At 41.6% G+C, this 72,089-nt stretch overlaps 4 protein-coding genes across 4 annotated transcripts; 2 read left to right on the forward strand and 2 right to left on the reverse strand.

The window, feature by feature from the left end:
• Positions 1–7,798: 7,798 nt before the first annotated feature.
• On the reverse strand, positions 7,799–19,375 carry LOC128735557 (uncharacterized). Its single transcript, XM_053830042.1, has 6 exons — positions 19,294–19,375; positions 11,377–11,938; positions 10,811–11,322; positions 9,790–10,755; positions 9,575–9,681; positions 7,799–9,481 (listed from the first exon to the last, which is right to left on the reverse strand). Exons 1-6 carry the CDS (start codon positions 19,373–19,375, stop codon positions 7,799–7,801), a joined length of 3,912 nt encoding a protein of 1,303 aa, XP_053686017.1.
• Positions 19,376–19,691: 316 nt separating this feature from the next.
• LOC128738866 (TELO2-interacting protein 1 homolog) lies at positions 19,692–23,408 on the forward strand. Its single transcript, XM_053834319.1, has 4 exons — positions 19,692–19,879; positions 20,162–21,004; positions 21,063–22,772; positions 22,836–23,408. The coding sequence occupies exons 1-4, from the start codon at positions 19,692–19,694 to the stop codon at positions 23,161–23,163; spliced, it is 3,069 nt and encodes a 1,022-aa protein (XP_053690294.1). The 3' UTR covers positions 23,164–23,408.
• Positions 23,162–24,434, reverse strand: LOC128738858 (serine palmitoyltransferase small subunit A). Its single transcript, XM_053834305.1, has 2 exons — positions 23,830–24,434; positions 23,162–23,762 (listed from the first exon to the last, which is right to left on the reverse strand). Exons 1-2 carry the CDS (start codon positions 23,927–23,929, stop codon positions 23,584–23,586), a joined length of 279 nt encoding a protein of 92 aa, XP_053690280.1. The 5' UTR covers positions 23,930–24,434; the 3' UTR covers positions 23,162–23,583.
• A 7,771-nt stretch (positions 24,435–32,205) lies between these two features.
• Positions 32,206–33,958, forward strand: LOC128735646 (uncharacterized). Its single transcript, XM_053830134.1, has 3 exons — positions 32,206–32,610; positions 32,668–33,471; positions 33,527–33,958. Exons 1-3 carry the CDS (start codon positions 32,206–32,208, stop codon positions 33,956–33,958), a joined length of 1,641 nt encoding a protein of 546 aa, XP_053686109.1.
• The last annotated feature ends 38,131 nt before the right edge of the window (positions 33,959–72,089 follow it).

Below are 72,089 nucleotides of genomic sequence, written 5' to 3' on the forward strand. Positions count from 1 at the left end.
GTTTTTTAGACAGCTTTTCGCGTTTGGCCTTTTTTTATCACGTTGTTTTGAAGAGCAATGGCTAGAAAAGGTTAAAAATTCGTAACTGGGACACCGATCAGCTTTATTATTTCTACTAGAAAAGTTGGGGTTTAATTTCATCGGCAAATCTGCCACCGTTGAACAGGTTTGTGAAGCGGAACGTGTTACCCGTGAGGTGCGGCAGTGCGGCAGTTGCTATTGGTAGTGTGAAGCAGCAGCAGTTCATTCATTTAGCATTTCTAACTCACCACAGCGTGCAAGTGCATCACGCCTTGGCAGGTCAGCGATAGTAAATGTCTCGGGCGCGCAACTAAGGAACTCTGTCCGGTTCCTCTACAGGTGATATATATATACAGCGAAATAGCTTTTTTCATGTAAGCCGAAAAGTATCTTAAATTTTTGTTGCCGCGCAGGCTTAAATACTCTGTGAATGACCGTGTTATTTATGCAGGTAGCATCGTATTGTTTTTTTCGGTCGTCCGTCGAGTCTCTCGCGCAATTGTACGGCGGGGATCATCTTCGCAGCAGCAGCAAGCAGCAGAAATCCCACAACAAAAAATAGGGCCGAATGCAAAACAAAACACAAACTGCGTATAGGCTTTTTCATACAGAATGGCCGAAGCACAAAATGAAAACTTTGTTGCCAGTTTTCACATAAGGCTTTTTCAAATTTGCTTTTTAAGAGTCATAAAGTTTTCAAATCGCTATGATGTTTGGTATTATTATAGATACTTAAAAAAGCTTTAAATATAACCAAAAAATCAGTTTTTTTATATTTTGCACTTGGGCCCTATTGAAATGTTGTTCTTGAATTTATGAACGCTTTGACAGCACTTCGCGTAAAACTGAGTGCTCCTGAGCCCGGTTAATTTATGAATTCGCTAAAAGTTTCTCTTAACAATGCTGCCAACTTTTCAGTTTCCCGTATGATTCTTCTTCTTCTTCAGCATAAAGCCGGGGTGGCTCGGGCTGTTTCAAGCACTCGTCTCCATTCAACTCAGTCTTGGGCCACTCGTCGCCAATTTCCTAGTCGTCTCAGAAGTCGCAAATCGCTTTCGACCTGATCGAGCCATCGTGCACGTTGGGCCCCCCTGTTCCTGGTGCCGGTGGGGTTGTTGAAGAGCACTATTTTCGTCGCACGGTCGTCCGGCATCCTTACGACGTGCCCGGTCCACCGTAGCCTGCTAACTTTCGCTAGATGTACGATGGGAGTCTCTCCAAGCAGTACCTGTAGCTCGTGATTCATACGCCTCCGCCACTCTCCGCTTTCAGTTTGTACTCCGCCAAATATCGTCCGCAGCACTTTCCGCTCAAACACGGCAAGGGCACGTATGTCCTCCCTGACCAGCGTCACGGTTTCAAGTCCATAAAGAACTACCGGTCTAATAAAAAGTTTTGTACATTGTTAGCTTCTGCGGCGGCGTACGCTTCCTGATCGTAGCGTTTTACGAAGGGCAAAGTAGGCCCGATTTCCCGCTTGGATGCGCCGCTGGATCTCCTTACTAGTGTTGTCCGCGGTCACCAGCGATCCCAAATACACGAACTCCTCTACCACTTCTAGTTCGTCGCCGTCAACGGTTACCGTCCGTGGGAGGCGCGCGTTTGTCTCCTTTGAGCCTCTTCCTTTCATGTATTTGGTCTTCGACGCATTTAGCCCAATTCTCCTAGACTCCGCTTTCAATTTGGCGTAGATTGCATCCGCCGTCGCAAAGTTCCTGGCTATGATATCGAAGTCATCTACAAAGCCTAAAAGTTGGCTACCCTTGGTAAAAATCGTGCCTCTCGTTTCGATGCCCGCTCTTCGGATCATCCCCTAAAGAGCAATGTTGAACAGCATGCAGGATAAACCGTCACCTTGTCTCAACCCTCGCAGCGTTTCGAAGGGACTCGAAAGTGTCCCTGAGATGCATACGAAACACATAACTCGATCCAATGTAGCTCTGATCAATCGCGTAAGTTTGTCCGGAAAACCGCATTCGTGCATTATCTGCCATAGCTTATCTCGATCGACTGTATCGTATGCTGCTTTGAAATCAATAAAGATGTAATGCGTGGGCACGTTGTACTCCCGACATTTCTGCAAGATCTGTCGGATAGTAAAAATGTGGTCCGTAGTTGCGCGAGCCCCCATGAAACCCGCCTGATAATTCCCTACGAAACCTTGTGCTATCGGTGACAGCCGGCGTAACAGGATCTGGGAGAGTACCTTGTAGGCGGCGTTTACCAGCGTAATACCACGATAGTTGCAGCAGTCTAGTCGATCACCCTTTTTGTAGATGGGACAAACCACTCCTTCCCTAAATTCCTACGGTAGCTTTTCCTCCTCCCAAATCCTCGAAATAACCCAGTGTAGAGCCTTTGCTAGCGTTTCTCCGCCATGTTCATGAAGCTCTGCTGGTAGGCGGTCCTTCCCAGCGGCTTTATTGGTCTTCAGCAGCCCGATTTCTCGTTCTCTCTTCTCACCGCACTGGAATGCTTATGAGCATGATTGTTTTTCAGCCACTTCCCGTGGTTGAATCATTACAAATTTTTTTTTTTTTTATTTTCGATTGAATATTTTATTGCGTATACTGAAGTAGGGAAAAGCCTTTGGGAGTGCAACTTCTTTGAATGTCGCTTCTCCCGAAGGCATAAAAAACCTACTTATCTTTTCAGTGAATTTACAAATTTATCGTGTTTACAATGAGAAAATATTCCTACTAGCTAACCCAGTGAACATTATGTTCTTTGAAGGGTTGGCCAATGATTTTTTGAAGTATGGCATCTCTGATTCCTTTTATTAACTACTCAAAATATTCTAGGAAAAGTAACGCGTTAAACTATCGCAAAAGTGCTTTTTTAATCTTTGCAAAAATAACTTTATATTAGGTGAATTTTTCAAATCAGCAGGAAGGTTGTTAAACATTAAGGTTCCATCATACGTTATCCTCTTTCTGCCATATTCGGTCCTTATTCGATGTAACGCAAAATTGTTAGATCGCCTAGTATTGTGGGAATGATTTTGTCTTCTAAGTTCTTGATTAGAATGTACACCTCGCAACCTAGTTATTTTAAATATATATACTATTTTTCTGAAATCATGCAATGCTTGTACGGGTAAGATGCTGTTAGCTTTTTCTGTGTAAAGTAGCGTTCTGGAAAAAGTATATGGCAACTTATATACGGATCTTAAAGCTCGAGTTTGGAGAACAACCAGTCTCTGAATGACCGTTTTAGGTGCAGATCCCCATACACTAATTAAATATTGAAGTTTAGAGTGTATATGGGCGTAATAAATGTTCAAGAGAATTTTAGTAGGTACGAAATAAGATAATTTACGGAGCAGACCACAAACCGGAGATAAGCTTTAGTTAGACGATTTATGTGTGAGCGCCAGGATAAAGTTTCATCTAATATTAACCCAAGGTATTTGTATTCAGTAACCTGTAGAAGTGGAGCATGTCCAAGGGTCAGGTGTACATTAGTAGAAGCTGGATTTCTTGGTGATTTAAATACAATCACTTTGGTCTTTTCAATGTTCATAGACAATACGTTTTGCTTGAAATAGTCATCAAGAATTATAAGATCCGACTGTATAGGAACTTGAATAGACGGCACATCCTTACCGGTATAAAAGCATGCTGTGTCATCGGCAAATAATCTTAGTTTACCTTTTAAAGGAAGTTTCCCCATATCATTGATATACAGTAGTATATTTAGTATCAAAATAAGCGGAAAAGACTGCAGAAACAAAATCTGAAATAAAATGCAAATAATGCAATTTTCAAAAGTTTTAGTCGTTTATGTCCCCTTAAAGTGTAGGGTAGTACCTTTCAAACTACTTCAAGGGTGCTTAAGGGTGTTAAAGTGGCTTTACAAACTACTACCAAGTTTTCTTTCGGCTCACAGTACACATACTGTCAGATCATAGAATTTTGCAATTCGGCTGACAGCAAAAATATATGTCAGTTATCTACATTATCGACTGCTTCAGGTGTAAAGATATTCCCACTGTCTGTTCTGCAGATGCCACCCCATCGGCAGACAACCATGTTTAGGATGCCAATATGATAGCGTGAGCAGAAATGAGATAGCACTTCGTCGCTACGTTTCACTCGACTGCCTCGACAGTGTTTTGGGCCCGCTGTCAAATTTTGAGCCCGTTACATTCAGTCGCTGTCACTTACTGCAGCTCGATATACAGATGTCAATAGGGTGGCAGGATGCAGATGGGGCGGATCATACGGTGAGTGCTCATGGACCCGAAGATGGCGGGTTCAATTCTCGAAAAAAGACATGCATTTTTAATTAGCTTACTTATACGAATCAAAGTTATTCGAAATTAAAAATATCGCGTTCCGTAATGTTCACAGCAAAATAAAAATGACGCGTTCCATTTTTATACTTAGCTTAGCTTAGCTTAGCTTAGACTGATTGCACATATCAATGGTTGCACTCAGTGATTGACCCGAACCAGTGAAATTGCACAATGAATCAAGTGAATGAGGTTGGGAGTGACCGATCATCCTCACTGTGCAAAATTCAGTGACTCGATATATAAAGGGTCAATAACTGCGCCGGCCACGTCCTTGCAATCAGATGGGATTGGGGAAGGAGTGTTAGTGTAATCTTTGCTGTTTTTGGGACCGTGTTAACCTCTGCATCCCTGCAAAGATTACAGGAAGGAGTTGCGACTTGTTAGTAAGGCAGGTTTCGTTGGATCGGGATTCACCTTGATAAGTGATGTGATCGTTATTCTTTAAATTTATTTATTTTTTAAAACGATTAGTAGAATTATTACATATTTAAATATTTTTAAGTCGACAGTCAAGATAAGCCTGTTTAAGATATTTTAGTTTTGCGAACAGATTTATACCAGAAAATTTTTTTAGCTTTGCTTGAAAATAGTGTAAACAACAGGCAGAGAATTGTTGGATCAAGGTACCGAGTAAAATATGTTATCATTATTTGTAGCGAAATAAATTCCAAACCGCTGGTCGTAGGAAGTTTTGCTATAGGTATCCGCGATTATGATTTGTTTCTGTAAATAGAAGTTTTTTGAGGACATCGCGCGTATGAGTTATGGTGTATACATTAATCGTTTCGTTTACTACAGAGAATGAGCATGATGTACTGATATTGGATCCGCGTGTTTTAATAGTATATAGTCAATATGTATGAAAAAGATTGACTATCGGGTATCTTAAACTTCAATCAGCACAAAAGAAAAAGAATGTTGGTTATCGATTACATTGCTAATCAGTTCACTCCAAAGACTCCAAAGACTCTGCGAATAAATTAGTATACTCAATGACTTGACCACCTATCAATTGATCTACTTGAAAATTGAGCATCACTATGTCCAGCCCAACCGCTGCTTATTTCGAAGACTGAGTTCTGGAGTCTTCGCTTATATCAATGTATCGCAATCATACTCCTAAACCATTAAACAATGAATATGTTGGATGATTATAATCCCTTCTGTGGATCAAGCATTAGTACACAGTAGTAGAATTAAAGGATACAAACAACTCTCTGTCCCTCCTCCTTTTTTATTATTTGAATGTTATTTTGTTTTAATTACAAATAATAAATATTATATATAATGTACAATAATATGCAATAATATAAACATATTGGGAATTTAGTCAAATTGGTTACACTGCCATAACTACTTGCGTATATACGGTACACCAGTAGTTGTGTTGACAAATTACAGCAGAAGATTAACTTGGATTTTGAGCGACGCAATTCCCGAATGTAAAATCATAGGCCTTGGGCTTTGGCCGAGAGGAGAGAATACTTTCGATAGAGTTATTCAAATCTAATGATTATGCTTTTGAGATTCACTGTCACTATGCCGATGTTAGCTTCGTTCAATCAGACAAACCTATTTGTAATTTGCACAACGGTACGCGCCGCAACCAAACCAAAATCCCGTACATAGCACACACACCGGCTGCCCCCAGCGCAACCGTCTGCTATGAAAGAAGTCACCGTCAAAATTTCGCTTTCCTATGTGCGTTCTCACTGTTCCCGCAAAACGTTAAAAAAACTGCTATCCTATCACTCACACACTTATCCTAGGCCTCGTGCCAATACAGCCTTTTTCTATGATAGCCGAAAAAAACTGGCGCTACGCCACCTTCACAGCATGCAAAAATCTTAATGCTTTGATTAAAGGAAACTATTCCCATTCAACCAAGGGGCAATAAACCCCTACCAACGGCACTCGATCTAAACATTTATTTATTTATTTGAGACAATAACTTAGCTGATATTTTGTTACACTCCGTCTCCGTCATCCCGCGCCTCTCGAGTTGCAGCGGCTGACGCCATGTAATTTAACAACGCCGATTCGCTCACAAACAACAAACTGGCTGCAAAAACACATGCACTTTTTTGCAGCCTAGTCTTTTCTTTATTAAGAAATCAGATAACTTCGCCGAATAACACATTCAATTCCGCGATACACAAGGATCTGCACAAGCGAACAGAAAACCTGTACATAAAACACGACCGCACTGGCTCCCACTTCGAAGCGAACCAAAATGACGCGTTCCATTTTTATACATTCATAAATGGATTTTTTTTGGCTGCATGAAGGTTGATGAGACATTGATTAAGCGAGTGGAAGAGCATATTGCAAAACTATTTCTCGTTCTAAAAATAGAATTGGCAGCATTGCAAATTGGCTATTTAAAAGCGCGCAAAAGCCTCTAGCAAGCTTCATATCAGCTTCAAAAGTAGCTATTATCAACCCTGAAGATTCATAAAATCACCAGATTTAAATGTTTAAGAGCTGAAAAAAGGTTTTTATTTCTAAAACTAAACAATAGTTCAGCCACAGGTTAAATAAAATCAGCTATAAAAGCCTTTGATCAGCCTGAAATTGTTATTGTTGGGGAATTAGCTACGTGACAGAAGGAAAAGCTGATTGGGAAGGAACCAACACATAGGGGGACGAGGAACGAGAGTATGAATGTATGTTTCGCCATAGCTCTGGAACTTCTGGACTGTTTTGCATCAAACGTCGTTTGTCAAGCACATGTTTTTGGCATAAGAGAATCAGCACCGGGGGATGACATAAGAGGAAGACAGTCTCTTTACAAGGGAAGAGAAAAGTTCAAATGGATAAGGGGTGCGTTACTCTTGCATTTGGAACGATAGCAGTTGTACAATTTGTTGGATTTTTGAAAGCGGGAAAAGGGTGATCATTAACAAGGGGGATGTTCAAAAACATAAGAAAGGCTTTGTACCGATTTATATGGATTACCGAGAAGAAGACAGATTCACAAGTGGCTGGGGGACAACATGAGGGGAACTGACAAAGGGAGTAGACATATTCAAATAAAAAAAGGTTTTTGTTTCTTGCATTGGAGAGTTTTCGTTACAAAAACAGATGTACAAGTGACTGAATGACAAAGGGCCCCCGAGTGAGATTGGGCAATCAGCTAGTATTATAAGAAGCACGGCGGATATTTAAACGCTACCAGCTTCATTTCATCTGGTGTACTGAGGGAAGTTGTTGTTTACTTTACTGTGAGAAAAAATTGAAAATTTGTATATCAAACTACTCAAGATTAAACTCCTCAGAAACTTGCAAAACTCGAGGTCGTCCGAGATTTACGATTTACAGTTTAATTTGTGGTAATACAAAGTTTGCCGAATCGGCTATAGTAAGATAATAAATGAGCATATCTCAATCGTATAGAAGGCTCTATTTGTTTGTCATTCATTTAACTATAATTTAAAAAATATATCCAAGGATTTCGTTTGTAAGCACCTATCTCAGCGTTTATCGCCTCCGACTAGTACTGGAGGCTGAGGTTGGTCGCGGAAGACTTGCCCGAACAGAGGTGGAAGCCGTACTCGGAGCGGCGCCGCTAGTTCCCGGTAGAGGAATCGGTTGTGGTGGCCGCTTGACTGGAACAGGAGTGTCATAGCCAGCTCTAGGTTTTGGTACCTTGACACCGGGCGGAGGCGCCAACGGTCCTTCCGTAACTGATTTTTTCACTGGGCGTCTAACTGCTGGTGGTTTGGAAGGTGCTGCTCTACCGGGTGTCGGCTGTGCAGATGCTCTAGAGGGAGCCTTCGCTCTAGCTGGCATTCTTACCTGAGACCTAGATGCTTTAGGTATAGCTCCCAGCGATGCTTTTGAGCCAGATTTCCTTGGTAATCCATGGGAAGCCATCGGGCCCAACCAGCCGAAGGCCTTGTCTCGTGGCGACTGTTGAACCTGAGAAATCATATCGAACATTTCAGCCTGCGATTTTAGCATTGACTGTGCGACACGCTGGCTTGCAGCAATCGCACTAGCATCTGCTGCGTTGTCATTGATCGTAAGGCTTGCATCCAAAAGCGCTAATTGCTGCTGCTCTGCAACGCTAAGTAGATTTGCCATTTCAGCCTGAATTTGTTCTTGAAAGTGCAGTCGCTTCTCCGAGTGACGTCCTTTAGGAGTGTATGTTTTTCGCAGAAGGGACGGTGAAAATGGTAAAGGACGTCGTGTGGGTCTAGAAAAGAACGCTTTCGCGGCATCCTCTGTTTCTTCCGTCAAGAGGTCACCTGTCATCATTTCCTCATCAGCTAAAATCATTTCATCTCCCTCATCATCGGAGAAGTCGATTTTAAATGGCACAAACTCTGGTTCCGTTTCTTCTTCCTCTCCGTAAATGTCGACTAAAACATCTTCTTCAACTGGTTGACGTGAAGCAATACGAAGCGTTTTTAGTCGCGATTCGATGTCAGCTCGCCTATGAGGCTCAATCTGAGGACCTTGGGTAGGAGATGGAGGTGCAAGTGCAACCATTTGATCGAGTACCTCAGCCAGTCCCTCTGTAGCAGCGCTACTCTTCTTCAAAACTTCCTGATTCTCTTTCGTAGCAGAAACATTCATCACTGCTGCCTTTTCCAATTGCATCGACTGTTCCAGCACTTCCACTGCATCGTCTAAAGCATCGTTCAAGAGCACATCGGCCGGCGTGCTACTTTCAAGTAGTGATCCTTCTAGATCCAAGCTGATTTCCTGGAAAGCACGTTGGAAATCTCGTAGGGCAGTTTGTAAATGTTGAGCAGCTGGCGATCTAACGTCATCTCCCTCGGCGATGACCTCCTTCACTGACTTATCCAGGCTTTCCACCATGCTATCCAACGTTCCATCCATGTCGAAAATATCATCCCCAATTTCTTCATCCTCAATCAGCCCTAACGATGCGTCGTCCACATCATGCACAGTTTGTTCCCACATCGTTGTCAGGTTCTTCAGTCGGTCAGATATTTCGCCTAGAACTACTGCAGACTGTAAGCTCTGGTTAGCGGCTTCTTGAACAATCGGCTCCGGTACAGCTTCGGCCACATCTTGCAATAATTGAGCATTCTCCATTGCGTTTGCTATCATTTCCGACACGTTCAGTAGTTGGAACCCAAGAGGACTAAATGGGACTTCTGGTTGGGTTTCAGGAATAGACACGGGTGCAAGCTCTTCTGCTGGTTCTGTTGGTAGTTCTGCCGACGGCTCTGTTGATGGTTCTACCGGCGGTTCTGTGGGGGGTTCAGCGGGTGGCTCTGCCACCGGTGTTTTCGGTGGAGTTTTCGGTTGCACTTGTCTGGCCTCACGTAATTGCTGTAAACGGGATTTCAGATTTTCAAGCGCATCAGCTCCTCTACTAAGATCAATTCCCGGGGACTGCGGCGCTGTAGACTCAACCAATGACGCTTCTTTGATACTTTCTTCCAAGCGACTCTGGACGTCCTCCATGGTTTCGATTGCATCTTCAAACTGAATCAGTAGCCGTTCGACCGATGGTGACTTGGGTACGATGCCAGCCACTATTTCTTTATGCACTTCCACTTGATCCGCGATTTTTCGCATGATTATTTTCATTTCGGGTGGTGTCTCACCTGTAATCAAGTCCATCATGTGTTGCTGCATCCTCGGTGTTCTGGGCGTCGCTGCTCCACTTATGTCCAGTAAACGGTCTGCCGTATCTTTTGGAGAAATCCTTCGGGGTTGCGGCGGTCTCTTAGGGGTAGGCGTTCTGTACTGCAAACTTGCGGCAACGTCCTGATAGGCTGCCCGTGCTTCCTGTAAGCGTCTGGTGTGATCAATCGGCGACCTAGCGGGAGACTCATATAAAATTGAGAGCGAGCTATCGTCATAGATTGGTTCTTCTGCAAACTCAATATCGATGTCAGCTAAGAACTCGTCCTGCAAGGCTCCGCCCGAAGGTTCCTGCTGCAATTGGCCCTGCAAATCTTCTTGCCATGGTGGCATTTCGTCTAGCAATTCAAATTGTTCCTCTTCTCTGCCTAGGTCTAATCTAGTTGACGATGGACCTGGCATCAAAGACATATCCTGTGTTACCTCAGGCATAATATATTGACTGTCTGCAAATTGTTGGTAATAATCCATAGCTTCTTCAGCCAAAAACTCGGCGGTGTCATCCAGCAATACCGGTTGCTGTTGATCAGCAACGGTTGGTACGGTAGCATCGATTTCCTGCGAGAAATCAAGTTTGCGCGGTTTAGCGGTCTTGACGGCATAGAATTTCTCCATTAATTCACGCGTTTTAGCGTCAGTAACGGTTTTCAATAGTAGTGAACGGCGCTTTGTTTCGCGAACTTCTTCAACTATCTCCGGTGTAGGGATGCGTGGTCTCGCTTCAGCCTCCAGCTGCAGAATTTCCTCCGTAATTGGATGTTCCTCCAGGATTTCCAGTACATCAACTCGTCCGGGTTTTTTCTTAGGGGACCCTGAAAAGTGGCTACTGAATTATGGTCATACAATAAATGTTAAAATTGTAGATACATTTTTTCTGGAGAAATTTGACTTTGGAGACAGCAAATTTCTCCGTAGCAGGGACATCGAAAGCTTCCTGTTCGTAAGCCTGACCTCCGGTGGGTGCACCAAAAAGAAACAGCGGTGGAGTGGGTGGAGCATCCGGATGTCGCGTGAAGCGTAGTGGAGAACTAACAGGTATGACTTGAGGTTCAGGGGATGCGGCAGGTTGAGCTTTTGGGGCGGGTCTTCGTTGGACACTTCCAGGAGCTGCCAACCGTGTGCCAGACTTCACTGCGCCTGGAGGCTTGATCCCGGGTCTCGCAATGCCGGACTTTTTCGCGCTTTTTGGTTTTCCAGGAGTGCCTAGCTTCGAAGTAGCGACGGCAGAAGCGGCACCTGCAGCTACAGCCCCAGCTATTGATCCAGCAGGACCAGCAGGACGTCTCGGAGAGGGCTCTTCGAAGCTGTCAGCAGTAGCCGGTTCAGGTTCTGGCAGAGTTACACCTAACCGTTTTTGCAATCGCTTCGACATTGCGCGGCTGCAAAGAATTAAATGTAGGATACACTCGTTTTGCTAATTGGAGGGCACTTACGGTTTTCTTGCCGTTTCCGAAAAGGCCGCAAAGTGCTCGTCTTTAATTTGTATGCTCTTTTTACCCGATTTGTCGACTGTAACTTTTATTTTCTTTCGTTCTTCGCGCAACAGTCGCTCAACGCCAGCGTTCAGGTCACGCATAGTTGATCTTGTGGGCCCCCTCAAGGGGCGTGGAATTTGTGACTGATAGGCTTGCTGAAATTCGTAGACGGGCTGAAGGGAGCACACATAGAAGAAATGTGCTCCAAACTTCGGAATTTCCTGCGCTACAGCAAACTCGGTTAGCATGGGACCACCGGAAAGAGCAAACTGCGTGAGCGGCGGAGGAGGCGTTTTCTGCAGATCATCGTTGATCAGTCGCTGAATGTCTTCGGGCTGATAATCTTCGGCGAACGGTTCCAGCTTGGTTCCCCCGACTGGAGGCTCTTTGAAAGGACCGACAATCCGTTGCTGCTGAAGTGTAATCAGCAGCAGGGTCATATAGTGACATCGCAGTTCGGAGTCGGCGTCCGATTGGCATGCGGCCAACTTACGTAACCACTGGGCAGCAAGGACTTTGTCTTTGAAATGGAACATGTGTTAAAATGGAAATTGATAATACAGGCCGGACTTGTTTTCACTCCGGATAATGGAATGATTTTGTTTTACAAAAAAAAACTCTGTAAATAATTCTTTTTGTCTCTGGGCTGGATAATGCCTTAGCCTCTTATTTAGCAGCTTCTAGCCCTACCTCCTCGTGGTACCGGAAGCCGGAATTCGAACGAATTTTACAGAAACTAAGTTCGTATACTGACAGGGACCGACTATAGTAAGGCTACCTGCCTAAACCTTTATAATGCGAATGATCAAGCAAATTCTACTCGAAACATTCGGCATAGACAAGGGCAACGAACCAAGGACATGGAATAGATGCTTGATACCTGGAACTGCTTATCGCTCAATTTCGCTGGGAACGGGTCCGAATACGAGAAGGAAGCATTTTATGCACAGCTGGAGGCACCGTACGTCAGCTGCTTGCCACGGGACATCAAGCTCGTCATCGGGGATAAGACCGCCCAGATTGGCAGGGAAGCAATGTATAGATCGGCGATCGGGCCCCTTAGTCTGCACACAGCAATTGACTTTACAGTTTCCCGAGGTCTGGTAATTAGAAGCACTTTCTTTTCCCGTGAAGAGCTAGAACAACTATTTCGGGCTAACGAAACGCACAAGTTCCAAGAGAAGGTGAACCAATCTAGAATATACACCGTAAAGAATATACAACAAAGCCCGGTCGCAAGGTCGACAGGTGGAAGCAGTTCTCCGATGTGCATCTCAACGGTGATATAACAGACGAAGACGGAACGGAAGTTAACCTAGGAGTGCCTACAGACCATAAGGGCTTACCGGCTCCCGATATTGAAAAGATGCGGCGAAAAATCGGTCAGCTGAAGAACAACAGAGCCACCGGAAAGCACCGGTTAGCGGCAGAAATCCATAAAAATGGCCAAGAACTGCTAAGTAGCACCGGCACTTTACTGTATAGGTAATTGCAAAGATTTGAGAAGAAGAGAAACTACCGGAGGAGTGGATGGAAGGTGTCCTTTGGCCCATCAACAAAAAGGGGGATCGGTTGGATTGCTGTACTTACCGTGGCATTACGCTGGTCAACGCCGCCTACAAGATGCTCTCTCAGAAGCATCAAAAATTTGTTACGTCGTCCCTAATAGCAAAAGAATTCGTAGAGCGGTACCAGGGGGACTTTATGGGGGCCCGTTCTACTGCGGATCAAACTTCCACTCTCCAAAAATCCTTCAGAAATGTCGCGAGTACAACGTGCCCACGCGTCATTTTTTCATGGATTTCGTGGCAGCATAATGATACAGACGAACACGAACAACTATGGCAGATAATGCTCGAGAACGTGTGTTTCAGGGGCATCCTCGAGTCTTCGAATCGGAAATGGACTGTCCTGTATGTTATTCAAGATGGCTATTGAAGGTGTGATCCGGTGAGCGGGCATCGAAACGAGAGGAACAATTTTCAGCAAGAGTAGCAAACTTCTAGCCTTTGCAGACGACTTTAAAATTATTACTAGAAACCTTCGAACGGCGGAGGCAATCTACGCACTATGGGCCAGAAATTAAAATTTCGGGACAAAAATATCCCGCATTTTGCACCTTACTGGACACCGCAGTCTAAAAGTGCGACTGACACAAAAAGTGCGACAATGCGAATGCTGTGAGTGAGAAAGAGAAAGAGTGACAACTGCAATGTTGCTGTTTTGTTTTGTCATATACATTGGCATTAGAGAAAATAATTTGGATTAATCCAGGTATAGCTGCAAAGCACAATATTTGCGGTTAAACGGCATGTCTCAGCTTAATGTGGTCTTCGGTAACTTTTTGAATGAAAAAATGATGCATCTTTTGAAGGGGTCGTCCAATATTTAGGTGCTACTTTAACAACTATTTAAGTAACAACTTTTTGAGTAAATTTTTTTACCTGTTTGGTTTTAAAATATTAAAGATAAACCCATTGGCGGAACTAGCGCTCATTCCTAGGGGGGGGCTATAGCCCTCGGAATTTTTTTCAACCGTTTTATTTCGTCGGCATATTAAAATTTAATGCACATTAATGCCTGGAATCTTATAACAGTCATGCAAATAAACTTTACTCTGAAGTTTTTCGTACCTATAGTTATCTAACTATTGATTTTTCAAAAATTAAAAAACTTAGTCAATTTTTCTAGGGGGGGCTAAATCTTTTCTAGGGAGGGCTTAGCCCCCCCTAGCCCCCCCCCCCCTAGTTCCGCCAATGGATAAACCAATTTGAAATATTTTTTCTGAAGATCCTTTTACACGGGGAAGGCAACTAGGAAAAAGCGCCCAACATAGCTCTAACCATCCGAAACTCCTACCAAGCGCCTCAACGTTGCCATACCTGGAAATACTTCAATTTGTATAATTGAGTAGCCATGCTAGGAAGTGCGGGGTCGTACGGTTTTCAGTTCCTAACCTTACAAATGTAGTTTTGGGCAACCATTAAACCACACGACTTTATTTTCAAGTATTATATGATTTAAACCAATTTTCTGGCAGACTAATCTATTGTCAGAGAGCGAAATAAGGCGCTATATCCTTGGCCAATTGCAGCCTAACTTCTGGTCTAAATGCCATTAGTTCATCCCGGAAGGTCCGGAGTATCACTTAACCTTTATTAGCAAAGATACTCCCAACGGCTGTAAATAAATCATTATCAATGTTTATGAGAAGCGTTTGGTACGGGAGGTACGGGTTCCACTTGATTCCTTGGAATTCTCTCAGTTGGCCTGGCTGTTGACAAGAAAAATGATTGATTGAAGTAATCGTCATTTTCCAGGATGCCTTCCAGAATTGGCTGCGTTAGTGTGAGATTATATTAGATTAGATTAAAAACCGTCTGATGAAAAATGTATATTTTTTCAAGGATGGTGTCTTCGGAGAAGTAAAATAATAAAATATAGCGCATCTTTCTGCACTATTAGGGTGACCATGAACTTACGTATTAGGGTGACTCAAACTTTTGTTTTATTAAATAATTAAAAAAAAAAATTTTTTCTCCAAAAGTTGCAGAATATACTAAAATAAGCAACTTTGCTGAATAGAGTAACTATCTATCTCTTACCGGTTGCGAGATTACACTCAATAACTTTGCACACGCTTATTTTATTGCTTTCAAATGTTCTACAAAAATATTCCTCTAGAACAAAATATTTTCTAGAACATCACATTGAGCTGTCTGTTGAAATAAACATGTTACAAGAAGAAATGTGATTTGAGGGGTCGTTTATAAACAAAGGTCTATTGCTGAAAATGGGTAAAAGGTAGAAGTTTCATATCTTCAGAAAAATTACTTGAAATTGGTTTATCTTTAACATTTTGAAACCAAAAAGGTGAAAAAAAGTTTACTCAAAAACTTATTACTTAAATTGTTGTTTAAGTAACGCTTAAATATTGGACGACCTCTTCAAAATATGCATCAATTTTTTATTCAAAAAGTTGCCCAAGACCACATTGAGCTGAGACATACATGCCGTTTAACCGCAAATATTTTTGTCCCGAAATTTTTATTTCTGGCCCATAGTGCTACGGTAGACTACAAACGAAGGCTAAGAGGATTGGGTTACAAATCAATGTATCAAAAACCAAATATACGGTGAAAGAGGCGCCAGAGAAACAAAAGTTTGCCTCCTATGGACAGTGAATATTGACGGCGATGAACTGGTAATGGTTGATAAGTACATATATTTGGGATCTCTGGTCACCGCCGACAATAATACGAGGAAGGAGATCCAACAACGCATTCAAGCTGGAAATCGAGCCTACTTTTCTCTTCGCAAGACGTTTCGATCAAGGAGCATATGCCGCCGCACAAAGCTGACGATGTACAAAACGCTAATCAGACCGGTAGTCCTCTACGGACTTGAGACAGTAACTTTGCTTGCTCCCACCCAGCGTCTCCACGCAGATCTAAGTCAAATGATAACGGTCGATGGCCTTACCCGGAAATGCTTTATGTACTTACTGAAGCAGCTAAGCTAGGTGGTACGAACTAGAGCGCCTGTTCTCCAGGCGAGGGGCGGCTCACACAGCGTCTGTCTCGTAACGGGCGGCTGAATATAAAATGTTGTATCCCGCAAGCTATACCTAAGATGGCAGGCCCATCAGCGGGATGTAGGTATCGCGCCCTCAGTGAGGTAGCATACCGAAAAACTCAATTACCACGAACAACGAAGAAAGGCATTCAGGACGAAACAATCGGTATAGGACACGGCGAGGGACATGGAAACGATTAAGAGATAACTAATGGAAAATGTCCGAACTCTCCATGAAACGGCACGGGCTGGCTTGCTTGCTCGAGAGCTGCTCGGAGTGGAGATCGCTGCTATTCAGGAAGTTCGGTGGCCAAGTTCCGAAGAAAGGGAATTCCGTGCTGTAGACCGTATTGCAGGCACTTCTTTCAAGTGCCACATCTACTACAGTGGCGACAAAAAAGCAAATAATGGAGTCGGTTTCGTAGTGTTGGGAAAACAAAGGCAGCGAGTTATCCGGTGGAGGCCCGTAGATGACCGTATATGCGTGTTGAGGATTAAGGACAAATCCTTCAACTACAGCCTAATCAACTTATACGCACCGACAAACGATAAATCCGATGATGCTAAGGATGAGTTTTACGACAAGCTTGAGAGGACCTATTGAGAGGTCTTTTCAGGGACCAAATATCGACTCTAACCACTATCTCGTAGTGAGTAAGATTCGCGCAAGGCTGTCGAACACGGCGAAAGCTCGCACTGAGGACGCTGCGTTTCAACATCCAGCGGTTAACGGCAGACGGCGTAGCAGTGGAGTACGCCAGGAAGCTTGACCAACGAATCGCACAACAGCAGGTAGAAGGAGAAGATATAAATGGCCTGTGGAGGAACATCCATGGTGCCATCGAAACAGCTGCGAGAGAGGTGCAAGACAGAGTAACAGCTGGTTTGACGCCAAATGCCAGAGTGACAAATGAAAAGAACCAGACCAGGAATCGCATGCTCACTGCGACAACGCGTCAAAACAGAGAGATACAGAGAGACTAGAGCTGCGGAAAAAAAATGCATCGTCTAAATAAACGCGAGTACGAGGAGCACGTGCTCTCCGACGCAGAGGAGCGATACGCCAGCAACGACACTCGGAGTTACTATAAAACGGTGAGATGCAGGAATTTTGCCATGCCAGTGATGTGCAATGATAGTGCTGGCAACCTGCTTACTGACAAAACGGCGGTAGCAGCCAGGTGGAAGGAGCACTCCCAGACACTGTTGAATGGAGAGGTAAATGCGGAGATCAACAGGGACAGGATAGGAATTGTAAGCGATGGTCAAGCTGTGGATCAGTGAGCTGAAAAACGGTATGGCTGCAGGGAAGTACGGTATCCCGACTGAACTTCTAAAAGCGGGGAGCGAGCGGCTGTATGAAGCAATCCACCGGATCATTGTCAGAATCTGGGAGGAAGAACAAATGCCGGAGCAGTGGTTGGATGGCCTCATTTGCCCAATTTTCAAAAAGGGACATCGACTGGAGTGTAAAAACTATCGAGGAATTACATTACTCAATTCTGCCTACAAGGTGCTTTCCCGTATCCCGTATCGTCGGCGAGTACCAAGCTGGTATTCGTGAGGGCCGCTCCACGATAAATCAGATGTTTACCCTGCGTCAGTTGCTAGACAAGTTCCGGGAGTACAACTTGCAGACACACCATCTGTTTGTGGACTTTGATGCGGCGTACGATTCAGTTAAACGAAATGAACTGTGATAGATAATACTAGAACATGGTTTTCCGACGAAACCAGTTACGCTGATTCGTGCGACGCTGGACGGATCCAAATCATGCGTTAGAATAGCGGGTGAGACCTCAGCTGCTTTCGTGGCGTTGGATGGACCGAAGCAAGGGGATGCACTTTCTAACCTGCTATTCAACATTGCCTTGAAAGGTGCATTACGAAGGGCAAACGTGGAAAGGAATGGGACTACTGTGTTACCTGACTCACTGCGCATAGCGTTGTATTCGCGGTATCGTGTTGGTTCGAAAGGTTTCGAAAAATATCGCCCTTGTATCGAAAATATCGTTGATTTTGATCACTAAAAATAACGTACTTAAACATTATATTGCAAGTGCTAGTAGTACGCAATAATTGTATTGTGAAACTGAATTGTTATTTATGCAACTTTTTACAAGTTAAATGCAATAACAAAAGCACAACTTATAAAAAATCGGTTGTTATCGATATTAGATGCATATGCGTTATAAACGAATAAAACGCATGGTGACGTTTTATTTCAATAACACGCATATTCGCAGTGAGTCAGGTAAAACAGTATCATTACGAAATATCACGAAATCTCACCTGCTTCTTGGTTTTGCTGATGACAGTGAAACGACGAGTTGCAGCCGCGAATCGGGCTTTCTACGGATTACGTAGCCAGCTGAAGTCCCGTAGTTTACAAATTCGCACAAAACTGGCGTTCTACAGAACACTAATCCACCCGGTGACCCTTTACGGACACGAATCATGGACGCTAAAGGAAGCTGATCGGTGAGTGCTTGGGGTTTTTGAGCGTAAAATTCTGCGATGTGGCAGGCTGCGGTGGGCTGGACACGTGGCCAGAATGCCCGACGAAAGAGTAGCCAAAACTATTTTCAGCAGAGAACCAAGAAGAGGCCGTAGACTCCGGGGCAGACCCCGCACCCGGTGAGTGTGTGCTGTCGAAGACGATGCACGTTCAGCTGGTGTTCGTGGGGATTGGAGAACGGCAGCCCAGGACCGACGGTACTGGAGGACCATAATTCGTTCGGCGCAGGATCGGTAACGGATCGTTGCCATTAAAGTAAAGTAAGTATAAATGGAAAGCGGAGAGCGGTGCAGGTGTATGAACCACAAGTTACGGGCACTATAAGGAGAGATTTTTCATCGGCGAAAAACCTGGCGAAAATTGGGAGACTACGTTGGGCCGGCCACATCGCAAGGATGTCGGACGACTGTGCGATGTGGCCGGTAAGGGTACGGTAAGGGTACCGTATATACTTATTATTATTGATTTATCTCCCGATAGTCAAAGAATTTCTTTGTTACGACACTGCTGATAATGATGACGATAACGCATGATGGACGATTATGACGATGACAATGGAAATGACGATGACGATGATGATAATGGTTGTTTCGAAGATTAAACCAGAACCGTTAACCCTTGTGAAAATCATACTCTAATTTTAGTCATAGTGAACCAGTAAAAAATTATAAACAGCGTTTATAGTCCACAGTAATAATTTGATAAAATTCTCGTGCTTTCAAAAATTTGTTTTACGAAATAATTCTGAGAGTGAACAAACAGGAGTCTCATTTTGCGCTTACCATCATCCTTTAGCTGTAGAATAAGCACTTTTGCGATCCGATAAAACAACTTAAAATTTTCTTCGTAATTCACCGTGTTCATATTTGAAAAGATTTCAAAAAAATATGCAGATTAATATTCACGACTCGGCAACTAAAAATTAAATCGTCAAAATTTTCACCCGACGGAAAAGCAATGTTTGCTACGATTTTAGCGTGTACGCAAAGCGCGCGGCGTCGCCTTGCGTGTTTCGAAAACTCACCGAAACTGCGTGAAGCTGTCAATCGGACAGACAGGAGACAGTCAACAAAAATCAAAACAAAAACATCCGGATCCGCGCTGTGGCGGGCGGCCGGCAGAATTCTTGCGTGAAACAGAAACCTTCAGCTCCTCTGTTTCTCATACTTAATTTTAAACTATGAATACAATAACGGAGATTTTTACACGGGTTAAACCGCTGTTCGAAAAGGTGCTACGAAGCCAGGACGTAGCTGACATTCGGCGGTTAAACGAACTGCTGGTCACAATCGATGGACCCAGCATGCAGATTCTGCAACGGATTTGGCTGCAGCAGTTGGTCATTCTGGTGGATAACGTTTCCGGGAGGTATGTGTAACTGACTTTTATCTTGTGAGTTTTTTTTAATTATGTGTACCGTGCAAGCACCATATTCAAAACAGTGCCTAATTCGGAACAGTTGCAAATTTTTCATAAATAGTGACAAAATTCTAGCTATTTAAACAATTTAATCACTACATCTGATGATTTCATATTATTAAAATGGTTTAAATTGCCAGAGTTTTGTCATTATTTATGAAAAATTTGCGACTGTTCAGAATTAGGCACTGTTTTGAATATGGTGCTTGCACGGTAATTTAATTCACGCAGGAACGTCAACGAGATTAAGACCGCTTTGTTGGAGTGCCTTTGCACTATTCTCCAGAAGTGTAAATTTAGCCAGGCCGTGGCTATGAAAACAACGTTGGTTGTCCTGTTGAAGCAAATTTACAATGGCAGTGAGGGTAAGCTGGTAGACGGACTTTCGGAGGAAATGAAATTGGCTACGGTGAAGGCGTTAACATTGACGTCGAAGAACATCGAGTCGGAACTGGTGGAAGAGGTTTATCGGAAGGATAACCTGAACCTGCTTTCGCAGGTTCTATTTGTATGTGTCACTTTGTTAGGAACGGAACGCTATCGGAAATTACGAATTCATTCCGTTGAGTGTATCTTGGCCACAATGCAAATCCACGATGAATTCGATTCGACGGATTCCGTGCTGCGGCATCAGGTAGCGGAGCTGCTTTTCATAGTTCTACCAAAGCTTCTGGTGGCACTTGTAACCGTTATTAACGGAGACGAAAAGCAAGGCACTGCCGTTGTTCGAATTGCGGTAAAAGCATTAGGAAGAATTTTGGTGCTGATATTTGAAGATTACGAGAAAAAACATCTGGAACAGCTAGGAACAACGGAGGATTTTGTGAAGCTTTCTAAAGAGCTAGGTACTTCGGCTGACGTTCGGCAAAATGTGCTCGGGATGGGCTTGAGGAATTCGAAGGCTAGAGAGGAATATTTTAGCAGTGCGGAACGGAATCAGGCTTGGCTTTTGGAAGCAGACAAGCGAGTACATAAAGTGCTGACGACAATTGCTCATCTGAGAGGTGTTGAGGAAGATTCTGTCCGACTGGAGTATGCACGGATGAACGCTGACCTGCTGGACAAATGTCTTCCGTTAGTGTGGGTTTGTTTGCCACTTTTCAGTAGACCGTAATTGTAATTTTCATTACAGGAATATGCCATGTTGTTCGGTAACGTTTCTGGAGTCTCTGCTTGCCCTGAGGCAAGACAGTGCCGAGCGAGTGCGAACGGTCTGTGGAACTGCTTTGGAAGCGTCCTCAAACAAGGGGAGTCTGTTATTCGGCTCTTTCAGAACGGATGAACTTTTCTATGAAGCGCTAAAACCCATTGCACGCAGCATCTATCGAGCAGAGGAAACGGATCAGATAGCACACTTTCAGCTGATAAAGGGTTACTTTAATTTCCTGACCGATTCCCAGCTGAATGTGGTTCTATCCAACCAGGAAATTCTCAATCAGTTAATTGTCGTACTTTTAGCTGGCGCAGAATTGGACCAATCAGACGAACTGGTCCGTCGAGAGTACCTGTCCTATCGCTTTGAATACGCCTCTGATGGTGATAAACTGGGAAATGAAAAGCGAGAGTCTCGATGGATAATTTTACGCAACTTCCAAGGGTCTAATCGGGCTGAAAAGACATACTTGGAAATGGTTCACAGCCTATCAGAACATCCGAATAGCTTGGGCACGATACTAAACTACATTCAGGAAGATTTGTTTACCACAAAGCTAAACAACAATAGCTATCTGTTCCTGCTTTCCGAGTTGATTCCTACGGAAGTGGAAAATACCCTTCTTTCGTCAGGGTTACGGAATGTGTTTTCCGAAATTCTGCAAAGCTATCACTGGCAGTTGGAACTGGATGATACGGCTCACGTTTCTGATCTCAAATTTAATGTACTTCATATCTGTCTTGCACTGCGATTGGTTGGCCGGTTCTGTCACCTCTTTCGGAAGGACTTCGCCTGTTGGCAGTTATACGATGTGCTGCGGAATATTCTATCCGTTACGGGAAGCAGTCTAAACTGTCTGGTAGATGCGGCAGAAATGACGCTGGACAGTATCGCAGGTAGTTTCGGTTTTGATTCGATCCACGGATTGATTACGGACAATTTGGACTACATCTCGCAGCACATTGGTCAGTGTTTGAAACGGCCGTCCACTTTTCCAGCCGTCGTTCACACGCTCGAATCCGTTTTACGATTTGTGCCATATGAATCGTCTGTCGTGTTAGAATCCACTATCAGTCCCATCGTCATGACCATTTTGGATAATCATGATCAGCGGGTTGGAACTGGCAGAATTCTGTGCCTGCGAGTGCTTCAAATTTTCATCAGAGCCATTCGGCTTCGCTACGTACCGTCTCCGCTCGAGGAGGACGATTTGCGGCACCAAACGGACGCTCAAAACAAGTTGGATGAAAAATTAGCTCAACTAAAAAAGCAGGTGGAAAATAAGCTTCCAGCCCAGGAATTTGGTGCCACTTTAGAGGAACTTAGCGATGAAGATGACGAAAAAAACGATTTGATGGAAGCCGAAACGGAACCGGAGGTTCCCTACCAAAGCGAGGAAGATAAGCTTCCGGCGCACATTCGTATGACGCTCAAAATTCTCACGGTTTGCTTCAAATATCTATCATCAACCGTTCCGGATGAGAGAATCATTGCTCTCGGGACGCTGGACGAAGGCATTCGGTTGCTGCGGGATCACGAAAACCAGCTGCTTCCGTTGGTGCATCAAATTTGGTTCAACTTTTCGGAACGTTTCGCGGATTCCAACGTGGTCGTGATTGGTCGAGCTTTCGATCTGCTAGTTACCTTGGCGCAGTTGGCAAAGGATTTCATCCGCAAGCGGACACTAGAGTCAGTACCAGCCAGCTAAAAAAAATTCACTTCATTTTCAATCTTTTCTTTTCCTTCTACCAGCGATGTCCTGCCGCGGCTGACCGTCTTCATGCGAGACTCGGTTTCAGCGGACTGCAGCGCCCATCAGACGTTCAAATTGCAACGGAAAATCCTTACCCATGCGCCGGAACTGGTGATCTGGTTGCAGCTGAACGAACGCCAACTCGATCGGGTACTGGAAGTGGTCAAACTGTACATTGACCGTCGTCACCCGAATCAACGGCGAGAGCTTCAATCGTTGGCCAGATCGTGCTTCGAACGTTTAGCTGCCCGTTACGATCCGGGCGCGGTTTTCGTTAAGCTAGGCTGCGATGCAAGTTTTTTCAGTCAAAACAAGGTTTCGCTGTAAAAAAGTTTTATTTTTGTCGCTTGTAATTCATATAAAAAGGTTAATATTAACGGGATTTGTAGATATTAGGTGATAATTTAAATAGAGAACAATAGATTATTTCAGAAATAACAAATTTATATGCGCTCCGGCGACAGCTCTAACTGGAAAGTGATTTGTCAACTTTTTGACTTCCTAATTGCTAATGCAAGCTTACGCTTTGAGAGAATAAAAGCCTTCTTAGAAGTGTTACGAGAACTGGTGTTGTTCGAAAGTCGAGTCTTTTTTTTGTGTAATGTCTCTTAGTCCCAGATTACCCTAAACCTAGTAGCTCTCGGTATTTTAATTAAAGTAAATTTTCATTTTTCTTGCCTAGAATACAAGCATCTTAGTTAAATGCGAGACTTCGTATGCTGGTTGGTAGTTTTCATGTATTCCCCATCAATTGACACCAAAATCCATCGGCTGGTGCTGGTGGTGATGGTCCATTCGGTCCAACGTAAGCTGCTCGCTTCCCACCACCGCTGGCATGAATGCACTGATCAGTCTCCGGGTGTAGCTGGGCAGGTAGACGTAACTGGAGAATATTAGCAGCGCGAGGATACTGAAAATGACACCATCTTTGGATGGAAACGTGATGTAAGGAAAACTTGAGCGTAAAACAAAATCCAAAACGGTAATATTTACTGATGAACTTTTTCTCCCACGGGTCCAGCATGTAGATGCAAGTATTCAGCTCGTACAGTAGATAGATGGATGAAATAGATTTCTTGATCGAACTTAGCATTTTGATGAAGGAGATTTCCGAAAGGACAGTGGAGATAATTCCAATCAAGCAGTTGTATTACGACTGACTTGGTTTACTTGCTCTTATCTATTATTTTTCTAATAAAGTCGCTTATCGCCGCTATTCGCTGGTTGACAGAATGCCCAGCGATAGATTTACGATGATGAAAGAGCCAGTTTGATAGCGCCTTGGGTCGTTTTCTCGCCCAGTCAGCGATAAGATATCTTACGGAACTGGAAACCACCGCTGGCTGTTTCACCGAGTCACTCACTCACTAACGCAACGACGTCAACGCCAAACTTAACCCGTTGTCAGTAAACAGCATAAACACCCCGACCAAAAATCTGCTGGAACCAATTACACAACCATCAATGTAAAGTGTAGGTAACCATCAGCAAATTTATTGAATACTTTCGCTCTCGTACGATATTAGTTACTAACGAGGGGGTAATTGTTTTCAAATTGGTCACACTTATGCACTTAGCTCTGTTGCATTTTTACACGAACCAAGTCAACCAACAAAGGCACGAAACGAAACGAAGAAGTATTTATCTGAAAGAGGGAGGCAGTGAGCAACGAACGAGAAAAGCAAAACAAAAACGCGCAAATACGCAGAACTTCTGAGCCGAACCAAATGAATGGGAAACGTCAAACGAAGAAGGGAGAAGGGACACAGCAAGCGTTGGTTACAAACGCTTGCGTACAATAGGGTTGGGCAACTTCTAACTTTGAGATATGATGAAGCATTTAGAGGTAAGAATAAAAATTCAAAATAATGAAGCCCGACAACGTCATCTTCAATTGCATATCGTAACTTAACAATGAAGTAATTAAGCTTCGGTTTCAACTAAAGCAGCACCACCTCACTTCAAAACTGGCTATATCAGCGTAAGTGAATCGGGTTTCACTTTATCGTGACGATGGGTTTTAAAGCTTCATTTGTACTTTTTTTATCCAATATTCAGCAGAAAGCCAGCAATTTTGAGCGCAAATGAATGGAATTTGAGTAACATTTTCTATGATATAACGCATATTATATTTAATGTAGTCGACATCAACAAATCGGGCCAGACATGAAGCAATCATCCACTTCAACTGAAACGTTCTGTTCAACAAATGAAACAAGTCGCTTCATGTATGAGGCGAAGGTAAAAGAAAGTCAACTTCAATTATTTGTTTCGACGATGCTGGGCCCTGCAAACCACAGAGAACAGACATCCATTCAGGAACAAATTTTGTCGTAGAAAATCGAAAAATGCGCTCAGCGGTTTTCCGAACGATTTTCAATATCTTTTGCAGCAATCGATCGGAAAATCTTGTACGCATGCACACCAATAAAGAAAACTATTGATTTTTAAGTGCGCACTATTGAAAAATTGGATATAATGGAGCATTGTCCATCTAGAAATCCTGGTTTGGTGATTGGTTGTTGGCCATGAAGTCTTCAAAGTGGTAACGCGTTTTCACGCTTCGGCTTATAATTCAGTCAATTTTCAATAAATTTCCGAAATATTTACACTATTCGATCGGAAAGTCGAATTGAAAAATATAGAAAACTATTGATTTTCAATGCACGTCATTGAAAAATTGAAAATAACTCTAACTTGGTCTAACTAGAAAATTGTCGCTTCGTGATTGGTTGAAATGGTTGGTACAATTCAGAAATCAACGAGTCGATAGAAAATTCCATTTAATTTTACTATAACAAAGTTACAAGAGAATAAATGAAATCCTACCGTTTCTCGTTGATTGCTATTTGCCTTGATAATTCCTTATTGTGCTGTACCACCAACGCAACACGAGCGGTGCCGCAGATATTTTAATTGCAATAATCGTCACATTGAAACATTACCTTCCGTGAACAAGTGATAGCGTTTAATACCAAGTTAACACCAAATGAAACACTAAATCACCACAACAATACGCAAGAAAATGAATTTAAACCAACCCCAAAATTTTGCTTTTAAAATTATTGCTGGCCCAATAAACTTTATTTTGATCAGCTGAGAACAACAATATTTTATATCTTCATATAAGCATGTTTTCATCCTTAAAAGGACGGTGTCTGATAATTGTTACAACTGTTAGAAATGTCGACATTTTTCTCACTTTTCTTGGGCAATACAACAGCTTAAATGTTTAGCAAAACACCTCCAGGAACGCCGAAGAAAAGTTTGTTCATTTCTCCGTCGATACGGACAGCCAGCTGCAGACCGGTTTTCTCGTCACCATACAATCTGCCCCCGTGCGTGCGGATAAATCCAAATTTCAGCTGCGACATAACTGTTGTTGGTTCATTGGCACACGTAATTTTGCTTTCTCAGCAAACTGCAGACCAGCGAGACTACCATTCCGCTTTGCCACATGAAGGTTAGACGAAACGTTTGAAACGGCAAACAAACGGAAGAAAATGAACCCGATTTTCGACTACCCATTGTTATATGCTAAAGTAACGAGCGGCTGAAAAGGCGATAACTACGAAAAGCAGAAATGACGGACCACGAAATAAGGGCTGGCCGAAGATATACTTAGAACTCGAATAAAACGACTTGCTGCTTGGCATAGTTGTTCTGATATATAACAAGAGGTAAGCCGGCGAACAGCATTCTTCTTGAATAAATTCAAAAGCTAGCTAAGCTACTGTCAGCATCTCATCGACATGTCTGGACGCGGCAAAGGAGGAAAACCCAAGGGCAAAGCAAAGTCACACTCGAGTCGTGGAGATCTGCAGCCATCGGTCGGTCGTATTCACCGGCTGGTGAGCGTATTGGAGCTGGAGCTCCAGGTTATCTGGCTGCTTGAACTGGCAGGAAATGCTACTCGCGACAGCAAAAGACCTGAATTATCCCACATTAGATGCCGCTGGTCCCCTGGACTGGTATTTCATCGTGCGGCTTCGTCGATATTTTCGATCGCATAAGCCTTTCCGGTTGGCTCGTTGCAACAAGCCGTGCCTAGTTTGCGGTTATTGATACTCCAATTTACCGAAAAGAAAATTACGCTGAGTGCGTTAGTGCAAGTTTATTGCAAGCTGGAGTTATGATAATCAAGCAATCGGTCCTTTTAAGGGCCACATAACGATTGAAGAGTTTATTATATTTTTTTTTGTCCAGTTAATACCATAATAACACATGCAACGAGGGAAAAGTTGAATTTTTCGACGACCAACAAATGCCGGCAATAAGTTTCCTGGACACGGACGGCATTTTCTGCCACTTCCAAAACGTCTGCAGCTTGTAAATGCTTTATTATCAGTGTTCTTCTTTTATAAGCCGCAGAAAAGTTTTGCATAAAATTTTCAGCTTTTTGAAAACTCGCGCATACCGTCTGCCGACTACCAGAGGAAAAGCACTGTTCAACGTAGAAACAGATAATGAAAATTTATTTAGTGTTTGGTTGAGACTTCGATTTGTTCTAATAAAATAGATTCAATCAATTCATAGATGAAACTCCGAAACCTGTTGAAGATTGAACGTATACAATGTTACTACTTTGATAAACATTTCGTACAACGCATGTAGCATGTATACATGAATAATCGTACAATAACATACATGGATACATCACAGACAAACAGACATAACTCTTGAAAGAAAAATCAACAAAAATTATCGTACCTCGCATTTAGCATGAACACTAGCACCATCTATGATCGACATTCCCAAATACCAAATAGCAATATGGGTATCCTTAGAAGTAGCAAGTAGTTTTTATGGGAAATTCCCCTTCTTTCGCCAAAAAGCGCCACTTTGACCAAAACGGAGACATTCCCAACTAAGCCCAAATTTGAAATGACGGTTTAATCGGTACGAAGAATGGAAAACGAGTGCTATGTTTGTTCGTCTGTGGATACATGTTACTATCGCTACAAACAAACTTACGTAGTCCTACGTCACCTATGCGGTCGTGTCTTGTGCACAACTCTTCTGATTTTTCGGGAATCTCTGGGATAAAACTTGAAATTTAAATAATCTAATATGCTAGCGTCACCACCACTATAGTTTCCCAACTAAATGATTCTTTTGATTTGCACACTGACAACCTTTGGCTCTTCTGGAGCTAGTATATATGGACTATATACATATGAACGTTAGTGTAGAATTTTATGCGCCTTTAGCGACAGCATCACTATAGCACAGACAAACAGACATAACACGTTTCGTTTTCCATTCTTCGTGTCATTCCAAAAAATCAAAAAATGCGAGCGTCACGAAAAATGAAAGGTTTTGAGCGCTAATAGCTCAGCGGTTTTCCGATCGATTTTCAATATTCTTACACCAATCGATCGGAAAATCTTCTAAGAATTGACCCAAATGAAGAAAAATATGGATTCTTGATGTTGAACTATTGAAAAATTGAAAATAATGAATCTATGTTTTACAAGAATTATCGCTTCGTGATTGGTTGGAAGATTCTTTACGATGATCTAAACCTATACCAACTTGATATCTGTGCTTGGGAAGTAAGCCAAAACAAGTGACAAAGTTTCCTCATTTCAACAAGATTTCTTAACACCGCGCTTCAACCTAGACCATTTTGATGTCCTTGCTTGGGAAGTACGCCAGAGAGAGTGACAAAGCCCCCTCGTGCCAGCAGATTTCTTACGAACGCGATTAAACCTAGTCCAATCTGATGTCTGTGTTAGGGAAGGTGCCAGAAAAAAATTGCACAAGTTCGTTGTCCCAACAGATCGTAAATTCTTTACTGCGTGACGATTAAACCTCGGCGAATTTGATATGTGTTGGAAAAATGTGCTACAGCTGTAGTGTTCGGTTATAATACGGCTCTGTATGAATACGCATGCTTTCCGTTTCATTAGAAGTGTAGTGAAAAGATGTGCTGTTGATAAAATAGGATTGAATTGGTAAAATCCCTTCAACGTGGGAAACCATGGATAATAAAAACAATCTTTAATTTCAGTAAGGTAGCAGGAAAGTAATAGTTTGTGTTCTTGATTTTGTTAAATTTTTTTTGAAATGCACAATCTTTTGAGAATTGAACGTATGCAATGTTACTACTTTGATAAATGTTACATACAACGCATGTAGCATGTATATATGTTGCATATAGCATGTATACATGAAGAATCGAATGATTACAAGCATGAATACATGCTACTATCACTACAAAGAGACTTACGTAGTCCTGCGTCACCGGTCGTGTCTTGTACACAACCCCTCTGATTTTTTGTTTTTGTCCACAGCGTACCGGCTCCCAATCTTGAAGATGTCGGGCAAGAAATCGATTAGCTGAAGAACAACAGAACCACCGGAAAGGACCAACTCCCGGCAGGACAAAAATGGCCACGAACTGCTAGTAACAGCATTTCACTGGATACTTCCAAGCATTTGGAAGGAAGAGAAACTGCCGGAGGAGTGGATGGAAGTTGCGGTTTGTGATTTGTCCCATCTAAAAAAGGCAAATCGGTAAGATTCTGTAACTACCGTGACATTACGTTGGTCAACGCCGCCTACAAGGTGCACTTCCAGATTTTATTACGTCGACTATCACCAATAGCATGAGCATTCGTAGAACGGTAACTGGCGGTCTTTATGGGGTCCATGCTACTTGATGCGAAGTATTTTTACTCTCCGACAAATCCTTCAGAAATGTTGGGTATACAATGTGCCTACCCCGTATGAATTGGAACCTTACTATAAACATAAATATTATCATCTATCTTCCAATCTCCAATCCCAATTTGTAAAATGGTTCGGTACAGTATCTAAACTCTTGCCTGGTATAACCATAAAAGCAATGGGTCGTTAAGAATGTTCACCATACGAAATCGAGCGACTTTCCATACCTATTTTTGAAGTGTAGGATATGATGAACATAATGATGAAGATTAAACCATAATATAAATGGTAAATCCGATGAAAACTTCTAGTTTTGGAATGTATTGTAACCATTGATCTTATGGTGATTATGGTGATTGGTGCTGATTAGGACCATTTACGCAATTGTTTTCGTTTATGCTGTACGCATTTGATTATTGTGGATTTCAGGATAGCGTAAACAGCTATGACAGATAATGCACGAGAACGTATGTGTTTCAGGGGCACTTTCAAGTCCCTTCGATTCACGCAGAAGATTGCAGCAAAGGGGATGGACTGTCCGGTATGTTATTTAACATCGCTATTCAAATTTGTGATTCGGCATGCGTGCATCGAAACGAGAGGAACAATCTTCAACAAGAATAGAGTTACGTGTGTCGAGAGGTTCCAAGCATCGAGTACAATGGAGAGAAATTCTCGATGCGGCCAGCCCGACTCTATGCTGTTAGAAGGACTAAATGAGGACCAGACTCAAAAGCTTTGTGGTAAGTCCAAGAGAAAGAAATTGAGAAAGAAATAAGTGTTTGTTAGTGACGCTAGAAGACAAATAGTTTAGGGAAAAGGAATAGTTGATAAATATAATACATATATAGCTAGAGGCTACAACGGTATGAGCTTTCAGGAATTTTCGGTGGCTTTCAGTGAAGCGTCCTATATGATACGAAAGGAAAAAGGGAATTTCCTAAAAGTTTGTTATCAAAGCACAGTTCAATTACATGCTGAAGCACTCCTTAAACGAGAAAATTACAAAGAAAAACGGAAACTTGTGGCGCAACTGTTAGAACAAATCGATGAATCAACATCTACGCGTCACATGTGGAATATAGGTAAATGGAATCTATATCCGGTGGGAAATCTAAACAGTGCATATTATAAAAAGAAAAGTTTGTGCCTAGGGGCACGAAAAAAATGTATGCTGGTTAAGAGATTATCGATTATTATTGTCGTTCTCTGTTACCTTGCAAGTTTTCGTGGAACTCTGCTTTTCAGTCATTTTTATCCTTGACAGCAATACAACCGAAGGTATGTAAAAAATTCCGACGCTAGCCTTTGACTGCAGCGTGCTCCACTCTGAAAATTTCTGCATCACGTCACCGGCTCGAATATTCCATCTACCATGTTTTCATACAATAAATTCTTACAGTATGTCGATATAATCTGATATGGTCACTGTCTGAAGTCGAAGTAAACAAAATCTCAGGTGATTAAATGTTGTACCGGGTCTGTGAAGCAAAAGCGTGCTTACATGTTCATAATCCGTTCATTCTTGACAGCGCTTGATATTTATGATTATTTTAATAGTGACTCGATAAACTTTATATCAATCACTGCATAGAAAAATTTCCGACCAATTGATACAAATATCTCCAAAATCCGTTGAAAAAAATGATAAGGTCTAAAAGTGCAAATACAAATGCTTCAAGATTCCAGAATACCTATTTTAGAAAGAAAATGGGGATAATACGGGGACCATATCGGTATTTCACTAAATCCCTAGTATACAACTGAAAAATAAGGTCCTCTTTAGTCTCCTATTTTGCAAGACATTTGCTAAGAATTTAGTGAAACAGGAATCAATCCACACAGTAAAAATGACTGCTAATTGTATCCCATAACGTTTGACTGTGTCTTATGTCATGAAGATACACGATATTTCCAAAACAAAAGCCTACGTCTGCAATTCACCATTATTATTTACACGGATTTGTGCCACACTGAAATAAGAGTCTGAATAAGGAGTCAAATAAACATTTCATCTGTACAGTGACTTGTTCAACTGCTGATTAGCTAATATTCGGAAAACAAGCGATTCATGAAACAAAAAATGCTTGACACATAATCACTTTAACTAGCACTTTCTTCGCCTCCACACATGCAAAAGCCAGAGCAGACGTTCTGGATCGAAATTTCAAATTTCCTCAAAAGGATACTGATGATGCACTTCTCCCACGGTTCAAACACGTACGTCATCGTGTAGATCTCCCACTGCAGATAGAAGGCATCCCACTTTCGTCGAAGCTGCTGCCGGAGTTTTCGCCGCATTTCGGTGAGGTTCATTACGGCTGATTCGAGCGAGCTCGCTGCACTGCACCACTGCACACCACACCGCAAACGGGTTCAACTTTCTAGATGTACTGAACTGAACCCTCATGTATCGTGCGTACCCGTTTATCGAACTCCGTGGAGGTAACGACGTTCAAAATCAAAGCTTTTCGGGTTATCTAATCTTGCTGATAAAGTTAATCGGATTAAGATTTTTTTTGCGGGTAGGTAAGTATCTATTTTGCGTGTTTAAATTTTATTAATAGACACATCCCTATCCCTAGTACATAGTAGGCCGTCATTCGGTCGACTGAGATTTTGGGTGTTTGGTTGGGTGGAAAATGTCAAAATTTTAGTGTTCGTATTTAAAGTAAAAATAAATAAAATATCAAAAAGATGGAAGTTGAAGAAAATGCTAATCCGGAAGCGGAGGAAGTTACGTCCGAGGGTCCGGAACAGGAAGAAATCATTGAACCAAGCATCCTGGAATCCACTGAACGTTTGGAGGTGCTAGAGACGTCAACATTTTCATTCGTGCAAGATGCAATTATTCAATTTTGTCCATTTCGCGGGGTTAGTTCTAAGTCGACGATTGTCGATGAATCGGAAGAGTTTCCAGAACCAATAGATCCGCTTGGATTACTTGAAGAGGAACCACCGTTGATTGTACAGAAACGTAACTATTTACAACTCTACTTGGACGAGAGTCGCAAGTACGGAGTTACACCACTTGGTTATGTTCGTGAAATTCTCGAAAAGGTGGATGAAGGTTCTGAAAAGATGATGGAAATTGATTTGAACGTAAGTTTCCCTACTAGGTACTTTCATTCTGTTGATAAAACTAACAATCGTGAATAGCGTTTTGGTTGCAGTAACCTTCAAGTTCAGATTCTGTTGGACTGCCTAGCCCAAGCCTGTCCAGATCGGATGACCAAACTAAATCTGGACCACAATCTACTGATGAACAATGCGTTGGCCTGCCATCTGGCGGATTTCCTTCACGTAGCGCAAGGGATTACTGAGCTGAGCATTGCAAATTGCCACTTGAACGATGTCGAGGCGGTAAAAGTGCTGGCTGAAGCATTGTCAACCTCCAGCGTGCAACGGTTGAACTTAGCAAGTTGTCAACTGGGTGACGCCGGTGGAGCTGTGCTGTTCCGAGCCCTGACCCTATCCGACAGCATTCAGTTTATCGACGTTAGCTGGAATAGGTTGGAACATTCGGCCGGCTTTGCAGCCGGTCAGTTTCTTTCCGGTAATTCCACCCTGGAGGAGTTGATTTTGGAGGGTAACCGATTGTATCTGGAAAAGGAGTGCATTGTACCATTTTTGAAAGAGCTGGCGAAGAATGGGACTCTGAGGAAGTTGAATCTGGCCTGGAATGCTCTGCAAGGAGCGTCTTTTGGGAAGGCTCTCTATAAGGCTTTGATCGGTAGTGCTGTAGAGGTTTTGAATTTGGAAATGAACTGTCTTCGGTCGGAGGAAGCACATGATTTACTCAGGGTATTCCGCAAGTGTGACACGCTTCGGGAGATCCATCTCGGTGGGAACTTCTTCGCTGTTGATGAAATGAAAGAGCTTGTTAAACAATTTGCGAAAAATCCTGTCCTTAAGCTACTGTCGCTAGGAAAATATCAGTTCGTATCGAAAGTTACTGGCCGGGTAAGATCGTTCTGCCTTGTTTTTATGATGCTATTCTGATTATTTTGTTACGCAGCTCTCAAAACGTTTCATGACCCGAGATCCAACCAAACAAATTACTTTCGGTGGCATTTTGCTGGCAAATCCTCCCCGTCCGGTTGATGTGCCGGAGATGTTACTCGATCGTTGTCGTTTTCTGGGCTTTAAACCTAAGAAGAAGAAACGCAAGAAGGACTTGGGTCATCTGATGTTACAGCTGCAGCGCCTAGAACAGCCTCTAATAAGCAGGGAAGATTTTATTGCCACGATCAAAAAGTTTCGAATAAAACTGGACAAAAGCTTGATGGGATCACTGATGGATACGTTCGGTGACCGTAAGCTGGTCGATACCGGAGCAATGGCGAGCAAGTATCTTGAAAAATACCCAACGGAACCACCTCCGGTGAAGCAGAAAAAGAAAAAATCTGCTAAGAGAAAGAAAAAGAACAAGAACGCAAAACCCAAATAAAATCGACTTCCTCGGTACTTCGGCCAAGAAGCCTAGTGGATCGCTAAGATGATATCGGCCGGTAAAAAATAGGTCACTTCAGGCATCGACCGTTGAAACTTTGCCATTTAAAGTCCGTGAGATATTTTCCATATAAAAACAATTATGTAATCCAGTGCCGGTTTAGATATCTAGATTCGGATAAAAACCACTGCGGTAGTTTGTTTTCCCCCCGTTGACGGGCGATGAATAGCTGCTAACATCTCAATTTCGCGTATCCTATAAAGGGACCATAGCCAACCAGCAAAGATGTCTTGCAGTCGGTCGCTATTTGCTGCAGCGCGAGCTCACTAGGATGGAAATAATAGGTTAATTAAGCACCATTATTCCAATAAACTTTTCTATCCACCAAACCATACTCATACACTACACGAAAAAGAGTTGAAAAAAAACGGTCCGTTCCTGCTTGGCTATAATGCTACAGATCTGCTCCCGATAAGAGCTATTGGTCTGTCGCGCTAGCCGAGCCGAGCGTGGAGAGTGCACGGCTTTAGACGATACCACAATTAAAACATAAAATTGTGCATTTTTTCTGCGATCCTGTCGCGTTGCTTCACATTCCGCGCGCGCGAATGCCAGTAGGCCCGCGGTGCGGTGGTGCAATATAAAAAGTGTCACGAACTCGCGCTGTTGCATCCAATCCGAGTAGTCCACCGAAAGCGGCGTAGACAACACCGTACCAGAGACCAGTCATCGGTCGACCGCGCAGATGTGCTGCTATTATCACCGCCTCCTGCTGGGAGGAACCGTTGATTCCTGCGCGCGTACCTTGCCGTTTGGGCTAACTAGATCAGTTATAACCGATCTTAATTAACTCATTTTACGGGTCCTCAGCTTCACAGCACGGCGGGCAGTCGTGGTGTGGACCAAATGTGGCCGCTGCTTGTCTCCAGATTTGGCGCACTACGTTCCCGAACCGTTCGCGCCCCGACTCTGCAGGCCGCCGGGCCATTTTGGGGCGTTCTTCGGTGGGCAATTATCACCTGCCCCCATCTGTCCTGGCCAGATGTCGGTCCGGCTTTAGAAGTGACGTAGCACGAGATGAAGCGAGCGAAAGAAAGCGTAAAAGACGTATCAATTAATCGATTGATAACTGCACTCTCTCACTGCGCTCGGTCACAGTAGGATTTGATGGAAAGTTGAGCCTACCGTAAATGGGTGTCTTTTTCCTGCTACCTGGTTCTGCCGCGTCAGACATTACGATCGTCAAGGGACGAATTTTGAGCTTCAATGCTGGCTGGAATGCTGGCTAAATCAATAATCAATAAACTGTGTTGCAATTATTTTCAACTAGATTAAGATTAGCCATGACAAACTGCTTAAAACTCCATTACGCTGCTGGCTGACTGGCTGGCTATTGCCGTGGACGTGGACTGGTTTGCGCAAAAAGTCGTGCCTCCGCTCAACCGAAGCAAGTAGGTAACCAACCAGTCAGTCGGTCGCCGGGACTATGCAAAAGTAAATACAGCAAAGCACACCCAACTAGCGGAGTAGCCAACTTGGTCTGCATTCGCGTACATGCCGGAGACCCGATAAGACCTCGATCGGGTGATCATTTGCCATTTTTACACACTATGTTGTACCGGAAAGCCAGAAGGATCCCCTATCTATGATGTACGGTTTATCTTCAGTTGGCAGCTTCACGCAATAATGGAGCTTGGTGAGCGTGAGACCTACCTAGCCTACATCGCATTTGACCTATCAACATACCGCACGCAGGTGACGTTTGGACTTTGGAGGAAGTTGAATCCCACTTAGGGCTCGGCGCAGCTCAATCGTTAAATAAACAGTCGCTTCATACATATCACAATAATTCTATTCTAAGTGACTCTTTGATAAGACAGACTTTGGTCACACTTTCTGCGGTTTTGGCATGATGCTGCTGTCGTGACGACGATATCAGCTGGAGGTTTTCCGCACTCGCTCGGCCGAACGGCCGGCGTTCCTTATCAGCACGTGCCGATTAGCCAGACTTACATTGAAAAAAAAAAACCAGAACCAACGGCAAGTTCCAGACCGTAGAAAATTTAGTAAATTGTTCACCCCGCGCAGTAGGTCAGGTATTATTCTTTCTATTAAATTCCATCCCGGCAGGCAGTCGATTGTTCTTTTGTCGGTCAGTGTCACTTTTACACTTGCTCCAAGTACTGAGTGAGGGCCGGAAACGACGGCTTCAGAGGCGCGTAATTCACTCCCATCCCCAGATCGAGGCGCAACAAGTTCATTCACAATCTTGGCGCGGATGAAACCATTCACAAGCAAAACCAGCGGACGGCCGGCGGAGGGAATAAACCGCACAATAGCCCCCGCTGGATGATTAAATTATGTACGCATCAGTTTCCATTCCAGCTCGAACCAGCTTCCATTTGTGGTCTTGTGGTTGAATGGCGAGAGAGAATTTTTAGCCGTTCATGAGATGTGTGTTTTTTTTGTGGAAGATTTTCGAAATCATGAGACTTGTATCAAACTTGCAGCAAAACCAGTCAAGACTTAGTGGTGCTTCGCTAAATTTAAAATTTTGAAGCAAATTTATCCCGGTTGAACCTTAGCTATTATTTAAAATTATATTAGATAATGCTGAAATTTTCGACACAATTTTAATTGACTGAAGTTTTTGGAGCGTTTTAATAGAATACGAAACCTGCAAATTAAATCAAAAGAAAACTTATCCAATTTAATTCTAGTAGTATGTATATTTTATTCTTGACAAATACGTATTTCGCCTACGACTTGCAGGCTTCCTCAGTATCTGTTTTCGAAAACATAGTAGAATTAAATTGGATAAGTTTTCTTTTTATTTAATTTCAAAGTTTCGAGTTTTGAATTAATTGTTTATCTTTTTCCAGAATTTTCTATTCCAAGCAACAAGCAATTACACATGGCTGTCTGTCGTTCAATTGAATCAATTTATTCTATTGGATATCACAAGCCAACCAAACTTAAGAAAATGTGCATAAAGAAATAAAAATTCATTCTGCTGGTAATCATATGACTGAGGATCCCAATTTATTAATTTACATCCACGTGGATTTTTTTTTTGGAAAAATCTTAGCTTTTATATTTACAAAATCTAGTTCTTTGGAAAATTACAGCCACCAGGTGAGATTTGGTGATTAGGTTCCAGGAGAAACTTGAAGTTGACCTTCTGTTTTATCAATAAATTCTGTTCGGTGATGCAACGCATTTTTCAAACAAGCTAGTGCAGGTGTTTAGGTATTAAGTTTTGAGAACAAATGTCGCCACAAGCGTCTCCAGACAGACCTTTCAGAAGAATATTTTAGCCTGGCAAAACGGATGGTAAATCTGTTATCACTTATCACAATAATACCGGCCGATTAGATTTACATCTTCAGACTTTCGGGGGCAATTGGAGTAAAATCAAAGTTGAAATTGGACAAGAAATTAGAGTTGAAGTCGGACTTGAAAACTTGCTGATTTGGACTAATTTAACTTCAAGTATTAATTGAAACCGGACATGGACACGACATTTCACTTGAAATTAGAATTGACATTTTTCGTCTTATTCTCTCACATGTTTTACCACTTTTATATTCTGTTTTTTTTTCTTTTCCAGTCCCGTTCCTCCACTTTTGGTTTCGTTTTTCCTCTTTTCATGGTTTTTGCTCCTCTTGTCTTCTTTTTCTCTTGTTTTCCATTTTCTGTCCCGTGTTTCCTGTTTCATTGTTCCGGTTCTCTTTGTTTCCTGTACATTTTTTGTCTAATTTTCGTCCTGTTTTCCTCATGTACTTCACTCGCTTTCGGTCGAAGAGCACGAAATTGATCCGAGGCAATGAACTGAGCAATGTGTGTGTGTGTGTGTGTGTGTGTGTGTGTGTGTGTGTGTGTGTGTGTGTGTGTGTGTGTGTGTGTGTGTGTGTGTGTGTGTGTGTGTGTGTGTGCGTGTGTGTGCGTGTGTGTGTGTGTGTGTGTGTGTGTGTGTGTGTGTGTGTGTGTGTGTGTGTGTGTGTGTGTGTGTGTGTGTGTGTGTGTGTGTGTGTGTGGAAGTTTCTTGAAATTGAAAGCTCTATCGTCTGATAGAATTCAAATTCATTCAAAGTTTGGCATTGCATCGGTGTAGTCGTTTCCTTTTCTTGCCGGTTTTTAAATTGAATTTAAGGAGTGTATATTGCGTAAAAAATATTGTATAAATTCATATTTAAGAAATCAGTTAAATTGTTTTGCTGCTATAAATCAGAGATACGGATATTGTGTTGGGAAAATTCGATAAAGTGATTAAATTGCTTGGTGTATGAAATAGTATCGGAGGAAGACATAGTAGCGTATTGTTTTATTGCTGAATAAGACCGCTGATTGCTGTTATTGCTGTTGTTGTTTTGCTGCTCTAAATTTCTCATCGTAAACAAACTTCGTGAATATAAATACCGTTGAGTATGATGCACTGCCGCTAGGTTCAAATAGTGGCACACATATAGTTTTTTCTACTTATCTAGTGTGGATCAAAATCATCGTTCAAATATTTATTTGTGTCGACAGATTAAGCGGAAATTGAGTGAAGAAGCGTCTTGCACAAATCTAGCCGTTGGTTCGGCTCGGTGTATTGGTGCTGAAGTAGCTCTGTTTCAGCACACAGTGAATCGTGAGATTTAGCGAAAAAAGAGTGAACGAAGCGTCGTACACAATCAAGCCGTTGGTTCGACTTGGTGTATGGGTGCTGAAGTAGCCCTTCTAGTAGTCTTGTGGTTTTGTTGATGCGATAATAAATGCAAATGCATGTTGTTTTAAATCCCACTGAGTAAATAGATTAATTGAAACAGTGAATTGGCGTCGTGCGCAATCAAGCCGTTGCTTCGTGCTGCTGTAACACTGTGTGATTTCTGTCGACTACAACAGGGGCGAAAGCTCCTTGCGTGCGATGTTGTGTGCAAGGATAGGTAGTCCAGGTTGAGTAGCCAGTTTAGTCAAATTTGAGCGAACGGATGCAATGCAAAAACTCAAACAAAATAAATGCGTTAAATATCATAATCAAAAAATCTTTAACAACTCCAATCACAGCAAGTTAGTATTGCAAATCGTCTACTCTATCTTCCATTCCAGCATATAAGTAATAACACTTTTTCGTTTTCCATTAGCATAATAACTTTATCTTGCTGACTATTCTGTACTATTAAAGTGAATACTTAGACGGGTGTGTGTGAGTAAAAGCTATCGCTTCTTGTATGTTATTTTCGATTACTATCTTATAAACTGACTTGCGCTGCAGCAGCTGATTTGATTTTCATTGTTGCTTTAAACAGGTAAATATGGAAAATGAATGTTCAATTTGCGTTGAATGCAACAAACCAGAAAAGGATTCTTCTAAATTGATAATTTGCATGTATTGCTTCACTGAGGCACATCTTAAGTGCCGTAACATCACCGGGAATGCTGCGCGACGCATGAAGGAAAAACCGTACTTTTGCTCCCATAACTGTGCGAGTATATACCAACGCATTATGGAGATGCAGAATCTCAAGACTTCGATTGTTGAATCACTTGCAGTTGAGCTAAAGGGAGCGGTGGCTTGTGCCGTATCCCAAGAAATGCAAAACTTTAGGGGAGAGGTAAAGCAAATTACAGCAGCAATAGAGAAATCTCAAGATTTTCTGTCAGCTAAGTTTGATGGCATTGTAGGGGACTTTCAAGAAATGAAAAAGGAAAATGAATTTTTAAAAAAGGAAGTTGATAAATTGAAAACAAACCAACTAACTTTGTCAAAAACAGTCCACAATTTAGAACATCAGGTAGATAGAGGTAACCGTGAAAAAAACTGTAACAATGCAATAGTACTCGGGGTCCCGTTTATCCCTGGGGAAAATACTCAAGAGATTGTTGAAAAAGTTTTTTCTTGCCATGGCGTAACCAATAACTCCGACATGCTGGTTTCAGCTACTAGACTAAATGCTAGAAACAAACCGAAAAACTCGCTTATACCCATTCGCGCAGTGTTTGCCAATGAAGGCAGTAAGGAAATTGTTTTTAGCAAGAAAAGGGAAGTTGGTAAACTGCTTTCGTCACAAATCGATCCTAGCTTGACAATAGATGGAAAATCAACAACCATCACTATACGCGATGAATTGACCCCACTATCGTTGGAACTTCTGAGCGAAATGAGAGGCCACCAAGATAAGTTAGAAATAAAATATGTTTGGTGTAGCAGGGGGGGCAATGTACTAGTCAAGAAAAACGAAAACTCGAAGCCGGAAGTAATAAAAACTAGAAGTGATTTAGATGAGCTAGTTAATCGCTATACTAAAAAATCTCCTCCAAAGCAAACTCCCTCTCCTAAGAGAAAGCGCAATAATAACAACACAAACTATTAAGCTCTTTTCGTTTGTCCGTGATATAAAACCGTGTCAATTGTATAATAAATGACTAGTAGAATAAATTCATACCACGAGAATGTTGATGAGTTCAATCTAAATCATTCTGATGACGGAAAAAATTTCCTTCCTATAGCACAATGGAACGTAAGGGGAATGAATAATTTGCAGAAGTTTGACAATATTCCTTTATTCCTGGACAGCATAAAAGTTCCTATTGACATATTGGTAATTGGTGAGACGTGGTTGAAAGCTGAAAATTGTCCTTTGTATCAAATACCAAATTACAACTCAATCTTCTCTTGTCGTGACACGTCGTCTGGTGGTTTGGCGGTGTATGTGAAGAATGAATTAAGCTACAATGTGAAGAAAAATATTCTCATTGAGGGCATGCACATGATTCAAATTGAAATAAAAATAAATGGGTTGCTGTATGATGTTATAGGCGTATACAGACCGCCATCATTCGATTTTAATTATTTTCAAGATGAGATGGAAAGCTTATTGTCAACGCACACGTCATGTCCACGTTTTATCGTTGGAGATATGAATATTCCATTTAACTTAGCTGGTAACAGCACTGTTCGTCGTTATGAAAACTTACTGAACTCGTATGACTATTTTTGCTCAAATACGTTTGCTACTCGCCCTGTCAGTGGAAATATTTTGGACCACTTTATTGGACGAAAAGAAGATCTTACTTATATAAAAAATGATACAATTTATACGGATGTGAGTGATCACTTAATAGTTGTTTCTTCTTTTAAAATTGTTAATCCAAAGGAACATGTTATTCTAAGCAAAAAAATTGTTGACAAGCATAGGTTAAACCAATTATTTACACAGTTTTTGAATACCTTCACTTGTACTGAAGATGTAAACGAGTCGATTGTGTCCATAACAACGGCTTATAATAATATTTCAAATCTTTGTACCACTTCTAAAAATGAACGAGTGAATTTAAAAACCAAAAAATGTCCTTGGCTTGATTATTATACGTGGCAATGGATTAAACTCAAAAACAAATACTTGAAAAAAGTAAAAAGGAATCCGAACAATAATCATTTGAGAGAAATGCTGAACCATGTAACAAAAAAACTTGATGCTGTTAAAAAGAGGTGTAAAAACGAATATTTCAAAAAATTGTTTGACGACACCTGTAGTGCTAAAGTATGGAAAAATTTAAACGAAATAATGGGGAGAACCAAACGGGATGTTAAGATTGAACTACAAAATAATGGTAGCAAAACATCAAATAGCTCTGAAATCAGTGAAATATTCAATCAGTTCTTCTCAAGCATTGGCGGGAATCTCGCTGGAAAAATTCCGAAAAATAATCTCAATCCATTGGCAACTGTAAGCCGTCTGGAGCAAACAATTTATCTTAAACCCACTGATTTAGCTGAGGTTTCTTCTGTAATAAACGATCTAGATACCAAAAAAAGCTGTGGACCTGATAATCTACCAGCAAGTATTATCAAGCAAAATTCGAATGCATTTTCAAACATTTTTACAGAGCTTTTCAACAGAATACTGAGCCAAGGAAGGTACCCAGATTGTTTAAAAGTTGCAAGAGTAGTGCCTGTTTTTAAATCTGGGGATGAGTCTGACCCTTGCAACTATCGTCCTATTTCTACACTGTCTGTAATAAATAAAATCTTTGAAAGACTATTGGTGAAGAGATTAATAAATTTTTTGAATAAGTTCAATGTTTTGTATAAATTCCAGTACGGGTTTAGGAAAGGATGTAGTACCTCTACGGCGATCGTTGAGCTTGTTGACTTCTTAATAAACAAAATAGACAACAAATGTATCGTCGGAGGTCTTTTTATTGATTTAAAGAAGGCTTTCGATACATTAAACCACGACATTCTCTTGCAAAAACTGGAAAGTTATGGAATACGGGGATTAGCGAACGATGTTATTCGGAGCTATTTGAGTGGAAGGCAGCAATTTGTGACATTCAAAGATGCCAAGAGTTCTTCAAGATCTATAAACATTGGAGTTCCACAAGGTAGTAATATTGGGCCACTTTTATTTCTTATATACATTAATGATATAGGAAACATACCGCTTAATGGAACTCCTAAATTGTTTGCTGATGATACTGCTTTATTCTATCCAAACCACGATGTTACATCTATTGTGTCATCAATAAACAGTGACTTGCAGGTACTTATGAGATACTTTAATGCAAATTTGCTCTCATTAAACTTATCAAAGACCAAATACATGGTTTTCCACTCACCAAGGAAAAAAATACCTACACATAGCAACCCGTCGTTTGAGCAAGAAGAAGTTGAATTGGTATCGAATTTTAAATACTTGGGCTTGGTATTGGACTCCACGCTTTCCTGGGGTGATCATATAGAACATGTCCAAAGGAAAGTCTCATCCTTGTGCGGCTTAATGTACCGTGTTAGTAAGTTTGTGCCTAGAGATGCCCTCTTGACTTTCTATCATGGCTGTATTCATTCCCATATGCAATACCTAATTCTCGCCTGGGGACACGCTTGCAAATCCAAGCTGAAAAAACTGCAAACATTGCAAAATAGATGCCTCAAAATCATCTACAACCTACCGCGATTATACTCTTCCCTTCAACTGTACACAAATATGGCGCATAGCATTCTTCCTCTACGCGGACTATGTAAACTACAAACCAGTTTGTTCATGTACGACACAATAAAAAACCCAAATATTCATCATAACATCGTTTTGTCTATAACAAATCATGATCATTACACCCGGTATGCGAGCAACCTTGTTCGGTCCAGAGCTTCTACAAATATGGGTCAAGTTCGGATCTCGTTTTATGGTCCATCGGTGTATAATGAACTACCTGAACGACTGAAAATTTTAAATAACCGTGTACTTTTTAAAACCCGTTTGAAGCAGCACTACAAATCATATATCAGCCAGTTTTTGCTATGATTTTGCATCAGCTAGAAACAGCTACACTTAACCAAATTCATTAGAATCACCAACCTGTAGTACTCTAGGGATACCCTTCAAAGGAACTTAGTTCCACTGGGCACATCCCACGACTACTTCATGATATTACTTTTTATATAGCTCATCACACACACCTTTTAATTGTTGCATTATATTTAGTTTCTGTTTTTTCGTTTAGTTTTCGTATTAAGATTTTTATTGCCAAATGAGGAGTCCATTACCAGGGGACTCTATGTGCGAGTTCTTTGGTGTGGGGTGTGTTGGTGGGCCTCCTTAAATTATAAAAAAAAAAAAAAAAAAAATAAAAAAAAAAATTTTGATTAATCCCCCTAATTAAAATAATTATTTCTCTTCATTTTCAGTATAACACCTTGATTTGTTCTGCAAAGTTTTAGAACATATTATTACAAGAAATTTTGCTGAAGACAGCAATCTTCTATCTATTCAGCGAAGATTGAAAAATCTTATGAATCTTATGAATTTGTAAAATCAGTTTTTTTCTATTTTAGCCCTTTTTGTAATTGTTGTGTGACTTTTTCATGCACTACAAAGTTGTACAAATAGTAAAAATAAACAACTTTGCAGAGTATAGTATACCTCTATGTTTGCTTGTTTAGGAACCGTAGAACTTTGACTATAAAAAATGCCCTAATTTTAACCCCGAATTATTCGACTACCAACAGACGGATACATTTTAAACATTTTACATTTGCTGATAGTTTTGCTGCATACAGACACCATTTTTTCATATGAAGAAACGAGAGAAAATTCCAGTTGGGGCCAATTGCGGCCAATTGCACGCTGATTCCATTCGAAGGACTGTTGGTGAGATTGTTCTATTTTTGTCCATATATCTTCATATAATGTACCGTGAACGTACCATATTCTGCGCAGTTAAGACATTTTTATGATTCCTCCGCTATCATAAGTATTCTAGAGTTAAATTGATAATGTTGATAGCAGCAACGGTCTATAATATATGGTAAAAAACATGGGAATTAAAAGTCGACCAACAATTGAGTATATCTTTTGTTTTGTAAACTTATCCACTGTGCCTAATTCTGCGCACTCTCTTGCCCATGTTCCTAATTCTGCGCATGTTTGTTCCTAATTCTGCGCACCTAAAAAGTAGCAATAAACATTCATACCATGTAGTTTATGTCTTTATACGCTGAAAGCACATCAAAAATCCGACATTAGCCATTACCATGATTAAATCCATGATCTGGCCTTCTTGTGCTGTCCAGGTGGCACAGGAACATTATTATCATTTGGATTGGCTTATTTTAAATATTTTATTGTCGATAACGTGAAGGGCGAGTTCATTCGGGTTTTCTCTATATTGAACATTATACTTTAGACTAATATTAACAATTGTGTTTTCATATAGAAACCACTTCCCTATTCCCTGACAGCTCAATGAAGTTCGACTGTCAAAAAAAATCAGAAGACATGGTTCCATGAATTGGCGTTCGTAGGTTCGGACCCCGAGCCGTAACACAGGATTGCAATCAATGCAAGTTAAAGGTTCTACTTGAATTTCTATGCCTCTATACCTCAGCCATTTGGGAGAAGTTGCGTATTTTTTCGCGATTTCTTCATAGGATACATTACTGCGCAGAATTTGGAACATGAATAAAAAATCTGTGCCTAAATCTGCGCACTACTGCATCGCATTTTTCCAACGAAAACAAGGCATGCAATCACTCTTTTTGCCTAAAAAAACATAACTAAAACTAATTATTCTTTCTAATTATGCTAGGTAATTTGATCATTGCAAAGAATTTCGATCATAATTTTGTTAATTTTCTAGAAAGACAGTTTTAGCGTTGGCGCTAACGACGTTGTTTTCTGACATATAAAATACTTTCAGTTTCACTTTAATTTATTTCGCTGTCAAATATTATGGCCCTTTTGTGAATAATGGCGTAATATTCAACAGAGATTTATAAAAAAATAACACAATGGCCATAGTTATGCACAATGTTGAAAAATACATATATAAAGAAAAATGCGCAGAATTAGGAGCTGCGCAGAATATGGTACGTTCACGGTATATTTATAGCAGCAGTAGGGGAAAGCCACCACCATTTCAAGGACTGTATGTATGTAGGTAGAATTACAGTAGATCCAAATTTGATTATCAAATGAATTTCACACTAATGCTGTTACAGAAGGGCCAAACGGGATTGGGTGGACCCACAAGCAGAGGCACTTGTGCGCATTCCGGGGTTATAAGAGTCGCCTTCCAGCATTAGGATCCTTCCATGTAATAATCAATTTCGCTGTACCAACTTTAACCCACGTGATGATTTGTTTGTTTTGAATTGAGAAATGCCATATTTGCTTCAGACCTTAAGGATTCAGGTTGGCAATCCACTCCATCATCGTCCAGCCTTCCACATTTCAATAATAATACTATTAATAATATGATATTAAGATGAAATGTGGTATATATAGGCAAAAATAGAACAATCTCACCAGCAGTCCTTCGTGTGGAATAGAGTAGCGTCCTTTGAGGTTCTATAAGTGCTTCTAATAGTTAATTAATTTTTTTCATTCTGGTACCCATGTGCAGTATTAAAACTCGTTTTGGCCAAAGTTTTTACTATATAGCAGGAGATGCTTCATAAGCTAAAACGAAATTAAAATAATTAAAATAACTTATATTAGGCTTACCTGTCCGCAAGGCCGTGTGGCTCCGCCGTCTGCCCAAAACCACGGTTTTGAGATCAGGCAGCCGGGAACCACCCAGCATCGCACCTCCTAGCTTGGGTACTCGATAGAGCATTACCAGGTTTGGCCACGTGGAGGCGAATTTACTTTGAGTTTACTATTAGACGAAAAAATTTCAAGTTGATGTCATACATCATTATATTACACGATTCAATTCCACTCGCGCGCGACTGTAATACACTAAAGTCTTTTTTACACAGTTTTTTTATGACGAGTGTTAAAATGTGGGTTTTTACAACATTTTTCGAATTAACGCGGTTTTTTAAACGGTTTTATTTTAAACGGCACGTATCCCTCGTGTAAAAAAAGTCTTGAGTGTAAACAGCACATCAAAGTAAAATTTACTATATGTTCCGAAGACTTCTATCTCAAATAGAAAGTAAGACCGTATAGGTAACAAAGGTTCCTTTCACCAGTTGGCAGATTAAATCGGGTTTTTCGTTTACAGTTTACAGTTTTTTCAAATTCTTTTTTCTGCTTTCATTCTCGTTTTTCGTTTCTCTATTTCTTTTCTCTTCATTTCCTGTTCTATTTTTTGCCCCTCTTCCTGCGTCCTGAATTTCCTCTGATCCGCTTTTTATCTTTTTAATCGTTTTTCACGCCTGTTCCCTCTTTTGTTCTTTCGTTTTTTGTAATTTTCTGTCCCGTTTAGACTTTTTTCATACTTTTCGTTCTTGCTTTTGAGTTTTTCGCTTTTTAACTTCTTTTCTAACTTGATATGTCCTGCTGTCTATTCTTTTTGTCGTCTTTTTCTTTCCTATTTTCTTGGGTTTCTTCATCGTTTTTTCCAATTTTTCTGTTTTTTTTTTCTCATTTTTTGGCCTATCTTTCTCCTTTTATATCCCGTTAAACCATTTTTCTTCTTTTCCCTGTAGATTTATCTAGTATTCCCTTTCTTGTCACGTCTTCTCTCTTTTTCCCTCTCGTCTTTTTCTTTTCCTTTTTCCGTTGTTCCACTGCTTTCACTTTCTGTATTCCTTTTTATTCTATTTCCTCTCCTGTTCTATTTGTTCTTCATTTCGCTCTTTTCCTGCATTCTGCCTTACCTTTGTTTCACTTTTTGACTTTTTCTTCAGTTTTTCCTATCTCGTTTGTTTTCATTTTCCATCCCGTTTCGACTTTTTTTGTTTTTTTTTGTCCCAGCTTTCATCTCTTTTCGCTCTTTTTCTATCCCCTTTTTTGTTTTAGTTCTGTTTTTCCTCTTTTTATGCCCATTTCTCCTTCTCTGTTTTGTTTGTCTTTTCCCTTTTGTTTTCCATTTTCAGTTACTTTTTCTCCATTTTATTTTCTTTCTCGGTCCCGTTCAGCCTCTATTTATGTTATCGTTTATTTTGTTTCTCGCATCTTTCCTCTTTTACCATCCCTTTTGCCCAATTTTTGTAACATTTTGCTTCGGGCTCTTGTCAGTTATTTTTCCTTTTGTCTCAATTTTCTTTTTTGGTTCTCTCTCTGGAAAGCCTGCTGTTCGATGGACTAACTTTAGAATTATCGCTAATCCGTCTGTGAATATGCTAAAAGAATTTAGTAACATTTTCAACAGTTTGAAAATGTTTTAAAAAAATTCATGTGACAGAACATAATTTTTCAACTTTTCTTTGGAGTTTTCCCCCATCACTTAACCTTAAATTGGACTTAAAAATTTCCATTTTGGAAATGAATTGGTTTTAAATTTTACAGAGAAGGTGCGACACGTGCCCCAGTGTGCCCTAGCCAGGGCACGCCCAATGTCGCTCAGGTTTTTAGTTTTTTGAGAAATTTTTTTAAAGAATTTTTAGAATGCTTGTTACGTTGAAATAATCAGTATTATATTAAAAACAAAGAAAAGTTGCACATTTACAAGCCTTAGTAATCAAAACATGTTGGCAGAAAACTCGGGAGAAAACAGACAAACACCGGTAATCAGGCATTTCCTGGCGGTAGATGAAGCAAGCATCAAACATAATCCACTATCGGGGGAAAATAAACGGGCATTGAGAATACTCCAAGAAACCACTCGAAGGATACTTGGAAGACTGGATGTTGGCTTGTTATGGCGCTATGATGAACCGTATCTACCAAATGGCCCTTCGTCGGATGGATTCGTTGTTCGAAAAGAATCTGCGAAAGGATCCTTACGTTGAAGCGAAAGTGAAGAACCATACCGTGGAACACCTTGCGAGGGGACATGCCCAACGTATTATTACTTCTGAAGAGCTGGCCTCTACGGAACCTGAATGAATGTGGTACTTACCACTTGGAACAGTAACCATCCCTCGGAAACCAAGGAAGACTAGGCTGATCTGGGATGCAGGGGCTCAAGTTGCAGTCATATCTCTCAATATCAACGATATGATGATACCTGGTGGTCGTATTGCTACTCTTCGGTCAAAAACAAGTAGCATTCAGGGAGATCTCATAAGGGAGATATTTCATCAGTACGTGGTCCGCCAGCGTAACGTAACAGGTGCAAAGATTTACCTTCCGAGAAAGTCCAGAACAGCCATCACAAATTTTAGTGATGGACGCGGCAGAACGTTCGGTGCAGCTTGTTCTACCTGTATTGATTAAAAAAAAACAAGAACGCCAAAGATCGCGCAAAACAGTTTCTTGTTCTCAAACAGTTTCGCAAAAAATCACTACGTGGATGACTATCTCGATAGTACGGATACAGTCAACGAAGTGAAGGAGTTGATAAAGAAAGTCAAACATATACATTCTTTGACTGGTTTTGGGAATTCGAAACCTCGTGTCGCATTCAAACGAACTACTGAGGCGTATCGGAAGGGCAGTAAAGTCCAAGAGAAGTCGTTGGACCTGGAAGCATGTATCGAACGAATACTCAGAATGGTGTAGAGTCCATTGGAAGACGTCTTCAGTTCCGATAACAGTCTCAAGCCAGTCGTCGTCTGTTCGAATCTCGGCTGAGCGGTACTGCTAGACAGAGTCAGTAGGATTGTTACACTAGCCTCGTAACTGTCCTGTACTCTAACAACCGGCTGCGAAGTCCGTCGATAAAGAAGGGTTATGTCTGAAGATGGTTATATCCAAGGCTTTGCTATTGCGAGTCATAATGTCTCTATTCGACCCGCTAGAATTGGTAGCGCACTTCTCAGTTTAAGGCAAGATAATGGAGCGTGTTGAGATCTGGAGAACGGGACCAGACTGGAATGACTGGGATTTTGGTAGCTAGGAAGATTGATGGAGGTGGAGGGGCCAATAAGCAAACATTAACGAGGATTGCATTTCGAGATGCTACTTTTCTGCTACTTCCGAAGACAGCAGATACAGGTCTTTGTAGATATTGGAGTGCTAATTGGGGTAAGGGAGGGTAAGAGATCCAACGAGAAATCAGTCAGCTGAAGAATAATAGAGCCACTAGAAAGGACCTACTCCCGGTAGAACTCTACAGTAATAGCCAAGAACCACTAGCAACGGCACTTCTTTTTTTTTTTTTTATTGTTATTATTATTTTATTATTATCCTTTTCTTTTTTCTAGGGAGCAGGGAAAAGCCCGTTGGAGTAAACCTCTTTCAGGTTTCTTCTCCAACAGGCACAAAACCTCCTCTTCTTTTCCATATTTTATCTATAATTTTACAAAGAACTGTTTGATTGATTTCACTTCCAGTGAGCATTTGCTCTTTTAAGGAAGTGTTACGCAGTTTTTGTACAGCATGTGGAAATTGATGACGGGTGATGTGGGTGGTGGTTTCTTATCGAAGTGTGGTGATGACGGTGGGTGGCGACGAATGGTGATGTTTGGCGACGTGCAGCGGTTGGTGGCGGCATTGGTGGTGGCAGGCAGTGCATGGCGGAAAGAATAAATAAAAATAAAGTGTGGCATTAGGGTGACTAACTTTAAGAGAGGTAGTGCGGAATTTTTGCTTTGATGACGGCTCGCAGACGACGTTTGAAAATATGGATTGATGGGGCATTCTTGCACGAGGGAGGGAGGTTGTTAAATAGTTTGCTGCCGATGTACCAAATTTTTTTGCGGCCGAACTCGGTATTGAATCTAGGCAGGTAAAGGTGACCCATTTGTCTGCTGGAGCGACTTTCGTGCATTCTACTCGGTATCGAAGAGGATTCAGTAAGGGTATTCCGCAAGTAAACCAACATTTGGAACTCTTGTAGTGCCCGAATCGGTAGCATTGAATCATCAGGATTCTGATATAGCAGCCTTGTGGGGTACATAATGGGCTTTCTGAAAACAGCTTTTAGGCATCTGTTTTGTATCACCTGGAGTTCTCGTAGTGATGACTTACAGGCAAGTCCCCAATTGGCAACCAGATATTGGAGTCGGGAGTGAATCAGCGAAAAATATAGTGTTTTCAACGTGGTAATGGGCAGGAAGGAGGAGACCTTTCTCAAAATTCCACACAAGGACGATAACTTCCGCTTTAGTGATTCGACGTGGGCGTTCCAGTTCATCTTGCTATCTAACGTTAAACCAAGAAACGGGAAATCCTGTACTTCCTCGATAATTTCATCATTGACTACAATTGGAACTCGATCCGGGAGACTTCGGCGGGGTGAATGAATCAACATGTATTTGGTTTTCGTTAGATTCATCGATAGCAGGTTGGTTGCAAAAAAATCGTTGAGAAGCGTAAGATCTTGTTTGATATGAAGCTGTATTGTAGCACAATCATTTCCTTGGTAGAAGATTGAAGTATCATCGGCAAAGAGGCGCAATTTTCCACGGAGGTTCAGCTTGGCTAGATCGTTGATAAATATTAGGAACAATATTGGCCCCAGATTGCTACCTTGGGGCACACCCGTAGGCACTGTTCCTAGCGAACTTTTACAGTCTCCTACAGACACGAACTGGGTTCTGTTTGTGAGGTAACTTTTAATGAGCGATTTTGCGACCCCTCTAATTCCATAAACATCCAGTTTATCAATTAGCAATCCATGGTCTATTGTATCAAAGGCCTTTTTCAAATCAATAAACAGGGATCCTACTATTTTTCTATTATCCAATGAGTCATAGATGCTCTCCACTAAGTTACAGGAGGCTGACAATGTGCTTAAGCCTTGCCTGAATCCATACTGATGTTGATAAATAAGGCCATGATGATCGATGAAGCTCATAATCCGACTAACGATAAGCTTTTCTATTATTTTATCAAGGACAGACAAGCAGGATATTGGGCGATAGTTGCTAGGATTTTTCGTATCCCCAGATTTATGCACAGGAGTCACTCGAGCAATTTTTAAGCAGTCAGGATAAATACCTGTTTGCACAATTTCATTAAATACGTCGGTTAGAAGAGGAGCAAATACACTATGATGTAGTTTGACAAAACTTGCAGGAATGTTATCTGGGCCGGAAGATTTCTTGGAGGAGAGGTCATTAATCAATATTGTAGTTTCATTGACGGATGCAGGCCGAAGAAAGATGGACGATTGAATGGGAGAGAGGGTGCCAAATTTTCGAACATTTCTATCACTATCAATTGACGCTGCTAGTGTTGGCCCAATTCCGCAGAAAAAATCATTAAAAGCCTGGCAAATTTCAGTCCTATTCGAGATGGTGTTTCCATTCCTGTGTATTTCTTTCGGGAAGACGCGCGACTGCTGTTTTCCCAAAACACCATTTATAAGTTTCCAAGCTGACTTTTGATCTCCATTAGACAGAAGATTGGCGTAATAATTCCTTTTGCAAGCAGCTTTTTCGTGTTGTACTTTTTTGGAAATGTGCGTCAAGAGATCACGTAATCGTTGGTTGTTGGGATTGCGCCGTTTGGATTTCAGTGTGTTCTCCTTAATTTGTATTAATTTCCACAAATTAAATGTCATCCAAGGGCAATGTTCTTTTACTCTCGCTCGTATTGTTACGGTTCGCGTACATTGCTCGCGTAATGAATTGTAGCAACTGATCACATAAGATAGCTTTGCATCGGCATGAGGAAGTTGGGACAGCCCTGACAGGGATTCAAGAAATCTAATGTTCAGCTGCTGATGATTTACGATCTGTTTTTCCAAACTCCGTTTTTCCGGGGGACACGGCATTTTAAAGCTTGAGGAAATCAGGCAGTGATCACTTAGGTCGTTGAAAATGGTTTCATTGACGATTTTACTGGCCAGCAATTCACTACAGACCATATGATCCAGTATATTGTTGCTGGCCGGTCGCGTTACTGCAGTGTTAGTGACTACCATATTATAAGACGCCAGCATCCGAATGTACTCTCGCACCACGTTGTTAGCAACCGCATTCACAGGTATATTCATATCACCAGCCAAGATACATTCTTGGCCACTAGCATTGGCTGCGAGAATTCGTTCTAACTCAGAAAGAAAACGTCTCCCTTCGAACGACGGCGGTCTATAGATCGCATGGCAATTTATACGCTTGCCACGTAGTAGTAGCTGCAAGTGAATATGGTGAAATCCATCGATTTCGCTTTTTTCAAAAACTTCTGCCTCTATCTCATTCCGAATAAATATGCACAAGCCTCCATTTGAGGCATCTCTGCATGAAAAATGACCTTTGAAACCATCCAGATTATACAGACAGGTACGGTCGGTTTTCAGCCAGGTTTCTCCCAGTATAATTATATCGATTCGGTTTCTATATCGCCGCAATAACTCTCTCACACTATCAAACTTCGCATAATCATTCATACCCCTTATATTTAATTGAATAATTCTAAGAGACAAATCATCAGTTGGTTGTTTATTTTTCACCCAGTCTTCAATACAATCATACTCTACATTACAATACATTGATATACTATAAGCTCGGCAGTACGATCAGCCGTTGTTGTTCCGCTATTGTTGGTGACATTTCAGTTGAGGCTCGTCGATTTCGGTTGAATTGAGCATCGATTCATCCAGTTGCCTTTTCGAGTGCATTCGCTGAAGTTTTTGCACATCCTGAATACTACGTATCGTTTCTACCTTCGAAGCATCATGTGATTTCGCCAGAATAACACCGTTGCGGCCGGGCCATACAAATTTCAGATCAGTTTGCTCTTGAACAGCTCGAACTTCTCTTAGCAGTTTCATTCCAAACGATGTGAGCTCATCCCGTATAATAATTCTATTGCCGCCAGTAGAGTTACAAGCCGGATCGATATGCGAAGATAGGAGCAAACCATGATTCTTCTTCTTCGAAAAGAGCTCTTCTTTGTAACTATCCTCGGAGAACACAACCTTAATCGGCGCGGACTTGCCGTCTGCATTCTTCAGCGTGATACGTTTAGCATCAACGATTGCACCTTCGGGAAGCTGACAATTTACCGCAGATGCGATGTTTACGACGACTTGCTTAACCACTTCATCTCTTTTAGGAGGTACTCCCATAATAATTGCGTGTTCCGATAAAGCAGCTCGATTGATGCGATAGAGCTCCAGCTGTAATCCAGAGATAGTTTCGTTGACGGCTTCGTGTCCTTGTTGTAATTCTTCGACGTCCAGTTTTAAAGATTTGTAACCTGCCTTCATCGCCTTTACCTCATCCAACAGTGCATTCACTGTATAATTTCGAGGAATTGGGAGAAGGATAAACTACCAGAGGGGCGGATGGAAGCCGTGCTTTGTACCATCTACAAAAAGGTCGATCGACTATATTGCTCTAACTACCTGGGTATTACGTTAGTCAACGCCGCCTACGAGCTGCTCTTCCAGATTTTGTTACGTCGTCTATCCCCAATAGTAAGAGAATTCTAAGGACAGTATCAGGCGGGTTTAATGAAGACCCGTGCCACTTCGGATCAAACTTTGATTCTTCGACAAATCCTCTAGATTCCAGAAATGTCACAAGTACAACGTGCCCACGAATCATATTTTCGTAGATTTCAGGGCAGCATACGATACAGTCGAACCTACTTTTCCTTCCGCAAGATGCTTCGATCAAAGAGCGTATGGACAAAGCTGATGATGTTCAAAAAACTAATCACATCGGTAGTTCTCTGAAGAACAGTTCACTTGGAAGTCGTATATAACCTGAACGTTGAACGTTCACTAAGCTACTAACGAGTTGCTAGCATTTTAGCACTGTAACTACAAAAGATACAACAAAACTTCTTCAGCAATATTGTAGATAATAACTAGTTCTACAAGTGTCCCATAGATAACTTTGTCAAATTTTGCTCGTCTGAGATGGTACTGTCAAATAGATCAAAATTGAGTCAAAGGGATCAAACCATCCCTGCCAGTATGTAACACAGAATTCCGTTTGCAGTCTATAGCTAACTTTGCTAAAGCTTATGTAATGCATATGGTTTCCAATCAAGGTATTTTGTAAACTCATGATCAGAAAAATTACTTGTGCTAGCGTAACGGTAAAAGCTGCCTCCGAAATGAAAATCATATTGTTTTGAAACATGCCATCCGATAGAAGAGCGAAATGTTTTCTAAATTGAATGTTTCAATCTCATTATCAAACGTCACCAAGTGGAAACCTGAGACGCACGGGTATTGTGGTAACTTTTATGCGGTCTTCCATAGACGAAACTTCCCACAGCCTTCCGAATGTGGTAGGCAAACAATCGTTTGCATGTAAACAGTTCGTGCGGACGTCGTGTCGACGCTTGTCTTCGTCATCAAATGAAAAGGTTAAACAATTTAATCGTTAAATCACAGGAACAGATTGCCGATCGTTGGCTGTGTTGCCCCCCTTAACAGCGGTTGAAAAATGAAACCTAAAGAACCCGAACCCGAATACTGATCGACGACAACACAGACATCTCCTCCGATGACGCTCTAAATTAGCGCACGGGTATTTAATAGTTTGCATAAATTTTACGATACCATCGTAATACATCTCCGCATATCCCTATGGGATCCATGCAAACCGTTCCGGCGGATCAAAGTCATCCGATGTGCCTCTCTATTTATTCATGAAGATATGAGCCGGCAGATCCAGACACGAACCGTGGCGTACAGCAAAACTATACTGTTGATCTTGGCTGTGACACGGTTTCACACCGTTTAGAAGCCATTATGATAATCAGACCGCTAATCAAATGCACGGAAAGCGAAAGAAAAGAGATCACTATCCGAGCGACGCTAACTGGACGAGAATTGATCGACCAGACATTCTGTTGATTGTTCAAGTGAACCTCCGAAAACCATATCCCAGTCGATCCAATTAACGATTCTCGGTTGAATGCCCCCGCCGTCTTCTTTCAGCTTTCAGCTAATTAATGCATTGTGCCCGGCAACCAGTCATTTCTCCGACCGAGGCGAGCTAAGCTAAGTCCAGCCTCCGGCAAATGATCGATGTTTACGATCCAGTTCGATTCAGTATTTTTATTTTCTAATTAAAGCTAAACTAGAGAAAGGTAGGAGACCTCCACGATCGCCACCGGTCTCGGAAGCGCATGGTACATTCCTCGGATGACATCATCCGGGAGCGAGAGTTCAGCAAATATCCCGAGGAGGTCATAACAAAACAATAAAATAGCTCTCAATTAATTATCTGCTGGCGATCGTCGTTTCGCTAGACCCTGCCGCGCGGATTGGGTGGGAGCATCCCCCCCACCCTTCGAGGAACCCCGGCTTTGCGGACGGCTCTAGCTAGTCCCATCATCTAGTTTGGAGCGGGGCCGCGTGGTCGACGCTGCTGCTGCGTTGACATTTAGAAGAGGAATTGATTAATGGCTTCGTCGCGATCGTTCGGTGGATAAAGAGGCGGTTTTCGGCGAACATCTCGCAGGGTATCGATTACCTTCGTTTCTGTTTTGTATGTGTGTAGATTTTTGACAGATAAGATCACGAGCGCTGCCGAACGGTGTTGATCTGTGAAATCATGGGTTAGATTTTTGTGAGTTTTCGTCTGTTCCCAGTAATCTTGTCAACATTCTTTTGTGGTTAATAATCGATTCCGATCACAGATCTCGACCAGCAGCTCGTGTAATTTAGCGGTGACACGACGTACGATGCATTTCTAATCGATGGCTTGAGACGAGACATCATCGATTGGAAACGCGGAGGCGTTCGGCACCACACGTGGTATTCACTGCTGCAGGTTAGAATTTCAACTATTTCTGCTTTGCTCTGTCAGCCCAGTAGGCCATGTGGTTTCTACTGCTGAGATCACTAGCCTGAGTGATCACAGTAGGCGGAGCCAAGACACTCAAACTCTCGGTGAGTGTGAGAGGAAGAGAAAGAGTGAAATGTTTATCTCTCGCTCTCCGGGCACCGCTTCGCTCGTAAACTCTCCGAGAGATTTGAACGGAATGAGTGGTGAGTGAGCTGTCCAACGCCGATGTTCACTGACCGGGTCCGCATGCAGTTGTGGTATTCCACAGTTTGCCGAGGGGTCATTTCTCTCGTTATTATTTCCCGCAGTCCGAATGTGTCAGACAGTGCCTCAGCACAGCATCAGCATGGCAGGCAGGCTGCAACAGATCGGAGGCCAGCGAACGAAAGAAGCGCAGAATGTAAAAATCTTGCAAAACCAGTCTCGTCGTCGCTCGCTCGGTTTGTCTTGGATAAAAGATTATGAGAAGTCAAGAATTGGCCGGCAGAGAAAAATGGATCCCTGAGATTTCGCCGATACTGGCTGTTGTTGTTGGTTGCTGTTGACGGTTTACCTTTTGCAACATACATAGCTTCACTTGCTGTTATGTGCACAGACTCTGCAGATCCGATGGAGGTAAACCCGAGAGGGAACCGGTGGACAGGGAGAGGAAGCTTTTCGATGGGATGCGATTCTAATCGAACCCGGCGCACTCGGGACTGGATGACGCGATAAAGCGAAGTGAGGAATGTGCTCATTTCCTTGCTGCGTTTTCTGTTTCAATAAAGGGAGGGGGGATTTTATCGTTTTGCGATGCCTTCGGTTATCGGTTGTTGTTTGGAGCAGGCGGACGGTTTTGCAGCGCAGAGTTGAAACACAAAAAAGAAGTGCCCGAAGAATGCTGTTTAAATGATGTAAGATCAGAAATATTGAACGTATCTGCTGGCCGGGGTCGGGAAAAGTAACAGTTTTGTTTGCCGAATGGAAGGAACTGCGTCTCTCAATATTTACCAATATCTGAGGTTTCAACGTTGCTAATTTACTTAATGAATCATGAGGTGCGAACAATCTTTTATTCGAGTTAGAACACGAATCCTCATCCACAATTCAGAGTCGTACGGGTCATTGTTTTATTTTTAAGTTGCTTAGCACATAAGAAAAATCTTATAGAAATAGAGCCTTAAACCCACAAAATCTAATATGTGAATAATTTCCTTAATATCTTCACCAGCAGAGTCCAAAATTGAAAATAGAAACCATATTATTTGCAATCTGTCTAAAAATGGCCTTACAGCACATTTCATCATCCACGCGTTGCAACCGTATTTCATCAGAAAAATCTCGGAGAACCTCCAGACTTTGCATCATGGTATGATGGTCCAGTACAACTCCTATTTTGAAACTTTTTACTTAGCCCTCTCTTTTGCCTTGCTGGGCGGCGAAGGATACCAATACTCTTGCTATTTCCGCCGTGAGTCTGGATGACAACTTCACGTTTCGTTTTAAAAGAGCTGCCGCATTCTAATGCTGTTCTGCTCTGTTTCGAGTTTCTAAATTGTTTCAACACCGTCCGTAACCAAAAAGTAATCTTCACAGGAAGATAAAAATTACTGTGACAGTAGGATACCAAATACCTAACAAAATAATTTTTATTGTCAAAAAAGATAATTATACCATCAACTTTTTTTATCCACCTTAACTTTACCTTAACTTTAAATTAAAAAAAACCTTTTTTTTGCGAACAAACATTTTCATTTTCATCGTCAAAAAACAACGAATCACGTTACATTTTGTAGTAGAAACTATGTGCCTGCAACAATTTTTTTGTGGACATTGAAATTTATGGCATATTTATTACAACAGTGCCACATATTCAAAATTTATTCATTCTGTTCTTATTTTCTGGAACGGAATTGACCATATTTAATCACAAATTCACTGCCATTTTTAATTTTATTTTGCTTTTTCGTTTAAAAAAATATTCCATGAAAGGACGTAAATGTTATCGTCCTGTTAATGAACTGTTTTGTTCGCGAAAAAATAACTTCTTTACTGTTAAGTTACTTAACAACCTGTCAATATTGCCTCTCAAATGCTATAGAAATTATGGTGGGCTATAGTAGGTATGGCAGCACCCCGCGTAAATGGGACGAGTAGCCTATTAGTGTCATATAGTAAACCGCAGGACATCACATTGGCGATCTTTTGGCCAAATTGAACCTTCGGTGTAATTTTAGTGGTAAGAAAAGTGGAATATACTTTGTAATGCAATATTGGCGCTCTATTCCGCCGGTCGCGTCTCGAAAAGACTCTGGACTTTAACTGCCTCTTCCAGCCGAAATTCAAATATATACTTTTCTGGCTACGCCCGTGCTATGAAGATAGGGTCGAGATGAGTCTAAGGTCAATGTTTTGAAAACACTAAAATGTTGGATAGGTAGAATGTCATGAACATTGACTTCAGAAAGGTAAGTTTCATAGATGTACAATATCAATGATAAGATATGGTAGATACTGGGATGATAATACGCGTCTCATCAAAGATTTTATAACAAATAATAGTTTCTATAATAGATCATCTCATATCAAATGTGAGAGCCATTTATCTACAGGCTGTGTATGATTATGATTAACGTATTTCAGCATAATATATCTAAAAAGCAAAGCCTGGGTGCTAATTCCGTTATCGAAACTTGACCTTCTGTTTTTAGACGACAGACCTCGCACCCAGCTGTTAGAATACAGGACAGTGCGGGGTCAGTGCTACGATCCTATTGACTCTACCAGCCTCTCCCAGCCGAGATTCGAACATACGACGACTGGTATATTAGACCAGTGCCTTATCTCGAGGCCAACTGGGAGGTGCCTAATCTATCTATCTATACCTATAAAAATTAATTTCTGTCCGTCTATCTGTCTGTATGTTCCTTATAGAATCGAGAACTACTCAATTGATCGGCATAAAAATTTACATGCAGGTGTTTTTGGGGCCGGGGAAGATTTTATGATGCTTAGAGACCCCTCCTCACATTAAGAGAGGGGGGGCTCTTAGAAAAATGAAACACAAATTTCTTCATAACTCGAGAAGTAATCAATCCACCGGAACCAAATTTGGCATGAGGGGATTTTTGAATGCAAGAATTTTTACTATGGTTGATTAGGACCCCTCCCCGTTTAGAAGGGGGGGCTCCCATACAAATGAAATACAAATTTCCTCATAACTCGAGAACTGATTAAGCAAATGGAACCAAATTTGGTATGTGGGGGTTTTTGGAGGCAGGAATTTTTTCTCTGGCGAATTATGACTCCTCCTCCCATACAAATAAAATATTGCCAAAACGAATCATCTAAGGTTGAGCACCTCAGAAACTTGCAAAACTCGAAATTGTGACAGCACAGTTTATTTTGTGGCAATACGAAGTTTGTCGGGTCAGCTAGTATCATGTATTGAATTGTTCATTTTATGCAGGGGGAGGATTTGGCACCGTGTTATTTATAACATTACTTGGGTAGTTGCCGGAAAGCGTGTAAATGCCACAGAGAGAAAATGTCGGAGCCGGTTGACAGCTTTCCGCGAAAATGGGATGAGTAGCCAATTTGTGTCAAATGGTGAACCGCAAGACATCACAGGTAAAGGCCCTAGCGTTAGCTTATGAAGCCTTACCCGTAGCTTATGAAGCCTTAGCTTACCGGCCTTTACTACGTTGCGGTTATTTGATAGTTTTATCATAGGTTTTCTGTCAAATTGGAGCAACGAAGTAAAATCCATATGGGTAATTCCACGCGAAGTGTCCGATCCCCGTGTAATCGACCTTCACGAATTTGAACCAAACTTCGCCAGATTGTTCTTTTTTGGTCAGAAAGCAAAAATCGAAAATTTGGTGCCGATCGGACATTCTCTCGATTAATGAGAGCACCTCCATTTTTAAGGAAAATACCTTTTTTTGTCAAAACCTCTTATTTTCTTTTGCTTATATCTCCGGAAGTATTGAGTTTAGAAAGGCACTATTTTCACATTTTTGAAGGAAATTACCCAAGGAATTCGAAAAATATATCATTTTTAAGCACCAGTGCTGCCAAATATTTTTAAACTCAATTTGAAAACTAAATTTTCATTTTTCTCTCAATGAAGACAATTCGATCTCAAAAATTCCAACTTCATCGTGTTTTGCAGATTTTTTTACATAAGAATCACTCATCGCCCCGAGGAATTCTTGCTTTACCGATATGCCAAAGTATTTTTATATTGCGTAGAGAATTACTGCTTCAAAAAAAGTTATTTTGCTCTTAGTTTTACATTAAAAATGGGAAATTGGTTGCTTTCAAATGCTGTATCTCGGAATCAGCAAAGAATACCTCGGGACGACGAGTGATTCTTATGTAAAAATATCTGCGGAACCCGATGAAGTTGAAATTATTGAGATAAAATTGTCTTCATTGAGAGAAAAATGTAAATTTAGTTTTAAAATTGAGTTTATTAATGTTTGGCAGCACTGGTGCTCAAAAATAATATCTTTTTCGAATTCCTTGGATGATTTCCTTAGAAAATGTGAAAATAGTGTCTTTCTAAACTCAATATTTCCGGAGATATAAGCAATAGAAAATAAGAGGTTTTGACAAAATCGGGTATTTTCCTTAAAAATGGAGGCGCTCCCATTAATCGATGGAATGTTCAATCCGTACCAAATTTTGGATTTTTACTTTCTGACCGAAAACGAACAATCTGGCAAAATTTGGTTCAAATCCGTGAAGGTCGATTACACGTTTGAACTTTTTCTCGGTTACTTGGCGTGGAAAGACCCATATACATTGTGTCTGGACCTTAACACAGGCATTTGTCAGTCAAGCAACATACACCTCAAACGTTTTTCACAAACCCGTGGGTACTACCACATACAAACAGACATAACTTTTAGAAGAAAAATCAACAAACATATATTACACATATTACACATGTTACATATCTGCCACTTTTGACTGAACAATAGCACCATCTGTGATCGACATTCCTAAATATCAAGTTACGACAGGAATCTCTCGAATAAGCAAGTATTTTATATGGGGCATTACCCTACTTTGGTAAAAATTGCCACTTTGACGAATACGGAGGCATGCCCAACAAAAAATAATTTAAAATGACTGTTACTGTTGACTGTTGTTGGCTGAGTGAGCTAGATCGCACTCGGTTCTTCCTGCTAGCAGGTGCTTGGCTTTAGACGTATCCACCAACCTTTACTGCTTCACGTTTCAACTTGATATACTGGCAAACGGGCTCAAACGGGCTTGAGAACGCACCTCGCATTCTCGCATTCCAACTTGAAGCCCTTCCTGCATACTGGGTATATAATCCCCTCCTTCCACTCCTCCGGTAGCTGTTCTGTTTACCAAATCTTGACAATCAGCCGGTGCAGACAGATCCCCTTTCCGGGCCCACCCTGATAAGCTCCGCAGCAATGCCATCTCTGTCAGCTGCCTTGCCGTTCTTGAGTTGTTTGATGGCTTCGATCACTTCACCTATTGTGGGAGTCGGCACATTATCATCATCCGCCGCACTGATGTAGTGATTCCCCGTGCAGTCTTGGTATTCCATCTCTGCGCCATTCAGATGCTCACTGTAGTGCTGCTTTCACCTTTCGATCACCTCAACGTTCATCCGACAAGGTCCCTCTGTCTTTATCCCGACATGTTTCGGCTCGCGGCGCAAAACCGTTGCGAGAAACGTTTAGTATATTGTAGAATTCACGCGTTTCCTGGGAACGATACAGCTGTTTCAAATCCTTTCACTCCATTTCTTCCAGGCGGCGCTACTTATCCTGGAAAAACTGGGTTTACTGACTTCGTTTCTATCTATAGCTCGTTCCACTTCCACCCCAAGGCACATTTCGCTGCGCTGTTGATGGCTGCCTTAGCGATATCCCAGCAGCCCTCGAGTGACGTCAAGTGACTTGAGTCGTACCAGATTGTGCCGTGGTGGGCGGTGGGGGTGGTTTGGCGCACTTTAACCATCAAAAGGTGGAGGTCAGAATCGATCTTTGCGCCACGATAGGTTCTAGCGTCGATGATATCCGAGAAGTAGTTACTTCCTCTACCGGGGTGGCTATTGCGATATCAAGAATTCTTCTCCACTGTACTCCGTCCTGGACTCGTCGCCAATTCGTGGAGCGTCTCGACACATGCAAGTCGGCTCCAACCTGATCGAGCCATCTGGCACGTTGGGCCCCTTCTGGTGCCGGAAGAGAACAGATTTCACTGCACAGAAGTTAGGCATCCTTGCGACGTGACCAGCCCACGGTAGTCTCCCAACTTTCGGCATGTGGAGTACGATGGGAATGTCTCCAAATAGTGCCTGTATTTCATGAATCATACACCTATGCCACTCTCCTCAACATCTTTCATTCAAATACGGCAAGTGGACGTATGTATGTCTTCCGTAAACAAAGTTACTGTCCGTGCCTAGTTGATCGAAGCGTTTTTTGGAGGGAAAAGCATCCTCGATTTCCAGCTTTAATTCGTCATTGAATCTCCTTACTCGTATTATTGTCGGTGGTGACCAGAGGTCCCAAATATACAACCACTGTCAGTAGTTACTGTCCGTAGGAAGCAAACGGCAGAGAAACATGGAACCTCTTCCTACCATATATTTGGTTTTAGACGCATTGATTTGTAACCCAATCCTCATAACCTCCGTTTTTAGCCTAGCGTAGATTACCTCCGCCGTCCCTAGGTTTCTAGTAATGATATCGAGATCGTCTGCGAAGGCTAGCAGTTGACTACTTTTGCTGAAGAGCCGTTTGCCGGATCACACCTTCACCCTAACCAATCTAAATAATTAAAAGCCCTTGAACCGCTCAGAGGAAGAAGAAAACGGACCGACACCACCTTCAATATTGCCACGGATTTTAATGAGTTAACGCATGAAGAATGACTAGCAGTATCCGATGGGCTTTATAGAGATCCGTTTAAAATTTTCACTCTACTTTACTACTTCACTCTAATTTTCTGGATTTCAGAGCAGCATACGATACAGTCGAGCGTGGACAACTACGGCAGATAATGTGAGAGAATGACACGAGTAAGGAGATTCAACGACACATTTCGAAGCTGGAAGTCGAGTCTACTTTTTCCTCCGCTTCAATCAATAAGCATACGCCGCCGCACTAAGCAGACAAAGTTTGAATCAGACCGGTAGTCCTCTAAAGCCTTGAGACTATAACTTTACTCATGGAACTTAACTTACGTGCACTTGCCGTATTTGAACGAAAGGTGTTGCGGACTATTTTTGGCCGAGTACAAACGGATAGCGGAGAGTGGCGGTGGCGTATGAACCACTACAGGCACTACTTGGAGAGATTAGAATCGTACACCTGGTAAAAGTTGGGAGAACAGGATGGGCCGGCCACGTCGCAAGAATACCGGACGACTATGCAGTGAAATCTGTTCTCTTCAAGAACCGCACCGGCATGCCGTGGCACCAGGAATAGAGGGGCCCAACGTGCCTAACAATAGCTCAATTTCAGATTCAAAATCAATTCTAATTTCAACACCGATTTCAAGTCCAATTTTAAGCCAAGCTTCAAGTTCAATTTCAAACACAATTTTACAAGTATAATTAAAATCCAATTTCAATTTCCAACATGTCTAGTTTCATGTCCATTTCTGAGTCTAATATCAACTTTGATTTTAAGTGCCAACTTCAAGTATAATTTCAAGTTCGATTTCAAATTCACTTTCAAGTCTAGTTTCAATTTAATTTCATTTAAACAAAAATTCATGTTCACTCCTAAGAAATATCGGAAAATTATATTCTGTCACATGAAAATTGCTTGAAATATTTTTTTTCTTGCTTGTCAATTTCTAATCCTTAAATGATAAAATTTTCATGATAACTTGATAACAACATGATAACAACGTAGAACAAACGCAAAGGTTTCTCAAGAAAATGTTAGTAAATTTTCTTATCATATTTACAGATGGAGTACCAATGACTCTAGAGGTAGTCTGTTTCCTGCTACTCTCCAAAAAAAAAGCAGAAAAGGAAAAAATGCGACAGAAGGAGGAAACAGAATAAAGCACAAAGGAAAATGTGGTAAAAATTAACAAACGGCGATAGAAAAAGAACAAAAACGTGAGAGAACAAGAATCAAAACTGACCTGAAGAAAAGAAAAACGAAAGAAAAAACATGACAGAGTTGGAAGATAAACGGGTCATAAAAGAGAAAAAACGTGGAACAGATGAAAACGAACGGGAAATAAGGGAAAACGAGAAAATTGAATAGAACAAGAAAAAATAAACACACCCGGTGGTGAACCGCTAGACCTGCTAGTGCAACTGACAGTAACGCACTGCCTGTTTCTATCGCACTCACCGAGCAGATAGCAATCTATCTTCTCTGCAGTAGAAACAAAGAGCAGTCAAACAAAAACAATATCATCGTCGGGGAAGTGAGTGGTAAGCGTGTGGAATGGTAGAATTGGAAGAATGAAATGAAACTAGATATGAGACCACCTAATAGAAGGGTGCGGCGGTAGTGTAAAGGTAACACTCTTGATCGGCAATTGAAAGACGTGGGGTCGAGACTAACCTGCTACTGCACAACCCAAGATATTGTTGGTCTTTAGGAAATTTTCCATTTCATCCAATTGATTATTCTGCGCAGAACAATAATTTCAAAAAATAAAAAAGTGAACAACGGAAGAGAAAAGATGAAAAATGTGAGAAATGAAGAAAAACTACAACGAAAACGATGAAAATGAGAGAGAAAATGAGGATCAATTGGACAGCAAAGGAGAAAAATGAAATAGATAAGAAATGAAATGAATGAAATACGGGAGCAAGCAAATGGAGAAAGGAGAACAGGAAAAGGTAGAACAACGAAAAAGATCAAGGTTAAAAATTTTAAAAACGGAAGATAAAAGGAATAAAACGGAAAAAGACGGAAAGTGTGTCAAACCAAGGCTTAATAAGAGGAAGAACGCAACAAATGAAAACGAAAAACGGGGTAGAAAGAGAGTCAAAAAGCGAAGAAAGACCCAAATCGGAACCAAAAGTCGAAACGAGACAGAAAATTACGAAAAAAAATGGGCTGGGCCTAAGAACGAGTAAAAGCAGAAGACAATAGACGAAAAACGGAACAGAAGAAATTTAGCACTCAGGAAGAGGGTAAGAAAAGGAACAGAGTAAGAGGAAACAACAGACAGAAAAAAAATGAAAACGAAAGAGAAAAAGAGGAACAACGAGACAAGAAAGGAAATACCGATAAGAAACAAGAGAAACTAAGAGGGTAAAGAAAAATAACGAGAGATAATAAAGATAACCTATAGTAACAAGGAAAATGGTGAAAACAGTGTACGCTAAACTTTCCAATGACCGGTCTGAATTCCTCTTCCTAGGCTACCTGAGCGTTGCGCGCTACGTTGACGATTTTGACGTCATGCCTTGGGAAGTTGTCGTATTCGTGCTCAAAGTGCGTGTAAAAAGCGTGCATGCGTGATCGCCCTCATCACTTTCTAGCAGGGATGGTGCGATCACTTTGACTCAGTTTGGTTTCATTTGACAGTACCGTCTCAGCCAAGCAAAATTTGACAAAATTATATATGGGACATTTGTAGAACTAGGTATAATCTACAATTTTGCTGAATAAAGCTTTGTTGAATCTTCTGTAGTTACAGAGCTACAATGCTAGTATCTCATTAGTAACTAAATGAACGTTCACTTAGTTACTAATAAGATACTAGCATTGTAGCACTGTAATAACAAAAGATGCAGCAAAACTTTATTCTGCAAAATTGTAGATAATAGCTAGTTCTACAAATGTCCCGTAAAGCATTTTGTCAGATTTTGCTCGGCTGAGACGGTACTGTCAAATGAAACCAAATTGAGTCAAAGTGATCGGACCATCCCTGCTTTCTAGGTGTGGACTATGGACGTTGATAATGCTAATGCTGAAGAAACGGCCTCTAATCCTCAACTTGCACATCACGCGCTTTTGCATGTCGCCCATCACGATAAAAGCTATATCCAGCCCATGTGTATTACCGCAGCTCTGGTAAATCCAATCCTGCACGAATACACCTTCCATCAGCCTTTGAACAGCGCTGCAATGTTGGATTGAGGGCCCCCTCAATAAGTCGGAAAGAACGCGGATACTTCCCTGAAAATTGAGAGACTTGAGAGATGTTCTAAACCTCCAATCGTTATCGTTAGTCATTTTTCGTTGCCTAAGCCGATTGTTCCGATCCGTATTTACATTGTTTGCTTCCTGTACTAGTATTTTTTTACGAATAGCTTACAAGGCCAACGCCAGCCCATTGTGTCGCCGGAGGACCACTATGCGAGGACGATGATTCCCTCTTCCCTGTCAGCAAGCGACCTTAGTTTCGCGATTGATAAATTTTCGTTTGACTATTTGGCATTGCCCTAGTATTTTATGATTCCAGTACAGCTTGATCTAACATGTCAAAAGTCGCATTCTGCAAATTTTTCTTACAAGTTGCAATAAGTCCTACCTCTACTCTACTCCAATCCAAGCCTACTTATTACGCTAATATTTATGTCTTATGACAGTATTCTGACATACGACCGTTTTTGTCGGGGCAGGTAGCTGATTTTCAGGGTCAATCTCATTTTGATAAACCCATCAAAAAACTACTTGCGTGTTGCGTTCGGGTAAGTAATCTTGATAATGTCGAAGTTAAGAATGATTGACCTGTTCTTGTTTTTCACCGCCAAAACAGGTAGCTCTTTCGGGTGACGATAATTATAGCATTAACTTAATTGGGATGTCAGCGCAACTTTTCTCTTATCACTATAATGTATACATAATAATTCCTGTCGACCCTTTTCGTAATTTAATGATTGCGCAACGAAAATATGAAGTAATATTTTCCATATTTTCCTTCTATAGATCCTCGCAAAATAAGGACACGAAACTGGTTAAACCACATCCATTGCATAACGAGTGATCGGAAAAGAGCGCTCAACCGCACTCACCGCACTTGGTCCGACTTTTGTGTATCGCAACCAACAATCCGAAGATTCCGAGGAATTGATAGCAATGGAAATCTCGAAAATTATACACAGGTAGATGCAGCTGATTATCAACTCGAACGCAAGCACGGTTGCGCATCCAGATTTCAACCAAATGCTTTTGGTGCACCACGGAGAAGTATGTCGCCAGTCACATGCGGCAATGGCTATGGCGGCGTTTTCGCAAGAGGACAGAATGTTTATCACAAACACACGTAGGTAGGTTCACATACGGGTTCGAGAGTACTCGCGAGGGGTCCTCTCCGAACAAGGTGAAAAAAGACACGTAAATCAAAATCGCGAACGAATGGCCATGCAAAGAGAGCGGCCACCTGATACCTCCGGGGATAGTAACGACACCGGGACCGTTGCTGTACCCGGGCAAAAAGACTTCAATTAAAAATAAATATAAAATAAATAAAACATTGCCACCCATAAATTATCAATTTAACAACCGGGCGGTATCAATTTTCAGTTTACGCGCGCGGTAAACGCAAAAGTCGCTGGGTCCATTCTGCAGCGATCCCATCGGGAAAAGATCGGGAATCAGAATGCGAACCAAAGGACGGGAGCCTCAGTCGCACCGGGTCATCGATGCAGGCTGCGCGGTACTATAATTAGCGTGCATCTTTTATGAGTGTCGTAAACGATGGTCCTTGGATTCGGCTATGGTTGTTCCAGAGGCGAACCGAACCGTTGCTTTCGTAGGGAATGCGTACGTACTTCTCCCTCTGCAGCGATGTTCCAGGTGTGAATCACTTAATAATCAATTTTTGGCCCCGGAGGGCCCTGGACGCAGCGAGGCCAAACGATTGCGATGTCACGCATATCATTATTCGCGTAAAACGTTTCCTTTAGGCAAAGCGTGACGTCAATCAATGATGGACTATAAAAATTCAATTAGAGAGACTTGGTGATGGGTCGTTTCGCAACGAAGGTACATAGAAAAATCCGAGCATTTGAAATGCAAATCACACGACGACGAAGGGAATGCAACCAAAGCAACAAGTGACTGACATTTCTTCCTGTCCGTTTTATCGCATGGCTATGGCTACTATGATGATATGAGGCTGCAGCAGCCGCAGCGGGACGCGCGTACGCGGTTAACTCGGCAGGTTTCAGAACATCATGTCAGAATGTGCTCCCGCCACAACTGCGATGAGAAGAGCGAAACAGACATGCATCATTTCGTGAAGTGAATAAATGAATATTTTAATAAATGTATGCGTTGCTAAAGGAACCCGTTTAACAGTCGAACCAGAGCGCCATCTTCTGCCGTTTACACCGGCCAGGCCAGCAGTCTGGGCAGTGGTCGGCGGAAGGACGGTGGAAACAGAGCAAACCGAACAGGCAATTTAAGCTGGAAAACACGAAATCATCGCTTCGACGAGTCCTGAATGAAATGAGCCTTCTTCTGGACTCGGCTCGGCTTGGTGTAGTTTTATTTTGCGGGAAAGTTCATTCAACTGCAGTGGACCAGCCAGCGGTTGATGATCCAGATGTATGATTAAAAAATGAATCAGTAACGGAAAACACTGAAGGCTCCGAGCAACTGGTTAAATTGTTTAACATCCGCGATTAAACAAACTTAATCGACCTTCGTGTGGAAATTAATTTGAAACTCTTCGGCAAATTTATTTGGAAACTTTCCAATCCTACGTTTACTACCGTTCGTTCGGCGGCTGATCCTCCTAACCTATATTACGTAAATCGCCCATTCAATCAAATCGCTTACCAAACTTAATCGAATCAATCGGACCGGAGCAGAAGAACCGCCACTGTCCGGCGTCTGCGACGGCGCGGCCGTCGGCAGCAGGCATATTTCACCACACCCCCTTGAGGCGGAGAGGAGCCAGGAAAAAAAGCAACGAGATAAAAGCGAAACTAATCGGAAACTAATTCGTAACCTGCGGTCGCCGCCGCCGCCGCCACCGACGAAACCGCGCATGCATCTTCACAGCCAATCAATCAGCGGCGCGGTCCGTCAGCCTGTTCAGGCCGCATTAGCATCGATCACCCATCCGGCGACCCGGTAAGGCGGCGACGGCGGCGGGCGAACGCGAATTCCAATTTATACGGCGTCTCCGGTATCGTGAATCGAAATCTAAATAAATAAATCGCATGAATGCACACAACAAACATACGCGCACACACACACATACGTTCGCAACTCGTGTGTGTGCTTTTCTCTTCATCGTCTTTTCATCAGCCCCCTTTGCAATTGGGTTTTTCATAATTCACCACCCTAACATAACCTATAAACGCACCGGGCAGCAAAACTATGCAGCAGGCCAGCCAGCCGTTGCGCATCTTCGAAAGCGAATTTGAATCGAGTTTTGAATGAGCCTGCGATGCGCCGGCCGTCCGGTTAAGCGCAGTGCTGCTGAAGGGTGCTGCGGTCGTTGCGGAATCGATTTTAAAAGCATTTTAAGCGAAATGAGGGCTACAGCAGATCAGGCAAGATCGAAACAGATGAATCGGGAATTTGGGTGAGATTTATGTAAGTCTCACTTTCATTTAATTGTTGAGTTTTAGGTTTTTTTTCTGCTCGTTCACCGATCTAGTGCGGATGTTGCCGATGGAAGGGGGAAGTTGATTAGTCTAGTTTCGACGAGAGCAGATGGAAAAGGGCTACTTGAAAAAAAAGGAACTGTCTGTTGCGTTGGGATTGGGATTGAGAGGGAAAAAACTTACCATGAGAACGATGGCAAGTGCAAGCGAGTGTGGTTAATAGTGAGAACAATAGGAAATAAATTAGGGTAAACTAAGTGTGCATATGCGGATGATTTTGCGACAGGTTTTTCCTCTTTCCTCTGTCTGACACGGGCGGTTAATCTTTTGACCAGGAAGTAGTGGTAGATTTCGAGAAGTGTCGTGCTTCATTATCTGCTACATCATTGCATCGTTGAATGAACCAATTGAATTTGAACTGCGTCGAATGTCCATTAGGGTTCTTTTTACAAGTTTTTTTTAGCCAAGTGTAATTATATGTAAAAAACAATTTAATCATGAGAGTAATAACATACGAACAGCCTCCAACAATGAGTAGAAAAACTCCAAAGTACAACACTGTTAAGAGAAACTTTAGTGTGCCGTAGGGTAAAGTGTCTTTACATTGTATAGATAGTCTCTATTAGAGACTCGTTGCTTGAAGAAGGTGTAATTTTGCTCAAGGCTTTACATGAGAACACAGTGTACAGTGTATCACAGGCAGGGCTTCGACCGATCCTTTTTTTCTACCGCAGTCCCACCAACGCGCATTCAAGTTCACACCGTCCGTTTAGTGATGGAATACGAACGCTATGCATAACACAACTGGCAGTTTGCTCAGTCAAACGCCGATGGCACGCAGTAGTATGAACGGATTCTAAAGCTTTTTAACATTTTCGTTTCGATCAAGTTGCCTTTACCGTTTGGAGCAGCGAATGACTGCAAAACAGTCAAATGACTGGCAGTCACCACGCTTACGAAAAGCAACCGCACAATCGTATGATTCAATGCTACAAAAAAAACAACCACTACATGTGCATGGAAGAAGTCGGTCGGACTCCGTCCAATACAAACGAATATTTTGCTTGCGTCGGACCGACGTCCGGGTGACAAACTATTACTGTGAGCAGCCGATTTGGAGACAAAAAAAGAAACGAAAAAATATGTCACCGTATGCTACCAGTCAGTTTGCAGTTTATATTCTCAAAGCGCAAAGCAAAACGGGAGATCGACTGTTTGTTTTTGCAGAGATGCCGCATGAATTGTAAGACGGCAGCAGCGCAAGCGGCAGCTTGACTGAATTGAAAAAACAGTCAAATGATCGTTCAAAAAGCGGAGTTTGAATGCGGAAAGTTCGCATTCACGGCAGTCACATTCAACTTGCGATCCCTTTTCAAGCCCTGATCACAGGATCGGCACAGAAAACCACGTGGTAACGAGTGGTTATTATGTTACATAACCTGGGAAACACGATGGGTTGAAATTTTTTTAAATCAAATTTTATTCATTGTGAGAAAAATGTACATTTTGTTTTCAAATCGAAATAAAAATATATTTGGCAGCACTATACAAAAAATATTTTTGTCGATTCCATCGGCAATTGAAAATGCGAAAACAGTTTTATTCTAAAAACTCACTATTTCCGGAGAATGCATAACCAAAAGAGAATAATAAGGTTCGAAAATGTGAATGTGACAGTGAAAGTCGGAGATTGTACTACTGCTTACTTCGTTATCACGTCTGGAGTCCCACAAGGCAGCCACATTGAGCCTCCTGATGTTCCTGATCTACCTCAATGATCCTAATTATGAACTAAAATGCCAAAGACTATCTTATGCTGATGATTTTGAATTATTTGAAATCGTGAAAGATTCTAAAGATGCTTTATTCCTGCAAACGCAAATAGAAAGCTTTGCTTTCTGGTGCGGGTTAAACAGAATGACCCTAAATCCCAGCAAATGCTTGGTTATTACTTTCGTTAGGAGGCAATCATTAATTTCCTTCGGTTACAACAGCTCTGGTACTACATTATGAACGCGAGTCACATGTCAAAGATCTGGGGGTCCTTTTAGACTCCAAACTCGACTTTGAAAGTCATGTTTACTTTCAAACTTTACTTTACTCTACTTTAATGGCCGACAATCCATATAGCGCGTCCAAGCCGAATGTATTAGTGATTTCCAGGATTCTCGGCTTAGGGCTGCCAGACTCCAGTTACCCTGCACTCCTACTGCGCGTCCAGCTTCCTCGACCGCATACACCCAACGTACTATGGGCCAGAAATTAAAATTCCAGGACAAAAATATTCGCGGTTAAACGTCATGTCTCAGCTCAATGTGGTCTTCGGCAACTTTTTGAATGAAAAAATGATGCATATTTTGAACGGGTCGTTCAATATTTAAGCGTTACTTAAATAGCAATTTAAGTAATAGCTTTTTGAGTAAACTTTTTCACCTTTTTGGTTTCAAAATATTAAAGATAAACCAATTTCAAGTATTTTTTCTGAAGATATCAAACTTCTACCTTTTACCCATTTTCAGCAATAGACCTTTGTTTATAAATGACCCCTCAAATCACATTTCTTCTGGTAACATGTTTATTTCAACAGAAAGCTC

Source organism: Sabethes cyaneus, chromosome 1 (genome assembly GCF_943734655.1).
Source record: "Sabethes cyaneus chromosome 1, idSabCyanKW18_F2, whole genome shotgun sequence".
Lineage (NCBI taxonomy): Eukaryota > Metazoa > Arthropoda > Insecta > Diptera > Culicidae > Sabethes > Sabethes cyaneus.

Bases quoted from the DNA above. Each gene is read 5' to 3' on its own strand.
- LOC128735646 (XM_053830134.1), top strand. From the start codon at position 32,206: ATGGAAGTTGAAGAAAATGCTAATCCGGAAGCGGAGGAAGTTACGTCC. The intron at 32,611-32,667 runs GTAAGTTTCCCT...AATCGTGAATAG, and splicing joins TGATGGAAATTGATTTGAAC to CGTTTTGGTTGCAGTAACCT. The intron at 33,472-33,526 runs GTAAGATCGTTC...TTTGTTACGCAG, and splicing joins TATCGAAAGTTACTGGCCGG to CTCTCAAAACGTTTCATGAC.
- LOC128738866 (XM_053834319.1), top strand. From the start codon at position 19,692: ATGAATACAATAACGGAGATTTTTACACGGGTTAAACCGCTGTTCGAA. The intron at 21,005-21,062 runs GTTAGTGTGGGT...TTTTCATTACAG, and splicing joins CTGCTGGACAAATGTCTTCC to GAATATGCCATGTTGTTCGG. The intron at 22,773-22,835 runs GTCAGTACCAGC...TCCTTCTACCAG, and splicing joins ATCCGCAAGCGGACACTAGA to CGATGTCCTGCCGCGGCTGA.
- LOC128735557 (XM_053830042.1), bottom strand. From the start codon at position 19,375: ATGAACACGGTGAATTACGAAGAAAATTTTAAGTTGTTTTATCGGATC. The intron at 9,682-9,789 runs TGATTCAGTTTG...CGCAGTCCCCGG, and splicing joins ACCATCGGTCGAACGGCTAC to GAATTGATCTTAGTAGAGGA. The intron at 9,482-9,574 runs GTGGCAGAGCCA...CCAGCAGAAGAG, and splicing joins AAACTCCACCGAAAACACCG to CTTGCACCCGTGTCTATTCC.
- LOC128738858 (XM_053834305.1), bottom strand. From the start codon at position 23,929: ATGCTAAGTTCGATCAAGAAATCTATTTCATCCATCTATCTACTGTAC. The intron at 23,763-23,829 runs GTAAATATTACC...TTCCATCCAAAG, and splicing joins GTGGGAGAAAAAGTTCATCA to ATGGTGTCATTTTCAGTATC.